The sequence below is a fragment of the Hyperoodon ampullatus genome (assembly GCF_949752795.1).
Source record: "Hyperoodon ampullatus genome assembly, chromosome: 2".
In the NCBI taxonomy this organism is placed as follows: Eukaryota; Metazoa; Chordata; class Mammalia; order Artiodactyla; family Ziphiidae; genus Hyperoodon; species Hyperoodon ampullatus.
The window spans coordinates 33,997,398-34,069,192 of record NC_136915.1 but is presented as its reverse complement, the minus strand read 5'-3'; the positions used below and the strand labels follow the sequence as shown (position 1 = coordinate 34,069,192).

Genomic DNA, 71,795 nt, shown 5'->3' with positions numbered 1-71,795 from the left:
AGCCCGAAGGCTCAGTAGTTGTGGCTCATGGGCTCTAGAGCGCAGGCTCAGTAGTTGTGGCGCACGGGCTTAGTTGCTCCACTGCATGTGGGATCTTCCTGGACCAGGGATCGAACCTGTGTCCCCTGCACTGGCAGGTGGATTCTTAACCACTGTCCCACCAGAGAAGTCCCTGCCCTTGCTTTTAAACAGAGATCTTGGGGAATTCCCTGGTGGTCCAGTGGTTAGGACTCAGCGTTTTCAATGCCGGGGCCTGGGTTTGATCCCTGGTTGGGGAACTAAGATCCCGCAAGCTGTGCGGTGTAGCCAAAAAAAAAAAACAAAACAGGAAAACCACAGAGATCGTGACTGGCAGCTCTGTGGAGCTAAACTTTAATAATATAGCTTTGTTTTCACTGTACTTATTTTACTGTCATTTTCTATTTATTAAAATTGGTATTGGCTTTCCATTTATAGTAGTAACACAAAATTTCTATTTAAAATAAATGCATTTAACTTAAAAGTGCCAATTTTAAGAAAATAATCAATGAACCTTATAGGCGTATGGAGATTTGGCATAAACCACTGAGGGACACACAATGGTATGTGGATGATGCAAAACTGGGAAGTTGTACAGGGACGTCAGGGATGTGGACCTAGATAATCTTTAAGATCCCCTCCACCTACCTGGAGAATTTGGGGGTCTCTTATGCTGTGCCAGCCTACTCCGTTCTCCTCACCTTGTGCCCTGGCTTGGGTTGCTTTCAGAGAATCGTGCTGTGATTGTCCTGTAGATAGGAGAATGTGGGCTGCTGTCCTCCAGCTTGCTTGAGAGGGGGGCTTTTGGAGTTGGGGTGTCTGGATGAGGGTAGGATGCCTCTCGCCTGAGGCAGGACTTGGGCACTCCTGGGTGGGGGCTTTGTGGGGGAGCAGGAGCTGCAGACTCCACAGTCCACCAGGTACCCATGCACAACATGGGCCTTAGGGCCTCCCAGAGGGCAGGAGTCCCAGGGAGTGCAGAGGCTATGGGGGCCATGGGTGAGGGTGAGGCTGTCCCCAGGGCTTGGGGCCCAGGGACGGCAAAGCCAGGAGGCTTTGGGGTCTCAAAGGTCCTGTTCTCCTTGCTCTCCCCTTTCCCACCTCTTTGTGCCGCTCACTGCCTGCCCCTGGAGACGGGGCAGCAACCCCAGTGGGCCTCAGAGGACACTGAGGATTTATCCACAGGGCCCAAGACCAGGGCCAGGTGGGCAGGAGGAAAGTCCTGCCTGCCCCTCCCCACTCCCATGTCCACAGCGGGAGGGCAGGCCTTGGCTCCAGGAGGGGTGGGGGGCCTGGGTAGTGTGGGGCGTGTGCTTGTGTATCCATGGTGAACATCTGAGGGTCTCTGTGGAGGCATATTGTGTGTGTGTGTGCATGTGTGTAAGAGAGAGAGTTTGTATGTACGTGTGCATGTCCGTGGTGAAAGGACCTCTGAGTGATATGTCTGAGGGTCTTTGTGGGGAGGCTCTGTGCGTTGTGTGAGTTTGGGTGTGTGTGGCAGGGTGTCTTGTGTGTGATGTGCATGTGGGTCTGTGGTGAATGCGTCTCTGTGTAATGTGTGTGAGGCATCTGGTGTGTGTGTGTGTGTTGTGCGTCTTGGTGGCTTGCACGCTGGGTGTGGTGTGTGCCTGTTGTTTTGTTTGTGTCGTCGTCTTTGTAGAGCGTGTCTGGCTCTGTGGTGTGTCCGAGTGGCTGTGTGCAAGTGTGTGGCGTGCACCTGGGGCTTTGTGCTCCAGAGAGGGTGCGGGGGCTAGGGGCGTGCCTGGGAAGGCAGAGTGCGTTGAGGGCAGTGTCTGTCTGGACTGGGGCCGAGGGTACGCTGGCTTCCCGGGGAGTGTCCCCAGGGCCGACGGCGGGCGAGGGCGGCGCCTTCCGGCTCCGCGCGGGGCTGGTAACCGGAGCCCCTTCCCCCATGAAATATTGATCCGGCCTAACGGCGGCCCTGGCCAAATAAGGCCAGACCCGCGGGGAGCAGGGAGAGCGGGGGGCCGGCCGCTGTCCGTGGTGCTGCCGCTTCCCCCTCGGCGGGGGGCGTCGGCGCTCAGGCCGGGGCGGGGCTGGGAGGGGGTGAGATTTCCCCATCCACCAACACCCTCAGCGGGGCCCCTCCCTCTGAATATGAGCTAGCCTGTCCCTCTCACCTATCTGTCAGTTCTACCACCCTTTCTAGGAAGGGGAAACAGGGACCAAGTGAGTATCTGGCAGGGGAGGGGATCCAGTATCCCTCAGGGCTAGGGTTTGCCTGGGACAGTCCTAACTTACACTTGTGGCTCTGGTGTGATTGTTAGTAGTGCCTCTGTTCACTCTTTGAAAGAGTCCTAATTGCATGATAAATTATGTGCTCCCCAGCAATGAGGCTTTGCCCCAAAGACTTCTTCCCCTGCTTCTCTGCTCTGCCCCTGGGGGTTCTGTAGTCAGTGGGTGTGCAAAGTGCAGTGTGTGTGTTTGTGAGTGGGGATACTGTCTTTCCTGTGCTTGGGCTGAGCTGGAATAAGGGCTTGGGAGCCCCAGGCCCCTTGGGATCCTGCTGCAACCCAGACCCTCCCCAGGGAATCCAGCTCCCTTCTCTACCGGTCCAAATTCTGCTTTCCATTCAGGCTGTGCTTTTGTTCAGGCCTGGGCTTCCTTTGCCCTCCTGCATCCTGGGCTGGGCAGGCCTCTCCTTGGTCTCGATGTCAGGGTGTGTAGGGCCTCCAGGTTGGCCATCTGTGTACTCACGACATCTTCTCTGAGTTCTCCTACTTTGACTTGCTGATTCTCCCTCCTTCAGTGGATTCCATTTTCCTCCTACCCCTAACTGCAGGTATTGCCTCTCACCCTTTCCTCACTCTGTACCCTCCTCCGGGCATTCTCCTTCCTTTCCACACCTCACTTTTCCCTCTGGGAACACACCCAAATCCTGCCCACTCACACTGCTCTCCTGAACTCCAGGGAATCTGCTTACCTGTCCAACACCTCCATATGGGAGTTGCAAAATTATCTCAGGCTCATCATTTCTAAAATAGGGACTCATGTTTCCCTCAAGCCAACTTTTCCCTCCAGGACCTCACACTGTGGGGATGGCACCTGTCAGCCCTCACCCTTCCTGTAAATCACGGTGGATTCTGGTTTCTGCGCTTCCCCCAACCTTGTCCCATCGCTAACTCCAGGCAATCCCCCAAGCCCTCCCCCGACTCTTGCACCCCTTTCCTCTTTCCACCAGCACTGTCTGAAGCAGTGCAGCCCTTCTTACCTGCCTCCTGACTGCTCTTCCCGCTCTTCCTGTCGGGCTTTCTTCTGATTCTGCACTGTGTTGGATTGATCTCTGTAAAATGTTACATCTAAACCATGTCAGATTTCACTCCCTTCAGGATTAAAGCCAAACTTCTTAGCCCTACATTCAGAGCCCTTCTCTGGCTGTTCCCAGCCTACGTTCCCGGCCCTCTCTTCCACAGCCGCACGTACGTCCTGCTCCAACTGCACTGCTCTGTTCACCAGCCTCTGAACATACCATTCTTTCTCTGGACCTTCCCAGCTAGTTTCCACCTCTTTCCTGCCACCTGTACCTCTCTAAATCCCACCCCCCTTTCGAGGTGCTCTGCAGAGAATTTCTCCATGATGCCTGCTCTGGTCTCCCCATCCTGAAGCGTTCACTCTTTCTGCAGAACAGCCAGGGTGTTTTATCTTTACCTCTCAGTGCTTTGGGTGGTCCTCAGACCAGCAGCGTGGGTATCACCTGGGAGCTTGTTTGAAATGCAGACACTCAGGCTCCACCTTCCTGTGACCCATGGAATGAGAATCTGCATTTCAGTAAGATCCCCAGGTGATTTGTGTGCACATTTAAGTTTGAGAAGCACTGGACGATCTATCCACTGAGGGCGGCATCTTGCTTCTGTTCGGGAGTGGCTTCAGCCCCAGGGTGTTTTCTAGTGGCATTCTCAAGTGCCAAGTCTAGCAGCCGCTGTCAGGCAACCGCTGCCACATCTGGCCACAAGTTATGAGAGGGGGTGGGTAATGGAGATGGTCAGGAAGCATGTGCACTCTTCCTGGATGCTTCCACCTGGAATCTATGCCCCACAAGGCTCTGGAGCTCAAGCTCTGTAAGTCCACTAGAGTGACAGGAGGAGGAATCAGTTAATCAATAAAAAGACAGTTATCAAGCAGAGAGCAGAACTTTTCCCTCTTTACAACTACACATTGGTGGAAATGTCTGTTATTTTAATGTATTCCAAACAAGGTCACATCCTGAGGTACCAAGGGTTAGGACTTCAACATATCTTTTTTTTGCAGGGTGGGACGCACAGTTCAACGCACAACAGGCAAGGATGGTATAGGGTCTGGGGGAGCATGACAGGGGGATTAACCTTGTCTGCAAAGACTCTCCTAGGATATGACCTCCAGCCTGGGACTGAGCGCTGAGTAGGGATTAGCCCCCAAAGGTGGTGCAACGCATACCAGGTCCGCAGGACACGAGGGTGGGGATGGACTGGAGAAGAGCTTTCCAGGCTAGCAGGAGACAAAGTGGCACTTTTGAGGAATGAAAAAAATGCAAGTGTGGGGCTTCCCTGGTGGCGCAGTGGTTGAGAGTCCGCCTGCCGATGCAGGGGACATGGGTTCATGCCCCGGTCCGGGAGGATCCCACATGCCGCAGAGCGGCTAGGCCCGTGAGCCATGGCTGCTGAGCCTGCGTGTCCGGAACCTGTGCTCTGCAACGGGAGAGGCCACAACAGTGAGAGGCCCGTGTACCGCAAAAAAAAAATTAAAAAAAGCAAGTGTGGCTGGAATACGGAGGACGGGCAGGAGTGCGAGGTGAGCTGGGTCACCTCACATGTGGGCCTTGTGAGTGGTTTTTACTTTCTTCTGGAGGAAACGGGGAGCTGCGGGAGGCTGTCCCACAGGAGGGATTCATTCTGCCTTGTGAGCCATCTCCTCACAAGACTGAGCTGTCTGAAGGCCGAGTTGTTCCTCTGTGAACCCAGTTCTGAGGGAAGACATGCGGCCATGTCCTCAGGAGCCCCCTGGCTGAGAGAAGACACATGGCAGCCCAGTCTGGGGAAGGAAGGCCTGGCCATGCCCCAGCAGCCCTCAGTCCAAGTGGGGAAGACGAACCTTGCCCTCAGGAGCCTTGTTCTGAACAGGAGACAGGGCTCACCCAGCTCTGGGTCTGCCTCACCCTTGGGTGTCCCGAGTCCTTGAAGTCTGGAGGACACAGGTTGGGCCCAACCACCCAAGCCCCTGCCCTGCTGTGAGGACTATGTCTGAGAACGTGTGCAGGGCAAGTGCATGACGCATATGGGCCCCTGAGGCCAGAGGCCCTGAGGCTGGGGGAGACCTGAGCACCCTGCTCTCCTCAGGAGATGTCTGGTTCTTGCCTTTGTATCGGGACCCAGTCTATCTGCTCAACGCATCCCTACCACACACTCAGAGGGCCGCCCCTTTACTGTGTGTGATGGGAGAGGCGCCCCCTGTCCAAAGCTGCCTGTCCCTTCTTGTCTGGGCTGAGTGGGCCAGGCTGGGTGGAGGAGAAGTGGGTCAGCTCAGTAGCCATGGCGACCGCAGCTGCTCCCAGCCGGCCTTCTCATCTCCTCGCCACCGACCTCACGATGACATCCTTTGTTCGGCCTGTGGGGATGGGGGCCAGAGGGGTGAGATTGGGGGCCAGAGTGTGTATGAGTGTGTGTATGTGTGTGTGTTGTGTGTGTGTGTGTGTGTGCAAGCTCACACAGGTGCCTGCTCAGAGCTGGTGTGCATGCCTGGCCAAGGGAACCCACAAATCCAAGTAAGACACTTCCTGCTTCCCTGCCCACTGAAGGGATGGGGCTCTTCCTGCCTCTGAGCTGGGCAGGGGCCGGGGGCCAGGGGGAGGGTGTGTGTGTGTGTCTGCCTGCCTGTGGCTGTCAGTGTGGCTACTTCTGTGTGCTTTTGTGTGGATGAGTATCTTAGGGGTGTGTGTGCATGTCTGTGTACACATGTGATTGTGTCTTTAAGTGTGTATCATGTGGGTCTGCATGCTGTGTAATCACACATTTGAAATTCTGTGCCCTGTGCCTCTCCCGGTTGTGTGTAATGTGTGTGCGAGCCTGGTTTGGAGGAGATAAAAGTCACATAACCAGGAGAGGAGCTGGCAGAGTGCTCCCTACTCAGGCTGGGTGTGCTCCCTGGGTCCAGCTTACCCTCCCCGACTACGCACCAGCTCTGTCACCCACCTGTCTCTCCCTGAGGGGGAAAGTGAAGGCTAGAAACAAGGGATACCCCCACCTTCTGGAGATGCAGGTAAAAAAAAATCAGTATTACCTCATGAGCTGGTTCTCATTAGTTGGTGAGGCAGCACTGTGTTAAGAGGGATTCTGAGGTTAAGTCTGGCCCCTGACATGGGCACAGATTGGCATGAGCAATGTGGTGGGCAGCCCTAGTGCTAGATAAGGGTTGGGGCAGGGGTCTCCAATGCCAGACCCAGCATCCTCTGAGGGACCAGGAGCTGAGATGCTGGCAGGGAAAAGCACAGCCTCACATGTCAGCTCCCACCTCAACGGAGAGGTGCAGGGACCCAGATCCCACGCTTACCCTGCACCCAGGGCTGGCGTGGGAGGTGATCCCGTTGGTCTCCGAGCCGTCCTGTGAAGTGGTTGCACCTGGTTGCAATCCAGACTCATAAGCACCAACACCTGTGAAGTCCTTTACCATTTACAAAGGCACATTATGAATAGTAATAATATAATTGCCAAGCTGAGCATTTAGCATGTACCAATCCTTATTTTTGTAATATTTCATCTAAGAATCCTAAGGCGGGCATTATTATCCCCACTTGAGAGATGAGGAGCTATAGGCTCAGGGGGGTTGTTAAGGAAATTGCCCTGGGCTATATGGCTTGTAAGTGACAGGTCTAGGTTTTGAACTAAGTCTGTCTGCCTCCAAAGCCTGTGCTTTTTTTTTTTTTGCGGTACGCGGGCCTCTCACTGCTGTGGCCTCTCCAGTTGCGGAGCACAGGCTCCGGACTCACAGGCTCAGCGGCCATGGCTCCCAGGCCCAGCCGCTCTGCGGCATGTGGGATCTTCCCGGACCGGGGCACAAACCCGTGTCCCCTGCATCGGCAGGCGGACTCTCAACCACTGCGCCACCAGGGAAGCCCGAGCCTGTGCTTTTAATTACTGTGCTTTCCTGCTCCTCATTAACCCATCTGATCCCCAGTCCAGCCCGGAGAGTCGGGCTGGGTCCAGATGGCCAGTAGGTTCATTTTATAGAAGAGGAGATGAGGGTTCAGAGAAGCTGAATGACCTGCTCAGGATCACACACTGCGGGTGGAGCTGGGAGTCGGCCCCCTGATACACCCCCAATACACACACTCCTGACTGATGGTCATGTCACAGAGTGTCTGGGGAGAGACACAGACCCCATCGATCAGGGGGAGGACAGAGGAAGAATAGGGTCTGAGCTCCTTAGCAGTTGGACCTGGATGAGTCCCTTGGCATTAGCACCAGCAATTTAACATTAAAGTGCCTAAAGGCAGATTTGGGGACCCAGGAGTTTGGACAAGGAGGAAGCAGCATCAGAGAGTTTGAATGATTTGCTGAAGGTCACACAACTATTCCAAAGTCTGTCTCTTTACTCCACAAGCTACTAGAATCCCTGGAGAACACATGTCCTCTCTAGCCCTTCCTCTAAGCTCCCCTTTTTCCTTCCAGACTCTTATCACATCACCTCCTCCTGGAAGCTACCCTGATTGTCTTCACCTCCTTTCTTGAAAATTGGTGTCTCAGAAGTTAACAGAAGGCTTGTGTAAATGCCCTAGGTGTGTGCTGTTGGGAGGGGCACAGCCCCCTGTGATGGGAACACCACATTCAGATTCATCAGTTTGGTGAGTTTGGGTTGTCTTCGAGGTGAGAGGTGGGGAGGAAGCACCTGACAGGTGATGTAGGACCTGGGAGTTAGGAGTCTTGGTTTGGAGCTCTGGTTTTGTCAACAGCTTTCTGTGTGACCCTGGGTGTGTCTCTTTTCCATTCTTTTTTTTTTTTTTAAGATGTTAAAATTATAATGTCATATCATCACAGTAATCATTTTTTCCCCATGATTAGCTTTCTGTTTTTTTTTCACACGCACACACTGTATTTTATTTTTATAAGAGATAAATAAACTGACACCAAGCATTGTAAATGGATGACCACAACAAAAGCAATAATGATTGCAATTACCAAACACGAAACACACCCATACTATGTCATAATATTGACGTTCAGTCCAGTAATCCTCCACTGTAACAGCTCCTTTACTTTGCAGTGAAAATTGATTTGTATATTTTTTGCCTCTGAGTCCTTGTGGGATTTTTTTTTTAATTCAAACAAAGTCACAAAAATTATAATCATCCTCATCAGTTCACTCAGTCCCATGTAATTAATTTTTTTTTCATCTTGATCTTTTGTTAGCACTTTTATGAATTCATCAGTTTTCCATTACTCTTTCCCATTCTGAGCCTTGATTTCCTCCTCTGCAAAATGAAAGGCTCAGGTTGGAATAGGGAGGCAAGTCAGTTTGACCTTATGAGCTGGTTCTCTTCAGTGGGTGATGCAGCACTGTGTTAAGAGGGATTCTGAGGTTAAATCTGGCCCTGATGAGAAAGAGAGAAGGATTAGTGATGTCTGCTGCGTGCAGAGGATAGGGAGGGGTGGTAAGAGCCTTAGGAATTTGCCATCCCTTACAGCCTAACAGTCCATCACTCTGTGAAGATTCCTTGGTCTTTTCTGTTGAAAGGGTGGGTAGCTAGTTTCATCTTGGGCTTTTGGATAGCCTTACTGATGCTCAAAAAAGGTTTATTAACTTGGTTAGACACATGGTCAAAAGGACCAAGGGGCCCAGGGTGGCCAGGCAGAGCCCAGAGTCCTGCCACTGTCAGGAATCAGGAGAGGGTTTTGGGAGCCTTTTGGGTACTGAGACCCCAGGGTAGAGGTCAAACGTTGAAGACCAGAAAGAAAACGCTAGGCTCCTTCCTTGGGGAACTTGGAAGGTATCTGCTGGCATGGAGCTTGGCAGGAGTGGGGGGCAGCAGGAAGGGGTCCCTGGAGGGGATGTCCAAGCTGTGGCCATAGGTGCTGCTATAGCAGTAGATGGGAGTCAGCAGGGAGAACTTCAGAGTAAGGTTTCGGTGACCCAGCAAGATCATGGGAGGGAGCCATGACCTGGATTGGGAAAGGGACAGTCCTGCTCAGAGGCAGGGAACTGTTGAAGTGACTTTTGTAGAAATTCATTCAGCAATCTTTTAGAACCACCAGTACGTGAAGGGCTGTGTTCTGCGTCCTGCCGGCCCCTCACCACTCTGCCACCATATCCACCTGCTGCCCCTTTCCCATCCCTGTGGTCTGATGGCTGGGGGCGCTGCTGTGAGTAGGACTGCCTTCCTCACAGGGGCCAGGTGGTTGGCTCTGACTGGCTCTCTGTCTTGCCCGTCTTGAGCCACGCTGGCTGCCAGAGAATCAACTAGAGCCCTAATTCTGAGCCTGCTGCTGCCATGTGTGTCAAAAGGACTCTAGAGAGAGCACATCATCTGACCCCTTCAGTTTACACACAGATGAGGAACCCAGGCCCAGAGATGGTCACACAAAGAATCTAATCTATATAGTATACATTCTCATCCCATCTCCTGATTCTGAACTCTCCCAGGCTGCCCTACCCTGGACTTGGGACTGGGGGGCAGGCCCTAAGGTCCTGGGTCCAGTGCTTTGGGTCAGTCTCAGCTCCTCCTGTCCCCTTGGGGGTGGCCCCTGCCTGCCGGGCCCTCCTAAACATTCGTCAGCTCTCCAGGCCCCCTGGGTGATCCCCGGGCGGTTAAAGATGAGAATGTGGCTGTGGATGGTGCAGAGTCCTGGATGTCAAACCATCTGCTTGTCGGGTTCCATTCATTATTCATGAGGAAACATGAGCCCCTGGGTTGGCAGGGTCAAGAATTTTGTCCCTTACCCTCTTTGCTTCTCTTCCCCTGGGAGCGGTGTTCTTGAGCTTCCTGTCAGCAACACCAGGGAAGCAATTGCTTCTCCAGCTGTGGTCTGAGTGGCATCTCTGCTGCTCCTCAGATGCTCACGCCAGCCGTGGGAACCTGGGCCAGAGTGGGTTTTCTCATCACAGATACTTTGCTTACAGTTTTCTCAAAGAACCTGGAGACCCGGGGCAAAGCCTGAGCAGGAGGGCTGGGCCCCCCTCTTTGGGTAAGCTCTGTGGTGAAGGAGTAGGGACTACTGAGCGTGTCTGTCTCTTCGTGGAAACAGGAGACCCATTAACAGGAGCCCAGGCCTGGCCACTTCTTAGCTGAGTTGGATGGGCAAGGCCTTAACTTCTCTGAGACTGGGTTTTCTCGTCTGTGACATGGAGATAACTACACATGTAACAGAAATACTTTAAGGAGTAAATGAGGCTTTTGCTGTAGCGGGTTCAAAGTATCAGATAAGCCCTCTCCCACCGTCCACCAAAAGACCATGCAGATACCAAAAAAACACACAAACTGGCACTAGAATTGGAAACTAAAGAGGTCATCATAGGCCCAAGTCCAGGGGGACTTTCCATTAGCTGCAAGGTTGATGGGGGATGGATGGAGAAATACAATCCGAGACTCCGCATACATCACAGGGCCAGCGAAAACAGTCTAGACAGCCACAAAGAAGTCAAAACATGGCTTTAACTCATCCCTACTGTCAGCCCTCATTCACCAGGCCGGCGGGAGCCATGCTGATCAGGCGCCCAGGTGGCCATTCTCGGCTGTCTGGGGACTGTCTTCCTCGTCAGCTGGAGTTGTGCCTTCCCTTCCCACCCCCATCTCCCCACTCCTTTCTAGGTCCTTTTGAAAAGTCGGATTCCTCAGGGTGATGGGGCCCTGAGCCCTGGGATGGGAGCTGCCCTGGGGAAAGCGCTGGGGGCTACAGCAGAGCTGGGAAGGGCTGGGGGCGGAGCCTGCCTGCAGCTGTCTCTCCTGTACTCTGAGCCTAGGACTTTCAGCCAAGTTGTAGAGGGCGACAGCAAGAGATCCCACCTCTGCACTAAACGGAGCCACGGGCGCCTGCTGCCCTGCTCCCCAGAGGGACTTCCAGCAGCCTGTGTCCTCTTCCCTAGCACTCGTTGGAACCGCCATTAAATATTTAATTGCATAACTAGTTATTCACTGTCTGTCTCTCCTGGACTGGAGGCTCTGGGAGGGCAGGACGAAGTTGGCCTGGCTCACTACTGTATCAATGGCACTCAGCAGAGGCCTTGGAATTTTAGGGGTTTAAATTTTTTTTAACATTTTTCCCTCAATTTTATACTCAGAGAAAAAATGTTTTTCTTTTTTTTTTTTCGGCCGCACCATGCAGCTTGCAGGATCTTAGTTCCCCAACCAGGGATCAAACCCGTGCCCCCTGCAGTGGAAGCGCGGAGTCCTAACCACTGGACCGCCAGTAAATTCCCCAAAAAGTATATTTCTAAAGTATATTATTAAGTAAAATGATGACCTTTAGCATAAATATAATACTTAAAACTTGGGATCACGTGTGGTGATCATTTTGTAATGTATAGAACTATCAAATCACTATCTTGTGTACCCGGATCTAACATAGTGTTGTAGGTCAATTATACTTCAATTTTTAAAAATGAATAGATAAAAATTTTTAAATTGCCTTGATTATTTTAGGACATCAACTTGCCAGTTTCTACAAGAAGGCCAGTTAGAATATTGATTGGGATTGTGCTGAATCTATAGATTAATTTAGGAATAACTGACATTTTATTTTTGGAATAGTTTTTTTAATTGAAGGATACTTGATGTACAGCATTATATAGGTGTACAGTATAGTAATTCACAATTTTTAAAGATAATACTCCATTTATAGTTACTATAAAATATTGGCTATATTCCCTTTAGGTATTTGTTGAATGCAGCATTAGAGAGAAAATTTGTCTACTTTGGAAAAGAATTTGGCAATATATTCCAAGAATCAGAAAAATGTTTATGCTCTCAGTATTAGATAAGATCCTTTTGGAGGTAACAGAGAACCCTGAGTCAAACTGGCTTAGGCAATGGAAAACACATTGTCTCACATAGCAGGAAGGCCAGAGAAGGCAGGCTTCAGGTTGGCCTGAGGTCCTTTCTGTCTCTGTGCCATGCCACCCTCAGCAGCACTGGCTTCATCCTAGGGTGGGCTCTATCTCGGGAGAGAGGTCTTAAGGGAGGAAGGGAAAAGACAGACAGACAGAGGGAGAAGCACCCACCTCTCTTGTAAGCCTGGAATCCAAATCTTCCCCTTAAGTCAGATTGGGCCAACTTAGTCATATGCCCACCCTTGGACCAGTAAGAGTTACCAAGGTGAACGCCACTCACTGATTGTTTTAAACAAATCAGGATCTGCCTCTAAAACAAGGGATGAGGTGGACAAAACCAGAGCTCTGTCAGGAAGCAGGAAGTGAAAAGCTACCAGTGGCGTTCACACTCGCTAGCCCAGTCACCTCATTTCCAGGAGTTGATCCTAAGGAAATAAGCAGATAAAAATCAGTGTACAAAGATCTTTATTGCAGTGTTGTTTAAAAGACAGGAGAGAAGGGGGGGGCGGGGAGAGAGAGAGAGAGAGAGAGAGAGAGAGAGAGAAGAAAGTTGGACTTGATCTAAGCAGTAACCATATTGAAATATTTAAGTCAATTACAGTGCCTCCATACAATGGAACATACTGGTGGTATTTAAACATTTCTACAAAGTGTTAATAACATTGGAAAGTCTTCTGATATAACGTTAAATGAAAAATAGCAGTATATAAAATTGTATTGGCAGTATGAGTTCAGTTATTTTTTGAAATGTGTGAAAAAGAGACTGGGAAGAAATCGGCTAAGATGCCTGTAGTGGCTGCCTCCCAGTAAGGGTGATTTTCCCTGCTTCTTTACACTTTTCTGTCCCACCCGCTTCAAGCAGGAGGACCCCTTCCACAGTCTGCCCAGGCTGGAGCCAGTTTTGTTCTGCCTGTTCTCATTTTTGGCTGTGAAAACAACAGTCACGCTTACTGAATATTTACTCCGTGCCTGATACCGTTCCAGGCACTTTCACCTGCGCTAATTTAATCCTTACAACAGTCCTACGAGGTAAGTGCTTTCATTTCTCATTTTGCTGAGGTGTTCACTGAAACCCCAAGATGTTCGGTCGTGAGGTCACACAGCTAGTGGGTAGAGGCCTTTGGAATTCAAGAGTGGGTCACATAACTGCACAGCCTCCGCCTTCACCGCCAAACCAGGTCACTTGTCAGGGCAGCCACATGCTAATGAGAATAGTCCCGTTCATCGAGCCAGATTCTGGGCACACCCTTTACATTGACTTGTTCATTTAATCCCCACAACCTCAGAGAGGCTGAGTGCCTTGCCCGAGGTCACACAGCTAGGAAGGGGTGGGGCGGCGGTAGAGGGGCCCAGGGTCTGACGTGGGACCCCTTTGTCTCTCCCGCTGCCCCACAGGGTTGCCTGAGGCCCTGCCGCCCCGTGGATCATGTTTAACGGGGAGCCAGTTCCGGCCTCAGCTGCGGCCTCCAGGAACGTGGTGCGGAGCTCCAGCATCAGCGGCGAAATCTGCGGACCCCAGCAGGCTGGGGACAGGACCGGGACCACCACCGCCAAGAAGCGGCGCAGCAGCCTCGGGGCCAAGATGGTGGCCATCGTGGGCCTGACCCAGTGGAGCAGGGGCACACTCCAGCTCCCCCAGGCTGGTGAGGGGTGTGGGGCCCCCCGCGCCGGGGCGGGGCCCCTCACAGTGACCGGGCGCCCAGGGGCGGTTCTCGTGGGTGGGCACTCCCACCCCCACAAATCCTTATGTCGCATTTACCACCTTACCAGGTGCTGCTCTGGGTCTAGTCCGTGTCATACTCACTGACTCCTTCTGTAACTCTATGTGGAAGGTATTGGAGCACAGAGAAGGGAAGTAAGATGCCCCAAACTATACAGCTAGTAGGTGGTGGAGTCTGGGTTCAAACCCCAGCATTGGGCTCCCAAGTTCATGCTCCTAACCTTGGTACTCTGCTGCCTCTGCACAGACTTACACACTTATCAGCAGTTATTCATTAAGCAGCCATCATGTTCCTGGCACTGTGCTGAGTGACACCACAGCTTCACAGAAACATCCATGAGATTCAGTCTCACCTGTAATCTTCGAGTTTCCTAAGTACAGGTAGCTGCACACATATGTTACAAAGCCACGAGAGAGACACACACATACAAAGACACATGCCTTGCATAATCACATAAATAGCATGCTCAATTAGCATGCTCACATAAATAGCATGCTCAGGAAACCTACCCTTAGGCACATGCACACTCAGTGGCCTGTGGTCATAGAAACACGTCACGTGTGTATGCATATACCTCACAAAGCCACATTCACACACTACCTTCACAGCTACCTCCTGATAAATACAGCATACTTTCTCAGACACCTGGTTATAGAATCCTACTTATGCTCAGCCTGGTGAGTGACCCACCTTGTCACACACAGTCACACCTGGAGCTCACGTCACAGGGGAGCCAGCTCCCCCCACCAAGACCTCCTCACTTTGTGGCATCAGCCCAGACACCAGCTGGTTTTGTTTTAAAACCTCTTCCTGCTTATTTTGCTCAGAGTAACAACTTCCCTAAGAAACCTTCAAATAGGCAGCTGGATGGGGGTGTGGTGAGGGGGTGGGGCACTGGAGGATCCGGGGAGAATGCCCATCAAGACTCCCAGCTGGGTCTGGGGCTGGGGGACTTCTCCAGGCCTCAAGATAGATTTTTACAAAGCCCTCCACAGGAGCGTGTGGGATGGTCTTTTCCAGCCATCAAGCTGCAATATGGTTTCTGGCTCAGAGAAATGCTAGACGGGGAGGGGGCTTGAGATTATGAGTGCCCCAGGATGAGCATGGCCCCTGTGAATATGCTTGACACTAGGGAGTCAGGAAGATGAGGATCTAGGAATCCAGGAGTTGGGCTGGGACAGGACCAGTGGGGTGGCATTAAGGTTAGGGGACTAAGATTAGGAGGGCCCCCAGGAGTCTGGCTTGAAAGCCTGTTCTATTGGCGCCAGCCTCCCCTCTAGTTCCCCTGCCTTCTGCCTGCCCCTTCCATTTTATTCCTTATGTTGCCCTAGAATGGCCTTCCAAAAACTCACCCTGAAACTTTAGAGGACTAGTCCTGGCTCTAACTCCTCATGGGACCTTGGTAGAGTCACTTTCCCACTGGGCCTCAGTTTCCTCTTCTGTAAAATGGAGCTTAAAAGACTGTCTCCCAGCTTCCTTCTAGATTCAACATTCTTTAAGTTGTGGGAGCAGAGAGGAAGGTGGGGTCAGATCTTTGGGCTCCCAGGACACAGGTGGGTTCTGGCCTGGCCTTCGGCTGGGTCTACACAGGGCCATCCTGGGCTGTCCTTGCCTTTGCCCAAATGGAGCTTCTCTTTTCAGTACCAAGGACAGTGGCTCTCCCCTCCTAGTCTCTGGGCCCTGGACCGGGGTGGGGCAAGGGCTCAGGATCATTGCAGGAGATCCCATGGGGAGTGCTGCTGGAGGCTGTGTTTTCCTCTCCCTTGTTCATGGTGGGACAGATGGGATGGTCCCTGGAGTCTTTTGGTCTCCAAGGGCCACAGAATTATTGCAAGCAACTTGGTCCAGTTCTCTAGGGAGAGAGGCTACATGAAGTTACTCCCCAGATCGACAGAGTTCAGAGACTGGATAGGTATGAAACCAGTAGAGGAATTTCCTCTGAGTTTGCAAGACCTTCCTCCTCACCCAGAGACATGGAACTTAATCTCTGCTGAATCACATCTCAAAACAATGTGGAATTGGTGGAGGGGAGTGAAAAGTAGCATATCAGTGAACTGGGAGTCAGTGGGCCTAGGGTCTAGCCCCAGCTCTATGGGCGCTTGGACTTTAGGTTCCCCATCTGTGAAATGGCATTTCAGGATTCTGTAACTTCCCTACCCAGGGGCTCACAGTAGGTTGGGCAGATCAAAGAAGGTAAATTTTCTCCCAAGTGGGTCAAAGCTTTCCTAAGCTCTAGAAGACGGGGGATTGGGGTCACGAGGTGGTGAGGCTCTGACTTCAGCTCAGGGTGTATGTTGGTGGGGTTTGAGGAGAAGGAGGGTGAAGTGTGGCCCCCACAGGCCCTTCTGTCTTCTAATCGGATTAGAGGGGATGTGGCAGTTAGGAGCAAGGGACAGGGCAAGTCCACCCACCCACAATTATTGCCCAGCCCTCTGTGTGTGGTGGGTCATACACCATTTGTGGGTTTGCGTCTATGTGTGTGATTGAGTGGATGGGTTCAGCTCCTGGTGTTATTATGGTGTGAAGGTCACGTGTGTGGCAGGCTGTGTCATGTGTACATATGACTAAGACTTGGTAAGACCATATGTGGCTGTGTGACTGTTATATGAACATACACATGACCTTGTATGTGAGATCACTGTATAAACATATGTGATTGTTGGCACTCGTGTGTGTCTGCTTACGCCTGTGCAAAAGAATATGCATGAGCTAATAAGACTCTGTGTGTGTGTGGGGGGTGTGTGTAATAGAGACAGACACGTTGATGGTCTCACTGATTGCTGGGTAGTAGCTGTTCCAATATCCCAGAAGCTGGGGTGGTTCCAGAGGAGACATTCCTCCTTACAGCACCCCACTCCCAGTCCCCCCATCCCGTCCTCTCAGCCTTTCCTCTCCCGATGGGGCTTCCTGAAAGATAAGTAGGGCAAAGCAGGAGGCATAAAGGCCCCCTTCTCCCAGGCTGGGGTCTCGAACATCCCCTCCCAACCCACCGTTGGGTGTTAGTGGGAGAGTGATTTTCCAAGGTAACCAGCACCCCCTTCCCCGCTGCTTTAGAGGCTGTGCTGCCTGCCTCACCCTGGCCTCTCCCCATTCCTGTAAGCAGCTCCACTCTTAATTTGCCTGGACCTCTAACCAGTGACAGCAAAAGCCTCCTTTGGTATAGTCCCTATCTGAGCATCACTTCCCTCCCCATCAAGCTCCTCAGGCAGCCAAGTTTCAGGAGGGGAAGTCCCTGAAAACCCACAACCCGTCTTCTGTCGGCCCCCCTGCCAGGCAGAGAGAGTGTCTAAAGGGACCACACTGCAATGCTGAGGCGGTTGCCATGGAAACCCAGGCAGGATGGTGTGCTGCTAGGAGAGGCAAAGTGCCCCATGTTCCATGCAAGGCTGAAGGGGGGATCTAGGGGTAGAGGGCCCCCCGAACAGGAGCTACAGAGACAGTGGGGGTGAGCTCTCACCACACAGCTTCTGAGGTTCTTCTGCAGACCTCTCCCTCAAAGCCAAAGTCAGTTCAGGTCAGCCTAGGAGTCTCTCTCTCAGTCTTATTTTTCTAGTGGCTTCTCCACCTCTCCACACACATCCCCTTCCACATTCAGACCCACCTTGAGAATGGGTGTTAGTTTGCCAGTAGTCAGGATTCACATGGGTTTGTTTGTCTTTCATAGGACCTGTGAAGGTATCACAGAGGTGGGTTGTGATGTCTGGGAGTGACAGGGCTCAGGAGAGTACCTGGAAGAGGAAAAGCAAATCTGGAAATTCCAGAGAAGGCAAACTTTCCAGAAGAAGAAACTTAACCCTCTGGGGCAAGGGCTGAAATTGAGTGGCAAGGTGTGGGTCAGGGGAGCCTGGCAGGAAGGAGACCGAGAGTGGAGGGCTGCAGGGCTGAGCGCTGCCTGCTGACTCCCCACCCGTAGCCCCACCATCTCCACTCTGCCTCCAGCCATCCTTCTAGTCTGCTTTGTCTGCGTCACTGCCCTGAGCAGGGCCAGGGGTCAGGCTGCAGACCGGCTCTAGAGGTCATCTCAGCAGTGGCCCTGCCTCCAGTCAGAGCCCTGCCTATCCTGCCCCCTCCCAAGAGGATGACTTTAGCAGTGATCTCGGAGAAGCCTCCTCAGTGATCTGACCTGTTCCTTCTCTGTGCTTCGGGGGGTGTCACAGAAGGGGCCACCAAGAAACTGCGCAGCAACATCCGGCGGAGCACGGAGACGGGTGTTGCCGTGGAGATGCGGAGTCGGGTCCCTCGCCAGGGCAGCCGGGAGTCCACGGACGGGAGCACCAACAGCAATAGCTCCGATGGCACGTGCGTTCAGCCCACCCCCACCGTGTACCCACCCTCCACCTGGGTCCTCTGGTCACAGTCACGGGGCTGGAAAATCTGCTTGGGTTTCCAGCCCAGTTATCTGAGTTCCTCTGTATCCCCGCTTCCCTCTGTCCCCCTCCCCTGGACACCTGCTGCCTGGGCCTCAGTCTTCCTATTGCTCTGGGCCTCTGTTTCCCATCAGAATACCCCAGTGGCCCAGGAGCAGTTCATCCCATCGGTATGTTTCATGCCTCCCACCTCCCAAGACCTCCATACCATCCTGCTCCAGAGGAAAGGGTTGGAAAGGAAAATGGGATCCTAAAATCTTTTAAATCTGAAACAGTTGTTACAGCTCAGCTGAATGGAGTTCTCACAGGTGGACTTGCTTGGAGCTTAGGGCAGGAGTTTGGACTAGATCACTGTTTTTCAAACTGGATGATGACTCACAGGCAGGAAGTAAAATCTGTTTAGTGGGTCAAAACCAGCATTAGAAAAGAAAATAGGAAATTCAAATGTATCCTATGGAGAAAGGAAAAATTACCTTGTGAACTTTTCAATACATAGATAGAGAGATGCACATAGGCCTATGACGTTAAATGTATTTCTTACATATGTATATGGGTTGCAGTCAAAAATTGGAAAGTCTCTGGGTTAGATATTCCCTTGGATCTCTTCTAAATCTATGAAATGATGGTTATATGATTAAGATTTTCTGAATCAGATTCGTCAAGGCCCAATGATTTCAGGATTCTGTGGCTCTATTATTTAAATTCTATGATCACGTGTCTTGCTACTATGCCTGCTTCTATGAATGTGAGTAGCTGCTAGGATTTACCGTATGCAGAATGGCACTTCAGATCAGTGCCTCTTACTCTGGGATCTACCAGCCACTATCAGGCCAAAAACAGTGTCTCATTTAATACAACAACCCTGAGGGATGTTGATACTACCATTATTTCCATTTTACAAGTGGAGAAACTGAGGCACAGGAAGAGGGTATGGTACCTTTCCAAGGTCACAGCTATTAAGTGGTGGTGGAGTTAGGATTTGAATTAAGGACATTTGACCCTAAAATCTTTTTTCACAATCTCCACACTCTCTATACTAAGCTCCTGAAATTCTGTGACCTCAAGAGTCTACGTTTCTTTTTGTTATAGTTGTTATCCTTTCTCTCTCTCTCTCTCTCTTTTTTTTTTTGTGTGTGGTACACGGGCCTCTCACTGTTGTGGCCTCTCCCAGGCTCCAGACGCGCAGGCTAGCCACTGCGCCAGCAGGGAAGCCCTCTCTCTCTTTTTTTAATTGAAGTATAGTTGATTTACAATATTATGTTAGTTTCAGGTGTAGAGGAAAGTGATTCGGTTATACGTATATATATGTGTATATATATATTCTTTTTTGATTCTTTTCTATTAGAGTTTATTACAAGATATTGAATGTAGTTCCCTGTGCTATACAGTAGGTCCTTGTTGTTTATTTTTTAATATAGTAATATATATCTATTAATCCCATATTCCCAATTTATCCCTCCTTCCCTCTCCTTTGGTAACCATAAGTTTGTTTTCTATGTCTGTGAGTCTGTTTCTGTTTTGTAAATAAGTTTATTTGTACTATTTTTTAGATTTCACATATAAGTGATATCATATGATATTTGTCTTTCTCTGTCTGACTTACTTCACTTAGTATGATAATCTCTAGGTCCATCCATGTTGCTGCAAATGGCATTATTTCGTTCTTTTTTATGGCTGAGTAATATTCCATCATATTCATATATATATATATGTCACATCTCTATATATATGTGATATATATATCTATCTCACATCTTCTTTATCCATTCATCTATTGATAGACACTTAGTTTGCTTCCATATCTTGGCTATTCATTTAACCTTTTCAGATCCCATTATCCTAAAAATGTGATATTAGGCTATTGCTGACTGTGACCAGTAAAAATGGATGGGCCTTGAAGCCCCTTCCTGGGGTGTGAAGGCTGAGCCTGGTAGAGGAGAGACACACGTCTTTTCCAATAAGTGTATGTAGCCTGTCTCCCCTTCCTGCCTGTCTCTGGCCAAGGGGGACTCAGGCCAAATGGTCCAACAGGGGATTGATTCTGGGACAACGTTTTCTCTCTCTAGGCAGGAGCCTGGGCTATTCTAGGAGATCTTAGAACTTTCTTTGGTCCATTGTAGCCTCTGGGCAGTTCTGGGCCAGCCCTCCCTCACCTGTGCTTTCTCTGCTGGCCTCCCCAGAACATCTAGGCTTGAGGACATGCAAAAGTAGCACATTTCCCGTGATGATCACACCAACAGCCACAGTAACTACCGCTGATTGTTTCCTGTTTGTCTGGAACTGCTCCTGCACCATCTGCCCTAATCCTCACCCTCACCCTTTATGAGTTGGGTTTCATCTCTGTTTTTTTTGTGTGTGTGTGTGGTACACGGGCCTCTCACTGTTGTGGCCTCTCCTGTTGCGGAGCACAGGCTCTGGACGCGCAGGCTCAGCGGCCATGGCTCATGGGCCCAGCCACTCCATGGCATGTGGGATCCTCCTGGACCGGGGCACGAACCCATGTCCCCTGCATTGGCAGGCGGACTCTCAACCACTGCACCACCAGGGAAGCCCCCTCATCTCTGTTTTGTACGCAAGACAAGCCTCTTACCGTTTGGAGCCTCTGTTGTCTCATCTGTAAAACTAGATAATAGCTCCTGCCACCCACAGTGGTGGTAAGGGTTAAATGATACAGTGGAGCATTTAGTGCGCTGTTGGCATCTGGCCAAATTTCAATCACTGTCAGTTTTTTCTGTTAACCATTTCCAGGCTCCCCACAGCCATGGGCCACCCACCATCACTTGTCATTAATCTCAAACCTGTAATTGTGTTATTTTGGTCTCAGTTGCTGTTTTGGATACCACCTCACGTTGTTGACTTGGATTTCAAACTTATAGTCAACTAAAACTCAGTTCTTGGAACTTGTTCCAGGCATTGAAATTTCTGGCCTTTGTCTCTGGTTCTTGGCATTAACACCCCCTGGTGAGGATGCAAGTGTCCAGCAAGCCCTGCCTTTTCAGGGTCGCCTTAGAAATTCTGGCGCTTGAGGATTAAATACCATGATTATGTATGTTTATTAGTCTCTTTTCTCAAGTGGCATCAAAGTATTTTTCTTTAATGTGCAGAGATGAACAGTTCTGTTTGATCCCAGCCATAGTAGTACACTTGCACGTTATAGAGGGGAGGTTGAAGCACAGAGGGAGTCCCCAGTGCCCCAGGGGCAGAACCACTGTGTCCCGCCATCCAGATGCCCTCAAGCACCTCATGCCTCCTTCTCCAGGTTCATATTCCCCACCACCCGGCTTGGAGGTGAAAGCCAGTTCAGCGATTTCCTGGATGGCCTGGGACCAGCCCAGATTGTTGGGCGACAGACGCTGGCAACACCACCAATGGGTGAGTCTTCTCAAGGCCAGGGTGAGTGGGGCAACGGCAGCCACGCAGCAGACAGGGTGAGCTCAGCGGGGGCCTTGCGTGATGCGAGGCAAGCAGCAGAAAGGAGTCCTCACTCAGGCTTTTGTGCCAGTGAGGAGGAGTCAGTATGCACACTCCTCAATCCCTCCCGCAGCAGAGAGGAAAGGGGTTCCAGCCTTTCTCCGCCAGCCGCCCTGCAGCAGCTTTTCCAGCACATTCCCTCCCTCGCATCACCACACACTCACCCACTCTCTCACCGCCTACTGTGTGCCCAACTGTGCTAAGTGCCAGGCATAAAATGGTGAACGAAAATCATCATGACATTGACATCCATGGAGTCTGCTCCATCACTGATTATCTGTGGGACCTTGGCCAAGTCACATCCCTTCTTTGAGCCTCAGTTTCCTCATCTGTAAGATGGGAATAATAATGCCTGCCATAGTTCTGCGATCTAAAGACAATGTATTGAGTCCCTGTTTGATGCTTTGCATGAAATATTTCATTTACGCCTTAGGAACTGTGTCTTATTTGACTTGTTACTTCTAACAGTGCCTGGCACCTAGGAGACTTTTAGTAATTTTCTCATCCTTCTTCTCTGCAGCTAGGAAGTACTCCCTACAGTCTATTCTTGGTCCTTTTAGCTGCAGTTCTGGCTCCCTCCCTCTCTCTCTCCCTTAGATCCTGGCTGTGTTGGCTTCAAGCAGCAACTCCCAGGCTAGCTTCCCCAGAGATGCCTCCTCACCTCCACCCTTCCTTCCCCATCAGTCTGACCTGAGCAGTGTCTGACCCAGACATCTGCACTCAGCCCTCACATAGACAGTGTCTAACCTTTGACCTCACAGCAAATGAGGAAGTAGAGCGCAGACAGTGCCCTGCTGTGAGCCATGCAGTGGAGCTGGCATTCCATTCCAGGACTCCTCCCACTGCACTGCCCTGTCTTCCTCTAAACTGCTCACACAGGAGCCTTTGTCTGCTGGAAGAGGGGTCCACAGGGACCCTCAGAGGGTGAATGTCAGCTTCCCAGCCCTTGCTTTCAGACTTTTAAAAAAATATATATATATATTTATTTATTTTTGGCTGTATTGGGTATTCGTTGCTGTGCACGGGCTTTCTTCATTGTGGTACGCAGGCTCGTTGTGGTGGCTTCTCTTGTTGCAGAGCACAGGCTCTAGGCACACGGGCTTCAGTAGTTGCAGCACACAGGCTCAGTAGTTGTGTCTCTTGGGCTCTAGAGCACAGGCCCCGTAGTTGTGGCACACGGGCTTAGTTGCTCCACGGCATGTGGGATCTTCCCGGACCAGGGCTCGAACCTGCATCCCCTGCAATGGCAGGCAGATTCTTAACCACTGCGCTACCAGGGAAGTCTGCTTTCAGCCTTTCAAGGGCTTGGATAGTCTGCTTTGGGCCAAGGGCTGGGAGGCAGTGAGAGGAACCAGCCGCTTCCACAAGGCTAATACGCCATCACAGCCTAGAACACTTGTGTGTGGTGCCCCCTGGTGTCCTAAACTGGGAAGGACAGGTTTGCCTTCGCTCACCTTGTTAGGGATGTTACAGTGAGACGTGGAGAATAATTCCTGAGACCTCCCCCTCCCTATTCCCCATGGGGAGGTCAGGAATAGCTAGAGGGAGAGGGATGAATTCCAGGATGTCTCCTGAAAGTCATAAATCTCCATCTTCCAAAGTGTGCAAATACAAACAGTTGCATGACAGCTCAGAGAATCTAAAACGGGTGGCTAAACCCAAAGTCTGGCCCATTTTAGTTTTTCTGCATCAGGCTTATGATTCTGCACCCCTTTGAAGGACGTCCCAAGCGACTAGCGCAGAATTGCAAATTCTGCTAACCTGTGTCAAACAAAGCCAAGAGTTCTAGAAGTCAGACGACTGATATGAGTCCACACACACAACTTGCCCCAGCTGGATAATCCATTTTGTGGGGTGCAGAGAGAAGTTCTCACTCTGTGCCCCCGGGACATCTGCTGCCTTCCCGCCATCCTTTATCAAGGGTATGAGCAGGCCCTCATTTCCAGGACGTGCCTCGTGTCCTGGGCAGGCTTGTGTCTCAGCGTCTCTCCAAACTGATATCCTTTAAATATTTGTTTGATGTGTATTTAGGGGGGTGGCTGATGACCACTGTGTAGAAGGTGAAGAAGAGCCACTGAGCCCACAGCCTCCCCTCTGTCTTCCTGATACAGGAAGCTCGGTCGGTCCCCAAACTTGCTATTCTGCTCAGTGAAGCAGAACCCCCCTCCACCGCCCATAACCAGGCTTACATTTGTTGTTCCCCAAACAGGCCCCTTGAGGGTCATGCCCCCATCCCACCGTAAGGGCCCTATCAAAGCATTTCTCAGCTGCTTTAAAGTGGTCTCCTGAGAGCAGCTCCAGCACATACAGTTTTGTCCATCTTGTGCCCTTTCCAGTGCTGGAACATCCTCTGCAGGCTGGCATGCTGCACGGTGGCTGGCCGGCCTGCCCCTTGCTCTGGCTCTACCTGAACTGTCCCTCTTCTCCCTTGCAGGGGATGTGCACATTGCCATCATGGACCGGAGCGGCCAGCTGGAGGTGGAAGTGATTGAGGCTCGGGGCCTGACCCCCAAACCAGGCTCCAAATCCCTCCCAGGTGAAGCAGAGCAGCTGGGAGAGGGATTCTGGAAACGAGGTCCTGCCAGGGAGGGATATACAGCTGAGTTCTGGGTCTAGAGAGTCCCGGCTCCCCACTGGCCTAATCAGTATTCTCAACACTGGAGTAACGGATTGCCTGGAAGGCCAGTGAGTGGGGGGAGGGGGAGGGGAGGATGGAGGAGTAGGTGTTGAGCCCATCTCTCCACCTGCTGTCCGCTGGTCAGCTCATCCAGCTCACCCTGCTCCCCTCCAGGATCACTTGGAGGTTAGGGGGTGGACAGGCCACAGCAGTCTCCCCTGGACACCTCCCCATCATGCTCTCTTCCATCCCTCAGCCACCTATATCAAGGTTTACCTACTTGAGAACGGGGCCTGCTTGGCCAAGAAGAAGACAAAGGTGGCCAAGAAGACCTGTGATCCCCTGTACCAGCAGGCTCTGCTCTTTGACGAGGGGCCCCAGGGCAAGGTGCTGCAGGTGAGTGTCATGGGGCCAGGGGGGCGGGGCAACTCTCAAAGACTGTAATTTAAAATTTGTCTTATTTATTATTTATCTTGTGCCAGACGCATTAAATATGCTTTACCCATTTTTTGTTACAACCCGGTGAAGGCGTTTTTCTCCCTGTTGATTCATAAGGACACCAAGGTTCAGGGGAATAACTCGATTGCCCCCAGGCTGCACAGCTGGTAGGTAGAAGCAGGGTTTGACCACCATCTTCTTCCACCTGGTGCTAATGTTGATTGTCCCACTGTGATCCAGCAGCAGAGCGGGAGCTGTGACCCAGGTCCTGGACTCTCAGTCTGCTCCCCCCTCAGGAAGGTTGTCATCTGGGATGCTGGGAAGCTCTGGAAGTCAGACCCAGGTTCTAATCCCAGCTATACCACCAATTACTGTGTATCTTTGGGTTAGTTAATTAACCTCTCTGAGATACATTTCCTTTTTGTGGAAATAATAATACATAGCACCTCTACCTAGATGGTTGTAACAATTGAGATAACGTATATAAAGTCTGTAGGGTCGAGCCTGGCACATCTTAAGTGCTCAGGAAGTTGCTGCCCAAAGTCAGTGTGAGTTCTGCCTCTCTCTGTCCCATCTGTGCCCTGGCAAAACTTCTACATGGTTCCTGGACCCACTGCCCAGCCCTGGAGTTGGAGATGTGGCTCAGCTCCTCTCTCTTCCTCCCCACTGGCAGGTGATCGTCTGGGGAGACTATGGCCGCATGGACCACAAGTGCTTCATGGGCATGGCCCAGATCATGCTGGACGAGCTGGACCTGAGTGCCACGGTCACCGGCTGGTACAAACTCTTCCCCACCTCCTCAGTGGCAGACTCTACGCTCGGCTCCCTCACCAGGCGCCTGTCCCAGTCCTCCCTGGAGAGTGCCACCAGCCCCTCAGGCTCCTAAGGGCCTCAGGAAGAGGCCTGGATGCAGTGTGGGAAGGGGTGCTGCCACCCCCCGTCTCCTCCCCTGTACATAGTCTTCACGTCTTTTTGGACCCCTTGCCTTGCTGCATGCCTGTTGGCTACTGGGCCTGTCCCAGCTGGCAGTGGAGACTCTAGTATGTGTGCGTGTGTGTTTGTGTGTGTGTCTGTACGTGACCATGTTAGATCTGTTCATTTGTCTGGGTGTATTTGGTCTTAGTGACTATATGGGCTGAAATCCATGTCTCTCTGTGTCTCGTTGTAAAGAAACCCAAAGGAGAGTTGCGTGGACAGGACTCCAGTTGAGTCCAGGGGTGGAAGTGGGAGACGCAGCCATTGGTCCATCCCACCTGGTCCTAGGCTCCGGGCAGAGCCTGCGTGTCCCCGCCTGTGCCTGTTCTTGGTGGTCCCTGCTTAGTTTTCTGTCTTGTTCTTTGTTCCACCTCTGCCTCTCCCAGCGCCTCTGCTCTTTTTTGAGGAATGTAGCGTCCACTGCAGCTGGCCACACCGAGGCCCCTCTGGGAATCCTGACACCCCTCCTCTTCACTGGGCACTCCGGCTGCTCTTCCCACCGAATGCATCCACAGCATGTAGCATCTCACCTAGCGCCCTGGCCAGGGCTCTGGGAGGCAGACAATGCCGGGGAGCTGAGGGCTTAAAGACCGCTTTCTCCCTCGGGCTGGCGCCACCTCCTTCCTACAAGTGAGATTGAAGGAGGTGTCAGTTCCCAGGGTTGCAGGCCAGGTACCTTGGAGGAAAGTGCTGGTACCTCCCTTAGAATTGTTCACCTCCTGTTTTCCTCCAAGCCTCCTCACTTGCGACATGCCAAAGGAGCTCTCCCAGTGGACCCCAGGTGGTGTGGAGTGGACGGTCTTGACATGCAAGAGGTTGGCCTCATGGGGATGTTACCTGCCAAAGTGGGCAGCCCCTGATGGCACCTGTGTCCATCCCAGGCCCTGAGGGTGGCCCTGTGCCCCTCTGGGCTCGCCCTGTGCCCCTCTGGGCTCGTCCTGGAGGGGCCTGGCTTGTTGAGGATGTGCCCAGGGCAGGGCTGCTGGCAGGAATGAGGAGGGCTGGGGCTGACTTGCTCTGAGAATCCTGTCCGACCTTTGGGGATTAGCTGCATGAAGTTGATTATTGGGGGCTCTATTTTTTTTTTTTTCTCTTTTCCAGACCAGGGTCCATGTCTGGGAGCTCAGATTCACTGAGGCTTCAGCCTCCTGGCTCCACGGACAGCTTGGCTGTAGACTCTAGACCATCACAGTCACCAGCTCCGTTTAAGCAATACTCACCCCTCTCGGCCTCCCTGCCCCCTGCCCCCTGCCGCTGCCCTCTGGAGGGTAGCCTGGCCTGCTGTAGACACCGCACCTGCCTCTGCTTTCTTTCCACCCTTGTCTGGTTGGAGCTTCCCAAAGCCACTCAAACCCTGACCTGATTGGACAGCTGGGCCCTGGGGGTGGGCACCAGGGCCTGGACTGGACCTTGTGAGATGTCTGCTGGGAATCCTGAAGTCTGGCTCAGGAGTGCCCAAATCTGTCCCTCTCCTTCCTCAGGTCTAGCATGAAAGGCAAGAGGTTGCCCAGGAGGTGGACACAGCAGCCCTTGGGTTCAGGTCTGGTGGGGTGGAAAGAGGCAGGAGGAGGGGTCAAGGTCTGGGACAGGCTCGCGCTCTGCCTCTTCCCCAGGTATCACCCCTGAGAGCTGCACTGACTCTAACCCGCGTACGTGGGGATCCGTGGAGAGCTGCTTGGACTCCATCCATAAGCGAAGCCAGACGGGCCTGGAGGTGGATTCCGAGGCAGGCAGGTGGAGACAGAGGCTGAGACAGAGCCATCCCCACCGAGGGGTCCTTTCTGGCAGGACCCACATTAGGCTGAAGCCAGGGCCTGGCCACCTCCCTCCCGTGAAAACCAGGTGGAGAAGCCAGGTCCCCACTGGTCCTGCCCAGAGACAAAAAGTGGGTGAGGACAGTAAGGACAAGATAAGCTCGTGGGCTCCTGACTCCTGCTGGAGGCTCCATTCCTGTATTATCATGGCGGGAACGCTTGTGTGTGTGGAGAGAGAGACAGCTAGGCTGAGTTTTCTCTTTCTGCAGAGATTCTCTCCTAGGGTCAGACTGGGTAACGCATGCATCTCTCATGCTTCTAAAATAAGGCAAAGGCCTCTGTGCTCTTAGATCCTAGGGTGGGGAGTGGGGGTGGGAACTCGCTTGCAAAAGCGTATTTCTGTGTCCTGTGGGTGATGCAGAGCAGCCACCCTCAGAATGGTTGGAAATCCTTGACGTCTTTGGGGTGGTGGGATGATTAGTGACCCATAGGATAGCGTAGACGTTTGCTGATGTGGCACCGAGCGGTGATCCGCAGACCATGCGGTTACCCCCAGGGAATGGGGGGCTATCAGTGAGGGGTGTCACCTTCATTCCTCTAGAGGCACAGGAAGACAGAAGGAGCCACCAGCAGAGGCGGCTGCTGGCCCCTTGCCTCTTAGGAAGGTTGGCTGGCACAGGGAAAGTTCTAGCCAGAGGTGGGGCCTGACATGTCGGTGACTTGGGCTGACCTGCCTACAACCCCCAGCTGCCCAAACTGCCCAAGAGTTGGGCCACTCCACTGTTCCACCTCGATAATGGGAAGTCATTCCCCGCACAAATTGATGTTGGGGATTATTTTTAACCCTTTGTACCAAATTAAGTTACTACTCCCCACCTGGATTTTTCTCCCATGAGGGTAAAAGTCAAGTGAGGCTCCGTGTATGGGTGGTGGTGAGTGGCTGGATTTAAGGGTCTGTCTCTCAGCGTCCTGGATGCAGGGGCTTGTTTGAAAAGCTGTTCTGGAGCTAGCCTGTCCCAGGAGAGGGGGGAGCACACGTGTGACTGCTGGCCTTCCCTGGAGGGGGCAGCATCTGTCCCTTGAAGAAGGCATGGCAGGGAGGGAAGGAACATGATCCCCTCAGACACTGTTAGATGCAGTGTCCTGACTCCACATGCCCTCTCCTTACCCCAGGGGACCCTGGGGCTGATGACAGGTTGGGGGGGGCTCTTTGTCATTCCATCTTCCTCTGCTCAGGCAGGATTCGTGGAAGATGTGGCAGAGACAGCAGTGGTCCTGCAGCGATGCTGGGCTAAGGGCAGGAACCATGACAGATGATTCAGAACATCTGTCTTCACGTTTCTGCCCAGTTCAATCTGTCCCACTTCCTTCATAGACTCCTTCCCTAAAGGGAAGTCTGTGATGGGCCTTTGGTATGAATCAGGCTCCAGCAAATGGGGCCAAGTCTTGGTTCTTCCCTGAAGAATCATATCCCCTTTGTCAAGCCATCTCCTAAACTACTCCCCACCCAGTCTCTCCCCCCACCCAGCAGTCCTAGGAAAGGAGCCCTCAGGAGGCTCTCAGTAAACAACAATCCCAGGCACTGCCAGCATTTCAGGGGGCCGAGAGAGAGGGTTCCCCTCTAGCTCACCACTCGTGGGATCACTGGTTCTCCCAGGGGCCTGACCCCCATCAGGGCAAGCATGCCTGCCAGCCTTGAGGAGAGCAGAAGCCTCCCACCCCTTTCAAAGACACTAGAGCCCTCCAAGGGTACTTTTTTGGAAATGAAATGTAGCACAATCTTAGACTGCGTTAACCAGGAGCCCTGGCACGCAACCAGGGTTCTTGCTCCACACCCTGCTGTCCAGGAGATGCCGTGCTCCTCCCCCGCCAGGGCTCCAGAGCTCCTGATACCTCCGATTCCCCATCTTCTTCAGCCCAGAAAGCATCAGGGCTTCAGGAAAGCTGCTCTTCCGCTTCTTTGATTGCTTCCTGCACTGTGCGAAGCCCGTGCAAGCAATTGCTGTCTTTGCTTGATGGTGGAGACAGGTGGCCTGTCCTTCAGGGCCAGGAGGTGGTCCAGCAGGCTTTCTGCAGTGGCTGCAAGGAGAGGGAAAAGAAGAGGCCTGCTGCCCTGCCGACTGCTCCCTTTCTCTTCCTCTCCCCCGGAGTTTTCTTCTCCAATATCCTGACACAGAAAGAGGTTCTTTAAAATGCTGCTTCCTATACTGGATTACCGTTCACTGAATGATCAGGAAGGAGGTAGGAATGTAGACTCATCCCCTGCCTTCTCCCTCAAGTCTGCTTTTCACTCAGGTCAGAAGAAATTGGGCCAAAACAGAACAATCATGACTGAAGGGCAGGGGAACCCCGCCCGATCCAGTGAGGCCTGATGGGGGGCTGGATCAGCCTAGTCTGGCTGGGAAAGGGTTATTTTGAAAGAGTGCCTGAGCATCTCAGAGCGACTGTCAGTGATGCCAAAGAGAGCAACTTGGCCTCCTCGGGCACCAGCTCTGCCAGCTGAGCCGCACACGTGCAGCTCAGGTGTCAGCATGCCCGACGGTGGGACCTTGTTCTCTGACAAAGGGCTTAATCTTTCCATGTAGCAAAGCAACTTCCCCTCCCCCAAACCCTGAGCTCAGGCTTTTGTGGGCCCAGCAAGGCTGTGCCTGTGAAGGAAACTTGCATTCTCGCAGAGGCCCAGACCGGCTTGGGGAGGATGCTTGTCAAAAAGCATGAGTGTTACTGCTCTGGGAAAACCTTCCCAGGCTCTGATTGGAAACTTGGCCAGTAAGGACAGGAGCCTTCGCCCTCCCTGGGAGCTCACACTGATGCCAGGAAGGGTCCTTGGGACTGGGTTCCAGAGAGCTTGGCAAAGAGAAATGGGTCCTGGGAATTCCAAAGGCAACAGAGCATCCGCCCCAATGGTCAGTGGCCTGGACAGCTGGCTACGGAGAATCAAAGGCTATTATATACAGAGAAGACTTGTGCAAGACTTGTGCAAGACTCCTCACTTTTCTGGGCCTCAGCTTCCTCATGTGCAAAACCAGAGCATTTGCCAGTTACTCCATGGTTCCCTCCAGGTTTTAAGTCTAATCTGGAGTTGATGAGGGTCGTGAGCCTGGTGCACCTGGCACCTGGTTCCACAGGCTGGTTCCTTCCAGACCCGGGTGCCCAAGCTGGGTGCAGGTCCTCACCCGTCCATGCCCAGATGCTGCTTCCGACAAGAACTCTGGGAATCCTAACAGACTCTTCTTCTTCCACCTCTTCCTGGTTTGTTGTTGTTTTCTTACGTAATGAGATAATTAAGGGTTGTCTACAATGGACTTTTTCCAAGGTGCTGATGTGATGTCACAACCTCAGATGCATCCTGCGTAGGTCAGTATCCCCACCAGCAGATGAGGCTGGGTTGGTCCTCATTTCTGCTTCTAGAGTGAGAAAATGGGAGAATTTTAAAGGGAGATGCTCTCTGATGGGAGGAGAGAGGGAACTTATTTCCCTTCAAAGTATTTTGCTTCTTGAAACAAAAAATTACTCTTCTCCAGAATGTCTTTTACCAGACACCATCTCATCAGGCAGAGTGGCTGCTGCTTTCTTAGGAAAAGTTGGCCTGATTATTCCATCCACTCCTTTAGAATGTAAATTCATAGGAGGCAAGAACCCCTTTTTTAGAATTTCTAAATGCATCCTGCAAAGAGAGCAGATAGGGACTGAGAAGCACACTGTTTAGATAAGAAGCAATTAGCCTTTTATATCTGTGCTCTATACATTTTCTATGTGCAGCATCTTTCCAAACTCGTTGTGGCTCCCAGGTGGCAGGTGGATGGACGGGGAGGACTGCCGGCTGTTTCTTACAACACTCTTGCCAATTCCCTTGAGGAGAAAATTCTTCACATGGCTTCTGCATGTACAGTATTTGGGCAGCAAAAAAATGATTAAAGTCCGTTTGAAAATGGTTTCATGTGTTGCTTTCTGAAGACGGTTCTTAATTCTAGGAGAGAGAAAACAGGGTTCCAGGTGACTAAACAAGGAGGAAGAAGATGCCTTGTCTGAGAGGCAGAGAGAAGTACATTTCAGCAAAAGGCTGACTGACCTGGGCTTCTGACTCCTGTTTGGGAAATCTGTTGCCACAATGATGTCATTGGGCCATGGAATCTGACTGTTCCAGGCAGCTTCCTGGCTCTGTCTCCCAGGATCCCTGCTTACAAGCCCTCAAAGCCTTCTATTCCCACAGATTCCACAGAGGATGCCCAGAGCCAAATAGAGGGAAAGATAAGATGGAGCTAAGGCCAGTGCTTTTGACCCACTGCTGCTTTCTGAGCTCTTGGGTCCAGTAGCTCTTCTCAGGCATGTGGCTGGGGCACTCTTGCTTATTTCAGCCACACCTGATACAAGCAGTAAACATAGCTGTTGACCTCCAGAGCTGTGACACCTGGAACACCCCTTCCTCTCCCTCAAGGAGGGACACAGCCACTTCTGGGCAGTGCCATTGTCCTCCTAGGACTGGGTCTGGGAGTACAGAAGATGGACAAAGTATAGTAATGTCATAGCACATGCTTGCCGGGGGGAGGGCTGACATCTGCCATCCCAAGAGCCCTTCAGAGTGACCTCCACTGCTATGGCTCTGGCCCTTGGCCTTGCAGTTCCAGTGGGCACCACCTCTAGATGTAAGGCCCAAGAGACCTATATATAAGCGCTGATGCTCCCCAGGGTTCTGTCTTTTACTTCTTTCCCACCTCTGCTCTCTGAGGATCTCATGCACTCTCATGAATTTAAGAACTTCTGTGCTTCTAGCCAGTAAAATTTTCAAAAAAAGAAAAAAAAGACAAGAGGGACAGACAACAAAAACTGAGATCCAGAGAAATTCTTCAAACAGAAGGAATATTGTACATACCTCATAGGGTTTTGGGGGGATTCAAGTGAGGTAATATGTTTAAAGTGCTCAGAACGTGCCTGGCACATAGCATTTACTATGTTTGCTATTATAAAGGAAATGATGGAGAGGCTGAGATGTAAGAAAGAAATGTGAGCAAAGAAATAAATTAGTAAATATTAATATATACATTATAAAACTAATAATGCTTACTTTTTAAAATTAAAAAATATACTAAAATATTGGAGAATAGAAGCACATAAATTGGTCCTTGGAACGTTCTTGGAGGCTAAAGACATTGAATAACTTCAATCTTAAGTAAAATCTAGAGTAAAATCTAAAATCTAGAGTAAATACTAAGAAAATAGAAATAGAACCAAGTAGATTCAAAAATCCTAAATACAAACTATAAAGTCCAATAGTGTACTAAAAAATGATACATCATGATCAACTGGTGTTAATCCCAGAATACAGGGGTGGTTCATTGAAAAATTCACTGTAATTCACCACATCAATAGACTAAAGGAGAAAAATAATTATCCTAATGCAGAAAAAGCATTTTATAAGGTTTAATCCTATTTGTAATAAAACTACTGGCAAATAGAAGGTAACTTTCTTGATTCGATAAGAGACATATACCAAAAAACCTATAGTAAATATTATGTTAATGAAAACACTTAACATATTTTAAGATCAATGCAAGGAGACAATGATGTTTCTTGGACCTGTCAGAGAACTGATGTTGCAAGGCAAACTGCTACCTTGAAATCTGGAAAGACAAGCACATACAGAGAATTAGAGCTAGTATATGCTTACCAGGAGAACCCACTGGAGCCCAGAACTGATGGAACACTTAAATGTTAATATTAACTAATTGCTGGAGACTGAGTGTGGACTAGTTTGAGAATGACAAACAACTGGAGGCTGGGAAGGGTCCATATTTTTATGGACTTTTTCTCTAGGCACCTACAGTAAAGACCTGAGAAAAGATCTAGTGGTTTTATCAGGGGGAGGGGAAAAGTTCTGAAAAACATCCAGAGCCTCCTCCATGACAAAAGCCTACTCTCCAGGGAAAACACTTAACCGGAGCCCACCCTACCCTGGAGAAGGGCATTTTCCCCATTCTAGGGCCCTCTAGATTTCCTGTCTCACCTAAGGGGAGAAGAAAAGCTAAGAAACACTTGTGAAAAAAATCACAACACAGGGAAATAGACCCATTAAAAGAATGAGGTGCCATCATATTATAGAATGCTTCCTCTGCCCCACACTTATCCCCATATGAACAGGGACCTAGTAGCTTACAGTTGAAATAGCTGTAAGACACAGCCTCTGAGAGAAGCCCCAGACACAGCCTCTTAGGGAAGCCCCAAATCAAGAGGTGGAAATAAAGGGGCTTCCTTGGTGGCACAGTGGTTAAGAATCTGCCTATCAATGCCGGGGACATGGGCTCGAGCCCTGATCCGGGAAGATCCCGCATGCCGTGGAGCAACGAATCTCGTGCGCCAAAACTACTGAGCCTGTGCTCTAGAGCCTGTGAGCCACAACTACTGAGCCCGGGCACCTAGAGCCCATGCTCCACAAGAGAAGCCACCGCAATGAGAAGCCCACGCACCGCAACAAAGAGTAGCCCCGGGGCTTCCCTGGTGGCGCAGTGGTTGAGAGTCCACCTGCCGATGCAGGGGACACGGGCTCATGCCCCGATACGGGAAGATCCCACATGCGGGATCTTCACGGCTAAGCCAGTGAGCCATGGCCGCTGAGCCTGCACATCCGGAGCCTGTGCTCCGCAATGGGAGAGGCCACAACAGTGAGAGGCCCGCGTACAGGAAAAAAAAAAAAAAAAGAATAGTAGCCCCTGCTTGCTGCAACTAGAGAAAACCCGCGTGTGGCAACAAAGACCCAACGCAGCCAAAAATAAATAAAATAAAAATAAATAAATTTATTTTAAAAAAAGAAGGGAGATAAAAATAAGGTCACCAGAGGAATTTGAAATCTATGACACATATAGTTACACTAAATACAGCCCAGCTCCTAGCCAGACTAACATAAAATCACACATTAAGGCCTATTTACTTTGGTTCCTGTTACCAATATCCTGTTACCCAATACATGATGTCCAGCTTTCAACAAAATACTAGACATACTAAAGGCAAGGAAAAAACCCAGCCTGAAAAGAAAACGCTGCAGAACCAGAATCAGATATTATACACAATGGGGAGTTATCAGGCAGAGAATTTAAAATAGCTATGGTTAATAGCTATTGTTAATATATTAAGGGATCTAATGAAAAAGACAACATGCAAGAACAGGTGAGTAATGCAAGCATAGAGAGGAAACCTCTATAAACAAAAGACATGGTAAAAATAAAAATAAACTAGCAGAAATGAAGAACTCCCTTGATAGTCTCATCATTAAATGGGACGTGGTCAAGGAAAGAACTAGTGAGGTTGAAGATAAGGCAATAGAAACTGGAACATCCAAGAACTACTGGGGATTTCTAAAAAGTGTACCATGTACATATTGGGAATACCAGAAGGAGAAAAAGTGGAGCAGAAATATTTGAAATTTGTAATGGCCGAGAATTTTCCAAAATTAGTGACACCAAACCATAGATCTAGGAAGCTCAGAGAACATCAATTAAGATAAATACCAATAAGCTTATACCTAGGCATATCATATTTAGGGGAAAGAAAGATCAATACAAGGAGGCCCATTATCATTATTACCATTTAAAATAGTTCTAGGAATCCTGTACAAAGCCACAAAGACAAAAAAAGAGGCAAAGTATTGAAAAAGGGATAAAGCTATCATTTATAGATAATTTGATTACTACCTAATTAAGAAAAAAATTTTAGAACTAATGAGAGCATTCAGCAAAGTTGCTGGATACAAGATCACTCTACAAAAATAAGTTGCATTTTTCTGTAACAGCTATAACCAGCAAACATGAGATATTATCCACAAAAGCAATTCAAATTATTAAGTAATGATTACGTAAGAATATGTAAGACCTCTATGGAGAGAATTTTCAAACTCTAAGAGTTGATTATCTGAATAAATGAAGAGACATTCCCTATTCTTGGATAAGGCAGTTTAATATAAAGATATTAACTCTCCAAGTTAATCTGTAAGTTCAACATAATCTAAAAATTTCAGCTGGTATGTTAACTAAACTTACTCTACAACTTATGTGCAATAATGTAAGTCTATGAATGGTTAGATCAACTTCTGTTCAAAGAAGAGAAAACTCAAAGATTGGCATGTGTATATCTGGGAAATTAACATATGACAAGAGGGGCACCTTAAAACAATGGGGAAAAGTGGATTGTTTAAAATATGTATTAGGAAAACTGGTTCACTATCTGGACAAAAAAAGTCCCTACTGTTGGGCTGCACCTCACAGACTTTCAAGGGCAGCAATCTTCGCTACTTGGGAGGAGACGGAGGCTACCATTTACGGGGGAATTGATGTCAGGTTGGCTCATCAGTTACCAAGGAAACCAGTGGCTGGGGCAGGAGGCAAGCACATGGGCAGTTACTGACTAAGCCCTATAATTAAGAGGATTGGATAGTTATGTGAGTGAAGCAGGCCCTGGTTGAGCAGGGGATGTACAGAGAGCAAGAGAACAGCCATGGGTGGCCTGAGTATACACTCCACCCCTATATACCCTGCACGACCCTTACAATCTTGGTCCACCCCTCTTCCATGATATCCCTGGGGCCAGGTATGTAGAGGTGCACTGCAACCAGATACCACAAATGCAATATAGACGGCAGCAGCTAGAGGGTATCAGGTGTAATATACCTACTACACTAAAAACAGGGATTTGCAGGACTTCCCCGGTGGTCCAGTGGTTAAGACTTTGTGCTTCCACTTCAGAGGGACGCAGGTTCAATCCCTGGTCGGGGAACTAAGATCTCGCATGCCATGCAGTACTTCATGTGGCCATAAAATAAAAGGGATTTACCAAGAGGTGGGCGATTTTGGAGCCAGGCACTTGGCATGCAAGACAGGAGAAAGGCAAGAGAATTCAGTTGTCCCTACATGGGTTGTCACCCAGTCCGTGAACTGATTCCCTCCACTCAGGCTAGGATGAAATGTGAGATGTTTAACAGGCACCATGGGAGATCATGACCATTATGCAAAATAAAAGCAGTAACAGCATTCTGAGATAATACCACCGCTGCCTGTGGTTCTTGTCCTGGCCTGCCATACCACCTGTCCACCCTCTGTCCCCATAGCCAGTGCTGAATACTGGAGAGGTGGTATAACAACGAACCACAGGGTTAATATAATGATGTCTTTCTCTAGTAGGGGGCCTGGGTTAATTACCTTAGTAGTCTTAGGTGGGGCTGGGTAGAAGACAGGTGAAATCTGTAAGTCTCTTTCTAATCCTGTTCCCCACAGGGCAGCAAACCCAAACCACCAGGGGCTTACCTACCAGTCCCAGGGCCATTTTACAACATATCCCCCACTATGGGTAGATCCTGTGATAAGGGCAAAAGTGAGTTATTGTCCTGACCAACAGTTGGCAGTGGTCCTTCAGTCCTTCGGTGGTCAACAGGTGAACTCAGATGGTGTTGACTAGTTGCCTCTGGGTTAACATGGCTGGGGCACTAGAATGATTGCTCCTGGGTTGTTAAGTTCGTAGGACTTGAGTTAGCCTCCTGGTCCACATGTTGAGAGCAGGGTTCCCGTCTCAATTGTTGTTTTAAGTAGTCAATTAGCCCAGCAGCAGTGAGCTTGTAAGGTAGGTGGAAATGCTAGTGTATGTCATTTTTATTGGCCCATTCCTGAACTTCATGGCCAGGAAAATGGGATCTTTGGTTGCTATCGATGTCCATGGGGATCCCATATGTCACACACAGCTGTTCTAGACCCGGAACAGGTTTTTTCTTGCATCGTTCAAAGACTTGGGTAGGCTTTTTATAATGTCCTCCACCTGTTGTAACACACTGTAGCCTGAACATAGCTGTTGTCTCATCACACTATATGGTTGCTCTGAACTCTTCCACAGCTGGGACCAGAAGTCCAAGGGTACTCTCATTATTTTGCCGTTGCCACAGGCCTTTACCAAACCCTTCTGAGTAACTGGCCATGTCCAATTCACAAGCCTGTCCCTGAGTTAATACCCCTAAAGCCTGTGTCTGTAGTTGTTTAGGGGTGGTGGGTCAGGGTTATGCTCATATTTTGTAGATAATCCAGGTCCTTGTGTTTTGTCTGTATTCACCAGCCATCCCTGTGAATTCAGATGAGTCACAAGCACGGGGCTGCTACTTTTGTTTTGTTTTGTTTTTTGCGGTACGCGGGCCTCTCACCGCCGCGGCTTCTCCCGCCGCGGAGCACAGGCCCCGGACGCGCGGGCCCAGCGGCCATGGCCCACGGGCCCAGCTGCTCCGCTGCACGCGGGATCCTCCCGGACTGGGGCACGAACCCATGTCCCCTGCATCAGCAGGCGGACTCCCAACCACTGCACCACCAGGGAAGCCCGGGGCTGCTACTTTTAAACTGGAAAGAGACTCTGAGGTTAACAGAATATCATCAACATAATGGAAGAAAAAGACATCTCTCATGGTAGTCAGCTGCCACAGGGCCCCACATGCTAGTGGACTGCCACCAGGATCACCCCCGCAGTGTTCCATTCCCCGTCCTTATTTCCCGACATCCTGGCACTCACGGGTTTCATCAGCTTCCTGCCTGGTTCACCAATTGTTGGGCTACGCCCCACAGGCCTGTAAGCCTTGTAATTGTTTAGCCTTGAGATGGAAGAAGAGCCTGGGGACAGTGACAGAGACATCAATAGCTTATTGGAGGGGAATCTTACACGTCTGAAGCAAAAAGTCCTGGAGCAACACCCCACTATGGCAGTCACGCAGGCAGGCCATGGCAGCAACCTTTGCTACTCAGGGAAGAGGGAGGCTACCATTTACAGGGGGAATTGATGTCAGGTTGGCTCATCAGTTACCAGGGAAACCAGCGGCTGGAGCAAGGGACAAGCAGGTAGGCAGTTACTGATTAAGCGCTACTATTAAGTGGATTGGATAGTCACGTGAGTGAACAGGGACTGGTCAAGCAGGGGATGTATAGACAGCAAGAGAACAGCCATCTTGAGGGAATTCCCTGGCGGTCCAGTGGTTAGGACTCTGTGCTTTCACTGCCAAGGGAGCAGGTTCTATCCCTGGTAGGGGAACTAAAATCCCCCAAGTGATGCAGTGCAGTCAAAAAAAAAAAAAAGAGAGAGAGAACAGCCATCTTGAGTGGCCTGATCATACACTCTCCTACACCAAGATGCAAAGATAAGCCCTAGATGGTTTATCTTAGACCCAAGATTGAAAGGTAAATGTAAAGTTTTTGTTTTTAAGGGATAAGGCATGGTAGTTTTTGGTTTGTTTTTTAATATTTATTTATTTATTTATTTGGTTGCACGGGGTCTTAGTTGCAGCAGGCAGGCTCCTTAGTTGCGGCTCATGGGGTCCTTGGTGGTGGCTTGTGGCTCCTTAGTTGTGGCACATGGGCTCCCCATTTGTGGCATGTGAACTCTTAGTTGAGGCATGCATGTGGAATCTAGTTCCCTGACCAGGGATTGAACCTGGGCCCCCTGCCTTGGAGCACAGAGTCCTATGCACTGCACCACCAGTGAAGTCCCTAAAATGTAAAGTTAATAAGAGAAAAATGTAGGGACTTCCCTGGCAGTCCAGTGGTTAAGACTCCAAGCTCCCAATGCAGGGGGCTTGGGTTCAATCCCTGGCCAGGGAACTAAGACCCTGCATGCTGAGCAGTGCAGCCATAAATAAATAAATAAATAAAATAAAAATGTAAAAGAAATAGTTTTGTGAACTAAGGAAAAGGAAGAACTTTTAATATTTCAAAAGCACAAATCATACATTACAAACTGTGTAATGTGATTACATTAAAAGTAAGGATTTCTTTTTAATGAATGGCATTATGGACAGAAGTGAATAACCAGATTACAGAATAGTGATTTACAATGTCAAAAGTGGCAAGGAGGGCTTCCCTGGTGGTGCAGTGGTTGAGAGTCTGCCTGCCGATGCAGGGGACACGGGTTCACGCCCCGGTCCGGGAAGATCCCACATGCCGCGGAGCGGCTGGGCCCGTGAGCCATGGCCGCTGAGCCTGCGTGTCCGGAGCCTGTGCTCCGCAACGGGAGAGGCCACAACAGTGACAGGCCCGCGTACAGAAAAAAAAAAAAAAAAGGCAAGGAATTAATAGCTAGAATGTAAAAGGAAGTTCTACAAATTGACGATAAAAAGAAAACAATGGAAAATGGGCAAAGGAAATGAACAGGCAAACTCCAAAAGTTAATAAGTATATGAAAATAGCCCCAGAATCATTATAATCAGAGAAATACAAATTAAAGCCATAATGAAATATTACTTTATACTTATGATTAATGGGAAAAAGTTATAAAACTGGATAATGCCAAGTGATGACAAGGACATGGAGGTACAATAGGTGTAGCCATTTTGGAAAGCAAGCTGACATTACCTGGTCTAATTATATGCAGACCCTATGACCTACACCTGTGTATGTCGATCCATTAAAAGGACATGTACAAGGGATATTCATCGTAGCATTATTTGCGGTGAAGTGTAGCAGGCAGAATAATGAAGCCCCTGAAGTTGCCCACATCCTAATGCCCAGAACATGTGAATATGTTAATTTACATGGCAAAAGGGACTTTGCAGATATGACTAAATTAAGGGCTTTGAGATAGGGAGATTATCCTGCATTATGTGAGTGGGCCCAATCTAATGATCTGGGTCTTTAAAAGTGGAAAACTTCCCAGCCGTGGTCAAAGGGAGATACTTGCAGAAGGATGGGCAAAGAGATGCAGTGTGACAGAAATTAAGGACCTGAACATATGGAGAGTTAATCATACCCTGTTCATGGATTGGAGGGCACAATATTGTTAAGATGTCAGTTCTTTCCAGACTTACCTTTAGACTCAATGCACTTTCAGTAAAAATCCCAGCAGGCTTCTTGAAGAAATTGGCATGCTGATACTAAAATTTATTTGGAAATGCAAAGAACATTGAATAGCTAAAGCAATGTTGAAAAGGAAGAACTAAGTTGAAAGACTTATATTACCTGATTGCAAGACTGACTATAAAGTAACAATGGTATTGGCATAAGGATAGATCAGTGGAACAGAACACTGCAGAAATAATTAATTTTTGACAAAGGTGCCAAAGTCATTCAATAATCTTTTCAACAAGTGGTGCTGCAACAACTGGGTATCTCAGTGGAAAAATATGAACCGCGACCCTTACTTCACATTATACACAAAAATTAACTCAAAATGGATCATAGGCCTAAATATAAAAATTAAAACTTAAAAACTTCTACAAGAAAATATAGGGAAAAAATCTTCGCAACATTGTGGTAGGCAGTGATTTCTTAGAACATAAAAAGCACTAGCCCAAAAATAAAAAGATAAATTGGATTTCATCAAAGTTAAAATTTCTTCTCTCTGAAAGATACCATTATGACCCATAATAAGATGACAACTTAATAAGACAGTAAAACTGGGCAAAAGACTTAAACAGATGTGTCACAAAAGAAGATATACAATTGCCAATTTGATGGAAATATAAAATAGTATAATCACTTTGGAAAACTGTTCGGCAATTTCTTTTTTTTTTTTTTTTTTTTTTTTTTTTTTTGTTGTTGCTGTACGTGGGCCTCTCACTGTTGTGGCGTCTCCTGTTGCGGAGCACAGGCTCCGGACGCGCAGGCTCAGCGGCCATGGCTCACGGGCCCAGCCGCTCCGCGGCATGTGGGATCTTCCCGGACCGGGGCACGAACGCACGTCCCCTGCATCGGCAGGCGGACTCTCAACCACTGCGCCACCAGGGAAGCCCGGCAATTTCTTAAAAATTTCTCATACACTTACCCCAAGACCCAGCAATTCCACTTCTAGCTGTTTATCAGGAAAAATGAAAGCCTATGTCCACCCAAAGACAAAAATGCTCATGGCAGCTTTATTCATAATAGCCCCAAATTGGAAACAATACAAATGTCTAATGCATCTGTCAGGGGTCGATCAAAATATAGAAACCACACAGTAATTTGAACAAGGAAAATTTTTTTACAATGGTGTGTTAGTTTCTGCTTTATAACAAAGTGAATCAGCTATACATATACATATATCCCCATATCTCCTCCCTCTTGCATCTCCCTCCCACCCTCCCTATCCACCCCTCTAGGTGGTCACAAAGCACCAAACTGATCTCCCTGTGCTATGTGGCTGCTTCCCATTAGCTATCTATTTTACATTTGGTAGTGTATATATGTCCATGCCACTCTCTCACTTCGTCCTAGCTTACCCTTCCCACTCCCTGTGCCCTCAGGTCCATTCTCTACGTCTGCGTCTTTATTCCTGTCCTGCCCCTATGTTCTTCAGAACCATCTTTTTTTTAGATTTCCATATATATGTGTTAGCATATGGTATTTGTTTTTCTATTTCTGACTTACTTCACTCTGTATGACAGTCTCTAGGCCCATCCACCTCATTACAAATAACTCAATTTCATTTCTTCTTATGGCTGAGTAATATTCCATTTTATATATGTACCACATCTTCTTTATCCATTCATCTGTCGATGGACACTTAGGTTGCTTCCATGTCCTGGCTAAATAGAGCTGCAATGAACATTGTGGTACATGGCTCCTTTTGAATTATGGTTTTCTCAGGGTATATGCCCAGTAGTGGGATTGCTGGGTCATATGGTAGTTCTATTTTTAGTTTTTTAAGGAACCTCCATACTGTTCTCCATAGTGGCTGTATCAATTTACATTCCCACCAACAGTGCAAGAGGGTTCCCTTTTCTCCACACCCTATCCAGCATTTATTATTTGTAGATTTTTTGATAATGGCCATTCTGACTGGTGTGAGGTGACACCTCACTGGAGTTTTGATTTGCATTTCTCTAATGATTAGTGATGTTGAGCATCCTTTCACGTGTTTGTTGGCAATCTGTATATCTTCTTTGGAGAAATGTCTGTTTAGGTCTTCTGCCCATTTTTGGATTGGGTTTTTTGTTTTTTTGATACGGAGCTGCATGAGCTGCTTGTAAATTATGGAGATTAATCCTTTGTCAGTTGCTTCATTGGCAAACATTTTCTCCCATTCTGAGGGTTGTCTTTTCGTCTTGTTTATGTTTTCCTTTGCTGTGCAAAGCTTTTAAGTTTCATTAGGTCCCATTTGTTAATTTTTGTTTTTATTTCCATTTGTCTAGGAGGTGGGTCAAAAAGGATCTTGCTGTGATTTATGTCATAGAGTGTTCTGCCTATGTTTTCCTCTAAGAGTTTGATAGTGTCTGGCCTTATATTTAGGTCTTTAATCCATTTTGAGTTTATTTTTGTGTATGGTGTTAGGGAGTGTTCTAATTTCATTCTTTTACATGTAGCTGTCCAGTGAACAAGGAAATTTTAATGTTAAAAATGATCAACTCTATCACTGTAGAAGGTTTAAAGTGAAATCTGCAGAATATTCTAAAGCTGAGGGAGTGTCCAAGGAAAGAACAGATTGGAAGGGGCCCTCTCCTTCAATCAGTAATTCAAAGCTTGTTGAAAAATTTGTAATGCGATGTGAGGTGTACCAGGAGCCCAAGCCAGGCCTGGTCCATAGCCTCCAGGCAATTAGGAAACATCCCTCTGGGGTACTGGCTGGCAGGGAGCACCTTGAGAGAGTCTGAGTCAGGAACCTACTTGCAGGCTGAGTGATGAAGTCCTAGAATGTGTGTGTCCATGTCTGGAGGGTCACTGGAAACAGCCTTCCAGGGAGCTGGTGTGGAGGCTGGCAGGTTGGTGCATAGGGAAATCAGAGGCCTGCTCATCAGCAGGATGATGCCCGAGGTGCACAGACTCTGCCATGGGAAGCTCCAGCGAGGTGGACACGAGGCTAGGCCTGGGGCTGTGAGCTCACAGGCATGTTCTGGACACACAGCTGGGACATAACATTAATGGATGCTCCCATGGACATGCCTCTGGCAGCAGTGCAGGTGGAGGTAGAGAAGCAAACAGAAGCACACTGGATCCAGGAAAAGTTTCTTCTTCCTGCAGTGTTCCTCCACAGCGCCATCTACTGACACAGCTTAATATTGTACTCACTGCAAAGGAGAAACGTGAAAAGGGGGATATCCAACTATCCCAGAGCAGGTATTGACGGGTAGGTTTGGAGCTGACAGGCAACAAATTGATAACTGTTGCAACAGGTGCAATGGAAAAGTAATTTGTGGAAGATTAGTGTAATGGGATACCACTCAGCACTAAATAGAAAGAACTACTGATATAGGCAACAGCACAGATGTATGGCAAAAATGGCACGTTGAACGAAAGAAACCAGACACAAGAGTAAATACTGTCATATGAAATTCTAGACCACATGAGACTCATTTATAGGGAAAAATGTCAATCAGTGTTGCCTGAGGACTTGGGGTGGGTGGTATTGACTGCAAAGGATCACAGAGGAATTTGGGGGACATGATAGAAACATTCTAAATATATCTGGATTGTGGTAGTGGTTACATAGGTGTATGTATTTATCAAAATGCCTCCAACTGTACCCTTAAAATGGATGCTTTTTTTTTATTACCACAGTAAGTTTAATGTACATTCATCATCTCATATAGATACAAAAATAAATGAAAAAGAAAAAAATATTTTTTCCTTGTGATGAGAACTCAGGATTTGCTCTTGTAACAACTTTTATATGTAACATACACCAGTGTTGATTATATTAATCATGTTGAGGATGCATTTTATTTTATGAAAATTATACCTCAGTAGCGTCTATTTTTAATTGAATTGTCTTTTTTTTTTTTTTTTTTTTTTTGCGGTACGCGGGCCTCTCACTGTTGTAGCCTCTCCCGTTGCGGAGCACAGGCTCCGGACACGCAGGCTCAACGGCCATGGCTCACAGGCCCAGCCGCTCCATGGCATGTGGGATTTTCCCAGACCGGGGCACGAACCCGTGTCCCCTGCATCGGCAGGCGGACTCTCAACCACTGCGCCACTGGGGAAACCCCAGTGTCTATTTTTAAAATATCATCTATAAATCAGATACCTGTGCTTGTGTAGGATGTAGAATACCATTGCCTTCCAAACCCTGCTACCTTATAAATTCCAGGATAAAGGCCTTTTGAGAAAATCACAGCTTTGATCCAAACACTGGAAACCTCCCTCTTCCTGCAGGAGGTGGATTCTCAGGGCGGAAATGCCTTAGAGGTCATAGAGGATTATTCTGGATTATTCCTGGCAATCAGACGAGATGGTGGGCCTGGAAGGAAGTTGCCCAGGAAAGTCCAATCATGTTCTCTCTGGGGGTAGGCCCCTGCATTCTTCTCTAGCTCAGCCACCACTGGTCCGGCATCTTTCATGGTTTGGTCATAAGCACAGGTGGTGTGAGGGGACAATGACAAAGGGAGATGCCCTTCAAGACTGGCCAGCCCACCAGGCAGGGATAAGGGATGCAGGAGGAGCAACTTGCCTAAAGAAAAGGAAACTCTCTAAAGATCCTGACAGCCTCTGAAAGTGGGAGGCATCATGGATTGACATATAACAGTAACAACTGTGAATAGTAATACTGACAATTATGAGAACAAATTGTAAAGAAGTTGCAGAAGTCTGGCATGCAGCTCCTTTATAAATGAGGCCTAATGATGGGTAGTGACCCAGTAGCTGGTGCTGGTGAGCAAGTGGAGAGCCCACAGTCTTGATTTGTATGTGTGTACTTGCCTCAAAACTCCACAAATCTGTAAAATATAGGCTGGTTATAAAAGTCTTCACCTCAGCAAAACCAAAAGAAATCTTGTGAGTTTGAGAATTTCAATTCCTAGGTCTCAGGCATATCAATGGCCCAGAGGGGGTTTACTGAACTTGCCTTATGAATATATGTATACAATGAACTATTTCTCCTCCTAACAAGAACACTTAATGTGAATAACGGAAGATTGACTAGAGCACCTTTTAACTCAGTGCTCCTGGTGCTGGGCTCCCATCCCAGCAAGCTCCCACGTGGTATCAAAATTGGGCATGACCCTGATGTTCATAGCAGCACTATTCACAAATAGCCAAGATATGGAAACAACCTAAATGTCCATCGACAGATGAATGGATAAAGATGATGTGGTACATATATACAATGGAATATTACTCAGCCATAAAAAAGAATGAAATAATGCCACTTGTAGCAACATGGATGGACCTAAAAATGATCATACTAAGTGAAGTAAGAAAGACAAATATCATATGATATCACTTATATGTGGAATTTAAAATATGACACAAATGAACTTATCTATGAAACAGAAACAGACTCACAGACATAGAGAACAGACATGTGGTTGCCAAGGGGGAGGGGAGGTGGGGGAGGGATGGAGTGGGAGTTGGGGGTTAGCAGATGCAAACTAGTGTATATAGAATGGATAAATAACAAGGTCCTACTGTGTAACACAGGGAACTATATTCAATATCCTGAGATAAACCATAATGGAAAAGAACATAAAAAAGAATGTATATATATGTATAACTGAATCACCTTGCTGTACAGCAGAAATTAACACTACATTGTAAATCAACTATACTTCAATAAAAAAAGAAAGAAAAAAGTGAGCTTGTGTAAGGATGGTCGTTTTGGAATTCTCCACCATGGTGGAGAGTTAGAGGTAATCTAGGTATTCATCTATCTGGGGAAGTGGATGAGTATAACATGGAGGAGACACTCAGTGGGATACAGTGCAGAAGTTAGAAGCACAGATGACATACACACACATAGATAGATCTTAAAAACAGAGTGCTGGGTGAAAAGGCAGTAAACAGACTAAAGTCTAGCATATAATACCATGTATGAAAATTAAAAGTACAGCTCACAGGGACTTCCCTGGCAGTCCAGTGGTTAAGACTTTGCCTTCCAATGCAGGGGTATGGTTTCGATCCCTGGTTGGGGAACCAAGATCCCACATGCCTCCAGCCAAATACCCAAGACAAAACAGAAGCAATATTGTAACAAATTCAATAAAGACTTTAAAAAATGGTCTGCATCAAAAAAATCTTAAAAAAAAGTACACCTCACAAAATAATCCCATATATTTTGCAAGAATACACACACATACACGTCAAAATATTTTGAGAGTTTTTTTTTTAATAAGGGGAGTAGAAGTGAGAAATGGGCATAAAAGGGAGTATCTAAATGAACAAGAAAGGGACCTTGCCCAGGCCGATGATAAAAGCATGTTATGAACTGTGGCCAAATGGACCTCAACTGATCAACATGTTATAGAAGCAAACCGAGAGCTCCAAACCAAGAGTTTTGGACTGTATAAAAGGGCCAGGAGAACAGAATGTCTCAGGAGAATTCCACTCACACCATCCTCAGGCCAAACCTGCCTCGTGCTACCAAGCTGATCTCTGTACAGGGTTATGGCGACTGGGAACTGTTAGCGCGGGACAGCGTGTGTCTGCGTGTGTATCAGTGTCCATGACATCGGTGTTGAGATGCACATGGGTTAGAATTCAGAGTCCACTTGCAGTTTTCCCTAAGCTTTACTCCCTGTGGAGTCTCTTATATAAAAATAATATGATCTCCATTTATATTTGATGTAAGGAATGGGAATGGAGACATGCGCTAAACTCAGGCAGCAAGATAACCAAGACATGGGAGTAGCTGAGAACCCCATCTTGAGAAAAAGACCCTTAACTGAGGGAGGTGCCCCTCCAGGTTGTATGCCTGCTGGTCATCATCCAGTACCCCCCATGTCCACCAGGCCACCAGGATTCTGCATACCACATTCCCAGGAGTTCTGGGATGGGCCAGCTGCCCCACTGGTAGGGACACAAGGCCCCATGATGGAGAGTGGGAATCATCAGGCCTGGTGAGGGCTGGTTGGGGCAGATGTCCTAGCAGAAGCAGGGGCGGCTTATCTGGGCCCAAGGCCCGTTGCAGGTTGGGGAAGAAGCAGGGAGCAAGTTGGAAGGGGTGGCGAATGAAGGGGAGAGGGAGAGGAGGAAGGCAGGTGGGAGGAGGAGCAGGGGGACAGGCCAGGGTAGAGGTGACACAGGCAGGGAGGTGGGAAGGGGCAAAACTGGTAAGAGGAGGGAGACAGTCTGGGCATGTGGTAGGAAGAGGACCAGTTTGGTCTGAGTAGCTGGTGACTGAGGCAGGCACAGGGTGAACAGACAGGGAAGTCATAGGGATAAGAGGCAGGACAGGAGGAAGGAAGTGAGCTGAAAGCTGAGCTGGGGCAAGGGGAGAAGTATGATGAAGAGGAGGTTGAACAGGAATGAGACAGGGCAGCTTCTTCTTCATGGCTCTCCGTTGAGAAGTGATGGGCTCAGTGTTCTGCATTCTCTTTGCTTGATGCCATTATGACTCAGATTCCAACAACAGAGAGTCCAAAATTCTCTGACATTTTGACTTGGAAGATACCTTTGAGATCTGTGAGTACAGCTTTCTCCATCTTATAAATTAAGAACCAAAGGCCCAGAGGGTTGTCCAAAGTCACCCAAAGGTTAGTTAGGGGCATAGTTTGGGTAGAATCCAATGCAGAGCTCATCAAAACAATCCCAGGCTGACCAGGGAGTGGGTCAAAGTGCAAGGCTCTCCAGCGTGTGGAGGGGGCCCCTCTGCACATTAGGGCCCACCCTGGATAGAGGCAATGTAGGTGCCCACTCTCCATCCTTGAAAGGCACCTTCTATCCCTGTCTAGCTGTCATCAGAACCTGCAAGAAGCCTCTTATCTTCCCACCATTGAAAAGCCTGCTGCATACGCACAGAAAAGGGACTGAACATGAAGGAAACACTAATGCTGACCGGTTCATCAAGCAATAACTGAGCTCAAACGGCCCTGGGGTATGGGCACTGGGGGAAGAAGGACCTGGAGCAGGGGGATGGGGATGGGTCAAGGAGAATTTAGAGCCTCCCTCTAGTCATTGCATTAGACGTTCCCACACGTTTCTCATTGTTTGTCTCATTAGACATTCACCAGACAGGGATGTTACCTCCATTTTAAGGAAGAAGAAACTATGCCCAGAGAGGCAAATACACTTGCCCAGGGCACCCAGCCTTGAGTCAATACCAAGACCAGAATCCTGGCACCTGGTTCTGCACTCTTTCCATTATATGACTACACTGGGAAGTGGGATGGGAACACAAGGGGACAAGCCCCTGAACCAGAATGAGAATTTGGTTGAGTTTAGAATTTTAGGTTCCATGTTATTTTCTCTCAGAAATTTGAAGCTATTGCTTCACTGTATTTTTAGAATGAGGATTGTAAATTTTCATCTGAACTCTGAAGTCAACATGATATATACTCCATTGATAGGGAATCTGTTTTCTTTGTGCTTTTAAGATTTTTTTCTTAATCCTTGGTTTCTGAAATTTCATTACAATATTCCTTTTTCACTTTATTCTGCCAAGTCCTTGTTGAGGTCTTTCCATTTGAGGGTTTCATCAGTTCTGGGAAATCCCTTTGAGAATTGCTTGAGAGGTCTCTCTTCTCCAGTATCTTCCCTTCTTCTGGAACTCTTATTTGATGGACGTTGAAACTTCTGGACCTGTCTCTTAACTTTCCTTTAAAACATTTTATATCTTTGTGTTTGGGGGATATCTTTTGAAAGAATTTCTCAGCTTAATCTTCCAGCTCACTGATCTCATCTTCACCTGCATCCATGCTGCTATAGGGCCTCTTCTAGTGAATATTTTATTTCAGATTAAGTTTTTGATCTCCAAGCTCTTTAGCTGATTAACGTCTATGATGCTGTAACCTCTTTCATCTCTGAGAATACTAATTTTTCTAAAGTCCTATTCTGTTTGCTCTGTTTCCTTGGGCTCTTCTGTCTCTGTTCTGTCTCTCTCTTCTATGATTTTAGAATTCATCAAATGTTTAGGATTCTTGTGCACTCATTTTTGTCACTGACAGTCCTGTTAACTAACCTAGTTATGGTATTCAGGGATTCCTAACAGTTTCTGGTCCACTGGAAGAAACGCTTGTTGGTTACTAGCATTGTAATAAATTTATTAAAATATTTTTTCTTTCTTTTCTATGATTCAGGGCAGAAGAGGGAGGCTATAGTATTATTAAGCCTCCCACCTGGGACCAGAACTTCTGCTTTAGCAGTGTATTCTGTGCTATTACCTTATGTATGTATGTATATGTGTGTGCATGCTCCTTTCCCTGAACTCTTAATAGGCTGTATTAATTAGCATTCTCCAGAGAAACAGAACCAATAGGAGATATAGATAGATATGGATATAGATAGATATAGATTATATAAATTTATGTTAATTATATTATATTAGTGATAATATATTATTATAGTATATGTATAGTCAATATATTATATATTTAGATAACATTTATAACATGTTTAATCAAAATAATATATTAATGTGATACTTATTATATCAGAATTTATTATAAGGAGTTGGTTCATACAATTATGGAGGCTGGCAAATCCAAAAACTTCAGTGTGGGCCCACAGGCTGGAGAACCAGGCGAGCTGATGTTCTAGTTTGAGTCTGGAGGCCATTTGCTGGAGAATTCTCTTTTGCCTGGAGGAGGCCAGTCTTCTGTTCCATTCAGACCTTCAGCTGATAAGTCGAAGCCCATTCACACTATGGAGGGCAATCAGCTTTAACAAAAGTCCACCTATTTAAATGCTAACCTCACCCCAAAACACCCTCACAGAATAATGTTCTTGTTGATTGTTAGGACCTTTATATATAATCCAGTTATTAATCCTTTGTTGGTTTTAGATGTTGCACCTATTTCTTTGCAGTTTGTCATTTTATTTGCCTTTTAGTTTATGGAAACTCCTGTAAAGACATTTTCATTTTTGTGTAGTTAGGCTTGCCTAAGTCTTACTTCATGATTTGTGTTTACCTCAGGAAAACCTGACAACCACTAGGTTACAACAAAAACGTTCTCCTCTGGTTCCCCTAAAATGTTTACATTTAGCTCTTTAAGGCAGTAGAAGTAGAGGTTAGGAACCTGGATGCTGAAAGAGACTGCTTGGGTTGGAATCATGGCTCCCATTATGAGTATGCTGAAATAAAATTAGTTTCATATGAATTTTGCCTATTTAGTCAACAAATATCTTTTAAGCACGTATTTGATGCCAGACACTGTTTATATAATACAGCAGTAAACAAAACAAAAACCCTTACCATTATGGAACTGACACTCTAGTGGATAACAAGCTAACATTTATTGAGCCCTCACTACTGTCACTCACTTTACTAAATCATTTAATCCTCATAACAACCTTATAAGGTAGGTACTATACTATTATTATTCCCATTTTTCCGATAAGGAAGAGGAGGCATGGAGAGGTTAAGTGACACCTCCCCACCCCCACCCCAAGGCCACACAACCAGTAAGTGGCAGGGTCAGGGTTTGAACTTGGGCGTCCCATCTCCAGAGCATGCGCTTCAAGCCCTCACTACACGATGCTATCTTCTTCCGTTGTCCAGAGGCGACATCTGTGAGGGTTAGGCTCTAGTTTCATAGAGCCAAATAGTTTTCCAAAAAGGCAGTGCCAGTTTAGGATTCCATCAATCCTTCACTCATGCTACCAATTTTTATTTAGCGACTCCTATGCTGGCATTCAGTGAGGGACAAGACAGACACGCTCTGTTGTCACAAAGTGATTACCACATAATGGGGACACAAATAAACAGAAGGTCCTTAGGAAACATGTGCCCAGTGCTGACAGAGGAGACACTGTCAAGCACTAGGAGCGTACCTGTGTCAGACTTGGTGGTTCAGGAAAGAGAGAGCAAACTTCTCAGGTAACCTTGTAAGAAGAATGGCATCGCGGGGGTCACGTGGCTGGGGAGGAGCCTGTGCGGGAGTAGGGGTTGGGAAGAGGAATTAGCTGAGCCAGTGGGGTGGGGTTACTATGGCAGCAATGTCGGTGAAAGGAAATAATAACGAAGACCTGGCGGCGAGAGAGAGCAATGGAGGTTTAATTGAGTTTACAAGCTCCTTACAAGAGGAGTTTTAGGGAGTTTCTGCAAGAGATTAAACTGAACAGCAGTCCCTTCTAGAAAGGCGTGGTAAGCCACCTGAAAGAGAATGGACTTCATTCTATGAAAGGTGGGGAGGCTCCGAAGGCTATTAAGAAAGAGAAAGACATTTCTTTTTTTTTTGCGGTACGCGGGCCTCTCACTGTTGTGGCCTCTCCCGTTGCGGAGCACAGGCTCCAGATGCGCAGGCTCAGCGGCCATGGCTCACGGGCCCAGCCGCTCCGCGGCATGTGGGATCTTCCCAGACCGGGGCACGAACCCGTGTCTCCTGCATTGGCAGGCGGACTCCCAACCACTGCGCCACCAGGGAAGCCCGACATTTCTTTTTTTTTAATTTATCTATTTATTTATTTTTGGTTGTGTTGGGTCTTTGTTGCTGTGCGCGGGCTTTCTCTAGTTGCGGCGAGCGGGGGATGCTCTTCGTTGCGGAGCGCGGGCTTCTCATTCCAGTGGCTTCTCTTGTTGCGGAGCACGGGCTCTAGGCGTGCGGGCTTCCGTAGTTGTGGCGCACGGGCTTAGTTGCTCCGCGGCTGTGGGATTCTCCTGGTCTAGGGCTCGAACCGGTGTCCCCTGCCTTGGCAGGAGGATTCTTAAGCACTGCGCCACCAGGGAAGCCAAAGGAAGACATATTTACAATCACGTTTTAGGAACTTGCCTGGCGGTCCAGTGGTTAAGAATCTGCCTTCCAATGCAGGCGACGTGGGTTCGATCCCTGGTCAGGGAATTAAGATGCCACATGCCACAGGGCAACTAAGCCCGCGCGCTGCAACTACTGAGCCTGCACGCTCTAGCGCCCACACACCACAACTAGAGAGAAGCCTGCGTGGTGCAACGAAAGATCCCTCATGCCGCAACGAAGATCCCGTGTGCCTCAACTAAGACCCGATGCAGCTAAAATAAAATAAAAAAAAAAAAACAGAATCATGTTTTAGAAACACTACTCTGACTCCAGTGTGTGCAATATAGTGACCAAGGAAGCAAATTCAGTGAAGAAGCTATTGCACTGAATCAGGAGAGAAAAGTAGAGTGGCCTCAACTGGGCCAGGGATAGTGGGAGCAATTTGAGATGAATTAAGGAGGCAGAATGGGCAGAACTTGCTGGCTCATTGGAAGGAGATATGGGGAGAATTAAGCTTAACATTCAAGTTTCTGGTTTAGGAAACAGGGTGGATGGGGGATACTGGGAGAGCAGGTTTGTTTGTGGGGAGAAGGCATGAGAAGGTGATGGGTCCTGGTTTTGACCTATTAGGAATTGTGTGCATAGCAGGACATCAGTTGGCATTTGGGTGGTCTGCCAGAAGCTCAGGAGAGAGATCTGAACTATGGTTGCCCTTTTGAGAGGATTCTGCAGAAATATAATCTTCAAAAGGCGTGTAGAGTGAGAAGGGACAGCACCTGGGACCAAGGAACAGCAGTTATGGCCCAAGACACACTGAGGTGCCCACAAAGGAGACTGGAAATGGCAGTTCGAGAGGCAGGAGGAAACCCAGGAGCAGGGGACATCATGGAACCCACGGGAAGAGAATGTTTTAAGATGAAGGGAGCAATCAGGAGGGGGAAAGAGAACTTTCTGCATTTAGCCAGAAGATGGTGAGAGCAATTTTAATTCAGAGTCAAAGTGGCTGGTCAGGGACTATGAATAACCCCTCAGGGTACCTGCATCTCCAGCCTTTCTAAAGATGCTGAAGCAAGCTGCCTTCCCTCGAACACCCCCTACACTGGAGAATTAAGGAAAATGGGTTCAGTGGGGGAAATAATCCATTAAGCTATCCACCCTCATGAGTATGCTTTAGGAGATTAGGGGAAAAACCCATAACTGAATCAATGTGATTGGCTTTCCAGGGTGGTTGTAACCCAATCCCATCAAGGAATTCCCTAAAGGTGGCAATAAATAGAGCTGAGGAGAGGGAGTGTGTTCTTCCTTCCAGGGAGAGGCAGCCTGGGGCCTGAGTGAGCCCTTGCTCATCAGGGAGCACCCTTCCTTGTAAGCCTTGCTCAGCACAGCTTTCTGCCTGCTCTGGTGAGTCTCAACCTGGTAGAAGGGGCTTCCTTCCCGGCTTCCTTTCGTAAAATTATGCTCACTCTTTGCTCTCTATGCCTTAGGCATGAGGGCAGCCAGAGAGGTTATCTTAAGAACTACAGCCTCTCAGCTCCTTCTGGTTTAAATGGATTTGGATTTGAATTGGAAGGTTTCCCCACTTAGGTCAGAGAGAATATGGCAGAGCAGAGGCTGTTGAAGCTACAGTGGTGGTGGTTGATCCACGGTGGGCTTTAGGAGCTGTGAGGCAGGATTGCTCTGCCTGCAAGTCAGTTGCAGACGCCTGCGCTCTGGACCTCAAAATATAGGCCTGGGGGAAAAAAAGAAGAAGAAGAAGAAACAAGATATAGGCCTGGAACCTGCTAACCTCTCGGGCTTTCCCAGAGGACTTGAAAGACATTTCCCGAACCAGCGACACCAATTCTGCTGCAGGAAAGTTCCCTTCTCTTTTTCAACTTCACGTTGGGAAAATGACTTTCTCTTCCACATCTCAATTTCCCCTAAACTTTGGCAAGTGAAGAGACATCAATCTGGTTATCCAATAGGACAGAGGGCGGGGCCCCGCACTCCCACTACAAACTTCGATTCCACACGGTTGCTTTGAGCATGACTTATTTGCTACGAAGAGCCAAGTTGCAGAGCGGCTCCATACACCAGCCCACGCACAAGTCCTGAGCAGACCAGAGAGCTCGGCGCCTCCCTCTGTCCAGCGGGGGATGAAGTCCTGCAAGCCCAGCAACCCGGCGGCGGGAGCGCGTGCCGCGCCCCCGTGTGCGGGCGGTGCCGAGTGCGCGGGCACGTGCGCCGGGGAGGGGCGGCTGGAGAGCGCGGCGCTCAGGCGCCTAGCGGCCAACGCGCGCGAGCGCCGCCGCATGCAGGGGCTCAGCATGGCTTTCGACCGTCTGCGCAGGGTGGTACCCCAATGGGGCCAGGATAAAAAAAACTGTCCAAGTACGAGACCCTGCAGATGGCGCTGAGCTACATCATGGCTCTGACCCGCATCCTGGCCGAGGCAGAGCGATTCGGCTCCGAGCGGGACTGGGTCAATCTCCAGCTGTTGTCTCTGCCAACAGCTGGTGTCAGGGTCTCTCCCTGTGCTCAGGCCAGGTTGGCAGGGAGGACGTGCCCCCAGGCCAAGGCCCTCCGTGCCTCTTATTTTGTGTGAAAGCAGGAGGGCAAAGCAGGATATCTGAATTCTGGGCGGTGGGACCTGGCCGGGGCGCGGGGCGTGGGGCGTGGTGTCCACCTCCACTCCATTTTTTCACAACAAACAAACCAATCAAATAAGACCTTTCGTTCCTTCAAAAAATAAAATAAAATAATTAAACGCCTACAGCACTGAAAGCCACAAACTCTACCCTCATGGGGCTTACAGTCTATTGGGGAAGAGATACGATAATATAATACATATATAAAATATAAATTATCTAGGTTATTTCACGTTGACTGGTGCTCTGGAGAAAAATAAAGCAGGGGAGAGGGACAGGGAGAAACAGGGTGGTAGGGAAGGTGCTTAGGAGATGGCTGTGTCTTAGAAAACTCTTCACATCAGTAGATAGGAGCTCCTGTAATTTTAATTGCTGAAGTACTTCGTTTCAGGATGTGCCACACTTGTTTATCAAACTCCCCACGTTTATGATGGTTTCCCATCTTCCCTTATTCTGAATCACTTGACAGTTGTTGTATAGCACTCTTTAGATTCTAACAAGGATAACATTTCTGAAGTCAGCATGTGTTTTATATTTCCTTGCTAGGTTCCTGGATTCCAGCAGCTGGTTTTGGTGTCCTGCTTCCCTCTTCATCCCTAGCTGGCTCACCCTTTGCACCCTCAGCTCAGATGCACATGGCCTCCAGAGGCAGCAGACGCAAGCCCCAGAGCATTCCACTCAGCTTGGAGGGAATCCAACAGAACCAGCGGATGTGGCTGGTGAAGCTTCCTAAATACCTGTCACAGCAGTGGTCTGAAGCTTCTGGAAGCGGTGAAGTAGGGAAGTTGCAGATTGCCAAAAATCAAGGAAAGTCTGAAATCTCATTTATTTTGAATAAGGAACTTACAGGCATTCGGGGTACAGATGGACAACCTGCCCCGGTCACTGTTCCCAGGGAGCATCAGCTTGTCTTGCAGGGGGTCAGAGGGCAGGTCCTCACAGTGCTGACTGAGCATGCACCAGATCAGCTCTCCCTGGAAGGAACGGTGGTACATCGGGGAGAATGCAGACCTACTCTGAGTGAAAACTACATGAGGCTGAAGAGAAAGCAAATAGAGGAGGCTTCCAAACCTGCCAGAACCGTACAGAAACTGGAGAGGGTAGTCACGACCAATTATAAACCTGTTGCCAATCATCAGTACAATATTGAATATGAGAAGAAAAAGAAAGAAAATGGAAAGAGAGTGAAGTCTGATAAAGACCAAGTTTTAAGCTTGCTATTTGCTGCCTTTGAGAAACACCAGTATTATAACATAAAGGACTTGGTTGACATCACTATGCAACCTGTGGTGTACCTGAAGGAAATCTTGAATGAAATCGGTGTTCGTAATTTAAAAGGGCCCCACAAAAACACATGGGAGCTAAAAGCAGAGTACCAGTATTATCCGGCAGCAGCCAAGAGTGAGTGAGACAGCGCTTTGTCAAGAAGCGTCAATATGAGCGTGACAATCTTCTGACGCTAAAAGTGGTGTGAGGCTGTGCTATTATTGCTAAGAGATAGGGCGGTTAAATATCTTTTTAAGTATTCACATTTAGGTTGTAAAACAGGCAAATAAAAAAAGATGTAAACGGAGAAAATGTTGTCTGAGGACTGCCCGTCTTTGCTGCATCCCCAAAGAGCTCAGCTCCTCTCAGTCTAAAGAGAAGTGTCATCAGAAACTGGACAGGGGTGGGACTGGGGGTGGGCCTGGGGTGGAGGGCAGGGTTGGCTGGGGTAGGCGTGGAGGCAAGCACATTCTACATTCTAAAATTACCAAAGAACACAGTTGTTTTTGAAATGTTTAAAACGTATGGTCCTTTCATATGCAGAAACATCAATGAAAAAATATTTAGAGTAAGAGAGTGAGATAATTAAAACTGGCAGGTGGCAGGTAGAGGAGGATGGACTCCGACTGATGGAGTGGAAACAGGCTGCATTAGAGATCCTTTCCTTACTTCAAGGGAGTTGTGAGTTGTATCTTAAATTTGGATCCCTGATCATTGCCTGAGACATCTTTTCAAGAGATTCCACTCTGGCAGCAAGCACTGAAATGAAAATTGACAAGGATAATGGCAACAATGACAATAATAATGGCTAACATTTATGCACTTGGTGTAAGCTAGGTGCTGTGCTTAGGACTTGATGTCATTTATTAGATAATTTTTTTCTTTCAGCAGCTCCATGAGGGAGGTGTGGAGTCTCTCTTCTGCTCTCCCACCTCATCCTTCAAAGGCTGCTGAGGGATGTGGGATTGAGGAAGGGTTTTTGTTTTTTTTTTAATTTTTATTTGTTTTGGCTGCGCCGGGTCTTAGTTAGACGTGGAAGTCTGGAGGCCAGAGGAGGTCTGTTTCACTGCGTTGTTCAGGGTGTTCTGCTGCACGGGGACCAGTCTCATTCCTGGAATGTGCCGCGACAAGGGGTACAAATGTTTCCTCTGGGCCAGGAGCTAGAGAGGGAGTTGGCGTGCTGTCATCCAGGGTCCAACAGGGCTGTCTGGAGGAGTGGAGAGACCTTGGTCGATGTAGGCTGAGAAGTGGCATCTGATGCCAGGGCTGCGGAAGGAATCATAAGCAGACACCTAGAGCAGAGGTGCCTTCTCTGCGTCAGGCTTACTGAAGGAGAGACGTGTCAGTGATGGGAAACCTCCGAATAACCAGCTCAGCACCTGCGAGAGCACTGGCCTTCTTCATCTACCAGAGCCAACCAGAGCTGGCTTACACCAGAGGGCTTGAAATCAGATCTCAAGAGTACCAGTTCACATACTACTTTCCTTTCTCCTCCATCCTTACACGTTGGCGGGTCCCAAACAGTGGTTAATGAATAGGGGAGGAGACAGCAGGAAGCGAGGAGGCAGCAGAGTGATGAAGCTGTTCCCACGTGGGGAAGGTGAGAGGGCCCAACACTGAGCCATGTCTGGGCGTTCTTATCACTGTATCAAGACTGTTTGGGACCTAAAGTGACTGTAGGGCTATTTATTTCCTAGAGAAGAAAAGGGCGGGTTTGTCAGAGTCTCTGCCAGGGAAGGAGGTTACTCCATAAATGAATATTAAAGAGATGGTAAGAGGCAAAAAGAAAATTAGTTTGATTAAGTCTTGAATGTTGCTTATTCAACTGGTAGGGTGAGTAACTCTAGTCAGGGGAGTAACGTGCAGGCAGCCAATGTTGTGTGACTTTAGTCCAACAACAATCAGCTGCTGAGTACAGGCCCAGAGTCAGAGTTGGGGTTATCAAGGGTTGGAGGTTTTCTAGGTTAGTATGATGGGTGGAGAGAGGGGAGAGAGTTTAAGCTGTTTACAAAGATTTATAATGATGGAAAGGTGGAAAGTGGAGATAGGAGAGGAGAGACAGATAGTGGAAAGTAAACGGCATCAAGTCCTGGGAGACCCCAGTGGGGTTGAAGAATTACTGGAGTGTAGGTACCAGAGAACCTGAACTGGAAAGACAGGAGGTGGTGGTCAGTGATGTTAAGTAACTTCTGTGAAGTCATAAAGCCACCAAGAGGGGAAAGGGTGGCCTTCCATCAGTTAGACTAGTAGTCCCCAACTCATGCTCATTGTTTCTGTTCTATTACGAATGCTTGGAATAAATTTGACCTTTCCATCTTCATAACATTCCCTTCTGGAAACCATGGTGTCAGCTTGAATGAATACTATATTTTCTACTACCAATTTTCTCATTTTCTATAGTTTTTCTAGGAAATAGTTCTTAGGTCCTCCCATACTCTCCCTTCCCATTTATGCTGAGCTAGGTCTCCATCTGTCACATACTTTCTAAATAATGTCTCTGCCTGAAACAACAAGTTTTGTTTATTCCACACCTGGTATAAAACCTTAAGTGATTCCTTATTCACTGCTTCAAGTCATAGATGTCTACCTAATTTTCTAGGCCATCCACACTTTCTCCTGCTATTACTGAGAGCCTTCCATGAAATCTGAGTTCCAGTTACTCATAAAAGATGAATAAAGGGAATCATGCTCTATGTGATCTCATCAATGTCCTCAAAAGTAACAATTCTTATTGAAGTTCCAGGATGCTCTGAGTGACGCATGTAGTGCTGGCCAACCTGGGCTAGCTCCCAGAGAGGACACGCGTTTCCAGTCCAACATGGAGGGGGAATGAGTAGACCAGCCTATCCCATCAGATCGCGTGGCACAGGACTTGCACTCAATGCATTCTTCTTAAATGAGTGAATGGCTTTCAATGCATGAACATTTACTAAACCAACCATCCAATTAGACTGCTAAGGACAATTTATGGTTGAATTTAAGTCAATTTGAATAGGTAAGTGAAGCTCTGGAAATTTTAAAAGCAAGTGAGGAAAGTGGCTTCAAGGACTTTATGGCTATAGAAGGTTAAGAGTATTTGGAATGAAATGAATATCAAGATCATACAAATACATTTTGAGGATTGCAATTCATTTAACTAGAACAATATGACTAAATTAAGCAAAGCATGGCTCTGTATCCCAAATGTAGAGAGGCGCTAACAATTATATTCAGAACTGGTAGAAAAGCAATTATACTCCAGTAAAGATGTTAAAAAAAAAAAAGAAAGAAAGAACTGGTAGAGAGGGAGATTGAGAGACAGGGAGAGAGTGCCAGCTACCTGGTACTACCAAAGCTACCTGCTTTGTACTAAATTCCTCTACTTATACCATTAAAAAAAGAACTTATTTTATATATAAAATAGATAAACAACAAGGACCTACTGTGTAGCGCAGGGTAATAACCTAAAAGGGAAAAGAATCTGAAAATGAATATATATATTATATAATCATACAAGTGTTATATATATAATCAGTTTGCTGTACATCTGAAACTAACAAAACATTGTAAATTAACTATACTTCAATTTAAGAAAAGAACTTATTCAATGCTTATTTATTTTTGTCTCCACTGAGAGTCTTTTAAATAAGTCATAGTCGTACTTTTTTTTATTGAGGTATAATTGACACATATCATTATATTAATTTTAGGTATACAACATAATGATTCAATATTTGTATATATTGTAATATGATTATCACGATAAGTCTAGTTAACACCTGTCACCATACATAGTTACAAAAATAGTTTTTTCTTGTGATGAGAACTTTTAAGATTTACTGTCTTAATAACTTTCAAATGTGCAATATAGTATTATTAATTATAGTTACCATGCTGTACATTATATCTCCATGACTTATTTATGACTGGAAGTTGTGCCTTTTGATTCCCTTCACCCATTTCACCCCCTACCCCTCTGGCAATTACCAATCTGTTCTCTACGGTATGAACCTGTTGTTGTTGTTTGTTTTTTTTTAAATATTCCACACATAAGTGAGACCATAACGTATCTTTCTCTGTCTGACTTATTTCAATTAGCAAAATGCCCTCAAGGTCCATCCATATTGTCACAAACAACAAGATTTCCTTCTCTTATGGCTGAATAATATTCCCTTGTGTGTGTGTGTGCTTGCGTGTGCATGCATGCATCACATTTTCTTTATCCATTTATCTATGGATGGACATTTAGGTTGTTTCCATATCTTGGCTATTGTAAATAATGCTGCAATAAACATGGGGGTGCAGGTATCTTTTTGAGTTAGTGTTTTCCTTTTCCTCAGATAAATACCTAAAAGTGGAATTGCTGGATCATATGATCGTTCTATTTTTAATTTTTTTTTTTAAATTTTTGAGGAAACTCCATACTGTTTTCCACTGTGGCTGTACCAGTTAAGCCATGGTCATCCTTGATGTGTGAGTGAAAGAACTTGCAATCAGAATTCTGGATAGTAAAGGGACTACACACAAGAAGCCCATCAAGGATTACCAAGAACTACACTCTTTAGAGATTATTTAGCAGCAGGATAGCCCTGGCCTAAGAGATGTTACTCCTTTCCAATTCTGAAGCTCAGCATGAAGGCAAAGGGCAGATGAGAAATAGGTCAAAAGTAAAGATGACAATCGTAGTCACTTGAGGGTAACATTTCCAAGATTTGGGGAATAGGGACAATGGGAGAGGAGAAAAGTAACTCCCTAAGTGAAACCTGATAGCCATTCCAAGACTTAGGCATTAATTTAACAAAGCTTAACACAAACCAAAACTTTAACGAAAATAACTATTTCCTATTTAAGAGGAATTTTTAAGTTGGGAGAAAGGCTTGATAAAGAAGTTGATTTAGCTGCTTATGGGTGAATTTGCCAAGGATGATTTGGTGTTCCAGATAGCCCAGGTTAGCTGGAGGAATCAGAGGAGGTAAGGGGAATGGTTTGTCTTTATCCTCCATAACGTACCCATGTGGACTGATCACATTAGTTGCTTAATAGTAGATTATTAAAATAAAGGCTTAAGCTGCAAGGCTATATTGTACAGCACATGGAATATAGCCAATATTTTATAATAACTTTAAATAGAGTATAATCTATAAAAATATCGAATCACTATTTTGTACACCTGAAACTAACATAATATTGTAAATCAACTACACTTCAATTAAAAATAATAATAAAGCTAAGTAAGTCTCCTAAAGGGACTTCCCTGGTGGTCCAGTGGTAAAGAATCCACCTTCCAATGCAGGGAACACGGGTTCCATCTCTGGTTGGGGAACTAAGATCCCACATGCCATGGGGCAACTAAGCTCACGCACCACAACTACTGAGCTCACGCGCCTCAACTAGAGAGCCCGTGTTCCGCAAACTACAGAGCCCACGCTCTCTGGAGCCTGCATGCCACAACTAGAAAGAAGCTCGCACACAACAAAGAGCACCCTCGCTGCAACGAAAGATCCCACATGCCACAAGGAAGATCCCGTGTGTCACAACGAAGACCTGACATAGCCAAAAAACAAAACAAAACAAAACAAAAAACCCCCCAAAACTCTCCTAAAAATAAATTTAAAAAAATAAAATAAAGGCTTATTTGTTAGGGTGCAGTGAACCCTCCAAAACAGTGATCCCCCTCTATCTCTGCCCCCAAATTTCTCACCTTTAGTCCCAGATGAGTGTGCTGGCAAAGCACTTGGTGAGGAGGCTTCTCCTGACCATGGCTTGTCTCCTGAAGGGACCTCATCCTTAGCTGTTTGTTGATTTCAGGGGAGCCAAGGTGTTAAATGTCTTAAAATTTCATCAAAATAGGATGGACAGGGACTTCCCTGGTGGTGCAGTGGTTAAGAATCCGCCTGCCAATGCAGGGGACACGGGTTTGAGCCTTGGTCTGGGAAGATCCCATATGCCACACAGCAACTAAGCCCATGCGTCACAACTACTGAGCCTGTGCTCTAGAGCCCAAGAGCCACAACTACTGAGTCTTCATGCCACAATTACTGAAGCCCGTGCACCTAGAGCCCATGCTCCACAACAAGAGAAGCCACCGCAATGAGAAACCCGTGCACTGCAACGAAGAGTAGCCCCAGCTCGCCACAACTAGAAAAAGCCTCTGCATAGCAATGAAGACACAACGCAGCCAAAAATAAATAAATTAAATATATAAATTAAAAATAAAAACAGAATGGACAGCACAGTAGCCCTGCCCTGACAACTGCTCAATCTTTTTTTTTTATCTCTTTGCCCCTCTTCAGCCTGTTTTCAGAAGTAGATACCTGCTCCTTATTTAATGCTATGGAATGTCTCTGAAAAAGTATCAGAGCCCCATCTTAAGGTTTCTGTAGAGAACCTGGGAGTGGGTGCTTGGAGCTTATTGGTTCACTCACTCGTATGTACCATGTCAAAAAAGGGGGCTTATTTATTATAGGACTAACAGCTTCTTACTTATAGAGCAAAGTGTTCCAGTACCAGAAACATTTTTCAGTGAGGAATTGCTGATAAGTGCAAAATTAGTTTTATACTCTTTAAACAGTACTTGAGGAACATATTCATTGGCCTTAAGGGTGATCAGAGATTGCTTTGACAAGTCGAATTGAGAAGCCCTCTTCCTGTGTGGTTCCTTTACTTCCCTTGATCATGACCCCAGTAAACTCTGTCAGCATCAGTACTTTAACAGGATGTTCCAGACCCCATCTTAGTTGCCACGACCAAGATTCTGAATCAGCCATCCTCTAGGAAGCCCAGACTCCATTTAGAAAAGGAGTATAAAGCAGCAGTTCCAAAACCTGGAACTTAGATGCTCAGTCAAGCCTTCTCACAGAAATGCTGAATCTCAGCCTCCTGGGGTGGAACCCAAGATAACCATATTTTTAACAAGCTGCAGTTGATTCTGATGCCCAGGCACATTTGGGAACCACTGATATAGATTCAGATTAGGCTATAAATTGCATATTTATGCCACTCCATATGACTAATTACAGTAAATAGGCTGATGCCAGAGACAGCACAAATTATTCAGTGACAGACTGACTTTATGCTGATGTGTCTAATTTAATCATCATTGTGCTAAGGATAATTTAACCGTTATCCTACTTGACTATAGGAATTTCTCAATCTGTTTATTTTTTTATATATAATAGATTCATACCAGATTCCCCTTATCAAGTTGTATGTTCCCACAGCAAACCATGTTTAACGCTGTTTGAAGCTTTAGAAATAACATCATTTAAAAGCCGAGTTGTGGCTGCTTGTCCCCATAAGTTTTCATTTATGGTCATCATCCATCTCATCATGGGTGATGTCAGAGAACCCTTTGTTAATATTTCCTTGGGCAGCCAATGTGCATTTTCAAGTCTCCTGAATTTTACCTCCTACATTGATCAATTTATTGGTAGAAATTTCTGTATTCAGTAGGTTCAGCACACTAGTAAAATGCCACCTAAGATTTTGTTTCTTTTTTTTTTTTTTTTTTTTTTTTGCGGTATGCGGGCCTCTCACTGCTGTGGCCTCTCCCGTTGCGGAGCACAGGCTCCGGACGCACATGCTTAGCGGCCATGGCTCACGGGCCTAGCCGCTCCGCGGCATGTGGGATCTTCCCGGACCGGGGCACGAACCCGTGTCCCCTGCATTGGCAGGCGGACTCTAAAACATTGCGCCACCAGGGAAGCCCAGATTTTGTTTCTTTTTTTAACTTTATGCAAACATCCCACAGAGCAGTAATTCTCCAACTTTGGTATACGTAATAATCACCTATAAGGGAAGGAGGAGCCTTTACAAATGCAAATCCTTGGTCCCCACACCTGTAGACTGATTAAGAAGACGTGGTTGAGGCCCAGGAATCTGCATTTTAACAAGTGCCCCCCCCGCAAGATAATTATGTACACTGAAGTTTTTGTGCACTAAGTACTAAGGTATTATTTACACTGTAGTACTCACCTTGAGTAATTCTGATATAGGTGATCTGCAAACCACACTGTGAGAAACAAGGATACTCACATAAGAAATGGGAAAGTGGAAAGTTTCACCTATCTCAAGACAAGATTTTAGACAATGCATAGGACATCATCACTCAGGCAAAGCAGCATTGTGGACCTACTTCCATGATCACTTACATTCTTGGCAGAATCTTGTACCGCTGGAAAAGTCATGGTATGAACCCAACTCTTTGTGAGGTTTTTTCAGTCTCATTATGGGTCCAGGATGTTCCATAGATATAATTCTTTTCAACTTTTTTTATTGCTTCTTCATAAACAGAACCTTAAGGTGATTGCTTCTATATCTTGTAACATTAAAACACTTGACAGATAATATTTTCACTTAAGTTTCACTTAGGCTATTGGTATGGTTTATTTCTTATGTGTAACGTCATTATGAGTTTTAAAGTTCTAGGTGAACTTTTTTCCCCCCACGATTGTCATATTTGTAATAGGTGTCTCTGCTGCACGTCTGAAACTTACAGTTTTGACCGTCCTTATTATCACATCGATTATAGAGGATTTCTCTTCCACGTAGATTCTACTAAAGGTGAATATTTCCTTTCTGACTGAAGTCCATGTCACACTTGTTCATATCAATTTTTCTCTTGTGTGGATTCTCAGATGAATGTGAAGTGTTGAAGCCTGAGAGGAGCCTTAACCACACTCATCACATTTATAGGGTCTCTCTCCCCGTGGGCTCTCTTATGAATGCCAAGTTTCACACTCAGAAAAATTCTTACAACACGTACCACACTGATATATTCCTCTCCCGAATGGGAATGGGGTGTATAATGGAGAAGAGTGGAGCACCTGGTGAAGCCCTTACTGTGCTCTTCATGTGGATCTGGTTTCTCTCCCATGTGGACTCTGATGACCTCTAAGATCAGCAGCTCTGTAATAACTCTCACCACCTTTACCTCCTTTATAGGGTTTCTCTCCTGCATAGATGCTTTCATGATTGCAAATGTTTTTGTACCGGCTGATACCCTCAACCCACTCAGCACATTTGCAAGGCCCTTCTACTGTGTGAACTCCAAGATTCTTAGAAGTTCTTATTTTAGCTCATCTAAAAAGGGTGTGTGCTGGACCTCCCTGGTGGCACAGTGGTTGAGAACCCGCCTGCCAATGCAGGGGACACGGGTTTGAGCCCGGGTCCGGGAAGATCCCACATGCTGCGGAGCAACTAAGCCCATGCGCTACAACTATTGAGCCCACGCACCACAACTACTGAGGCCTGTGCGCCTAGAGCCTGTGCTCCATGAGAGGCCACCACAATGAGAAGCCCGCGCACCACAACGTAGAGCAGCCCCCGCTTACTGCAACTAGAGAGAAGCCCATGTGCAGCAATGAAGACCCAATGCAGCCATAAATAAATATGAATCTCATGCAAATAAATAAATAAATAAATAAATAAATTTTAAAAAAGGGTGTGTGGTAGGAAACTTCTGATATGGCTCCCATGATATTCATGCCTCCAGGTAATCACAGCCTTGGATAATTCCTTCCTCTTGAGTTCAGGCTGGACTTAACAACTTGCTTCTAACAAATAGAATAAGAAAAATGAACAATATTAATTTCCCTTTCATTTTCTTAAACTGAAACGATATGGTAATGGTGATGGGGATGCTACTTCTGTGATCAGGTTACAAATGACTGTGACTCTGTCTTGCTGGTCATCTCTTTCTGGATCTTCTTGCATGTTTGCCTTGATGGAGAGAGCTACCTGGCAAGGGAATAAGGGCGGTCTGCAGCCAACAGCCAGTAAGGAACTGAGGCACAAAATCCAACACCCTCAAGTAACTGAGTCCTGCTAATAACCATGCTTGGAAGTGGATCCTTCCCCTGTTGAACCTTCATTTGGGACTGCTGTCCCAGCCAATACCTTGACTGAAGCCTTGTGAGAGACTGAAACAGATGACCCAGTGAAGTTCTGCCTGGACCCCGACCCACAGAAACTGAGATAATAAATGTATGCTGTCTTAAGCCACTAAGTTTTGGGGTAATTTGTTACAGAGCAATAGATAAATAATACAGCGTGTAGTGATATCTCATTGTGGGTTTTATTTATTTATTATTTATTTATTTACTTTTGGCTGTGTCAGTTCTTAGTTGCAGCACACGGGATCTTTCGTTGCAGTGCGTGGGCTTCTCTCTAGTTGTGCCACTTGGGCTCCAGAGCTTGCAGGCTCAGTAGTTGCGGCACATGGGCTTAGTTGCCCCCCGGCATGTGGGATCTTAGTTCCCCAACCAGGGATTGAACCCGCGTCCCCTGCACTGGAAGGCGGATTATTAACCACTGGACCACCAGGGAAGTCCCTCTCAGTGTGGTTTTAATTTGCATTTCCTTAATGACTAATAATGTTGAGCATCTCTTCAGATGCTTATTTACCATCTGTGTACCTTCTCTGGTCGACTATCCATTCATATATATTTTTTAATCAGGTTGTTTGCTTTCTTATTGTTGAATTTTGAGAGATTTTTAAAAGATATATTCTGGCATACTCCTTTGTCATATAAGTGTTTTCTCCTAGTCTGTGGTTTGTCTTTTTATTCCCTTAACAGTGTCCTTCACAGAGCAAAAGTTTTAAATTCCGATGAAATCAATTTTTTTCTTTCATGGATTGTGCTCTTGCTGTCTTATCTAAGAACTCTGCTTAACTAAAAGTCATGAACATTTTCTCTTATGTTCTCTTCTAAGAGTTTTATAATCTTATGTTTTACATTTAGATCTCTGATCCTTTTTTTTTGAAAAACAGCTTTATTAAGGTATAATTCACATACCATAAAATTCACCCATTTAATGTGTAAATTAAATGTTTTTTAGTATATTCAGAGTTGTGCAACTATCACCACACCTAATTTTAGGACATTTTTATCCACACACCCCCCAAAAAACCCCCACACCCATTAGCAATAAATCCCCTTTTCCACTTTCTACCTTTAACCCCGAGCAACCATTAATCTACATTCTGTCTCTTCAATCTTGCTTATTTTAAGCATTTTATATAACTTGAATCATACAATATGTAATATTTTGTGACTTCTTTCACTTAGCCTATTTTCAAGGTCCATCCATGTTGTAACATGCATCAGTACTTCATTTCTTATTATAGCTGAATAATAGTCCACTGTATGAATATACTATATTTTATTTACCCATTCACCAGTTGATGGACACTTAACTGTTTCAGCTTTTTAGTTATTATGAACACTGCTGCTATGAACATTTGTGCACACATTTTTGTGTGGACAAATGTTTTCATTTCTCTTGGGTGTACCCAGGAGTAGAACTGCTGGGTCTTTTGGTAACTCTATGTTTAACTTTTTGGGGAACTGCCGAATTGTTTTCCAAAGTGGTTGCACCATTTTACAATTCCACCAGTAATATATGACAGTTCCAACCATCACTGCCTGTTACTGTCTTTTTGATTAGTGACATGCTAGTGAATGTGAAGTGGTATCTCACTGTGGTCTAGCTATGATCCATTTTGAGTTAATTTTTAACAGTGTAAATTGTAAATCAAGGTTCATATTTCTGCATAGAGACGTCCAGTTCTAGCACCATTCATTGAAGACTTTCCTTTCTCTACTGAGTTGCTATTGCACCTTGGTCGAAAATCAGTTCATCATATTTGTGAGTCTATTTCTGGGATTTCTATTCTGTCTCATTATTCTATGTTATCCTTTTGCCCAGATTACACTGCCTTGACTGCTGTAGATTTATAGTATGTCTTAAAATCAGGTATGAGTCCTTCAGACTTTGTTCTTCTTTTTCAAAATTGTCTTGGCTAGTCTAGTTCCTTTACCTTTTTATATAAATTTTTGTTTGGGATTGCATTAAATCTATAGGTCAATTTGGGCAGAACTGCTATCTTAACTATATTGAGTCTTCTAACCCATATGCATGATATGTCTCTTCACTTTAGTTCTTTTTTCACCTCTTTCCTTAGCACATAAAACCTCACATAATTTGCTATATTTATACTTAAGCATTTCTTTCTCCTTTGGAACTAATACAAATGGTACTGTTTTTTAAATTTGTGTTTCCAGTTGTTCATTGCTAATATATAGAAATACACTGGATTTTTCTATATTGATCTTGTATCCTGCAACCTTGCTAAACTTTTTAGTTCTAAGAGCTTTTTAATAGATTCTTTGGGATATTTTACATAGACAATCATATCATCTGTGAATAGTTTTATTTCTTCCTTTTCAACTAGAATGCCTTTAGTTTTCTCCAGACTTATTGCATTTGCTAAGACTTCCACAGCAATATTCAATAGGAGTAATGACAGTAGACATTCTTGCATTAATATCCAGTCTTAGGAGGAAAGCATTCCATCTTTCACCATTAAGTATGATGTTAGCTGTAGTTTTATTGCAGATGACCTTTACCAGACTGAAGAAGTTCCCTTCTATTCCTAGTCTGCTGAATTTTAATTATGAATGGATGTTAATTTTTTTAACTGCTTTTTCTGGACCTATTTATATGATCATGTAGTTTTTCTTAAATCTGTTAATGTGGAGAATTACATTGATTTTCAAGTGTTAAATCAGTCTTGTATTCCTGGAATGAACACCATTTGGTTATCTTTTTTATATATTGCTGAATTTCACCTGCTAATATTTTGTTGAGGAATTTTTGCTTCTATATACGGAGGGCAGGGATATTGTTTTGTAGTTTTCTTAGATCTTTGTCTCGTTTCGATATGAGGTTACTGCTGGCTTTATTAAAATGAGCTAGGAAGTATTACCTCTTTATCTTCTGGAAGAGACTGTGAAAAATTGTTGTTTCTTCCTTAAACGTTTAGTAGAATTCACCAGTGAAATCATCTGGACCTAGAGTTTTCTTTTTTGGAAGCCATGAATTAGATTTCTTTAATAGGTATAGGACTATCCACTTTATTTCTCCTTGAATGAGTTTTGGTAATTTGTGTCTTTCAAGAAATTGGTCCATTTCATTTAAGTTGCTGCATATATGTGCACAGAGTTCTTCATGGTATTTCCTTATTATACTTTTAATATTTGTAGGGAGATTAGTGATGTCCCCTCCTTCATTCTTTATGTCAGGACTTTGTGTCTTCCCTCTTTTTATCTTGGTCAGTCTGACTAGATATTTATCAACTTTACTGATTTTTTTTTTTTTTTAAGAATCAGCTTTTGGTTTCATTGATTTTCTCCATTTTTCTGTTTTTTATTTTATTAATTTCTGCTCTTATGTTTATTATCCCCTTCTGCTTGCTTTGAGTTTATTTTGCTCTTCTTTTTCTAGGTTATTTAGTGAATTACCCGCTTTGGAGACTCCAGAACCATAGTAACAAATCCTGATTAAAATACGCCAAAAAAAAAAAAAAAAAAAGGAAATCAGACAAATCTATAGATACAAAAATTACATATAAAACATTTTATTAAGATAATTAATCATAAAATAATTAATAGAGAAACCAATATTATGATATCAATAAATGCCCAAACAACATTGGATCTCATTCAGCATGATTTTAAAAATAGGTAGAATGTTCAAATCAAAACTACATTAAGGGGCTTCCCTGGCTGCGCAGTGGTTAAGAATCCACCTGTCAATGCAAGGAACACAGGTTCAAGCCCTGGTCTGGGAAGATCCCACATGCCGCGGAACAACTAAGCACATGTGCCACAACTACTGAGCCCGCGTGCCACAACTACTGAAGCCTGCGCACCTAGAGCCCGGCTCTGCAACAAGAGAAGCCACCACAATAAGAAGCCCATGCACTGCAATGAAGAGTAGCCTCCACTCGTCACGACTAGAGAAAGCCCACATGTAACAATGAAGACCCAATGCAGCCAAAAATAAATAAATTAATTAATTTAAAAAAAACCTACATTAAGAATACAAAAAGAAAAAAAGTACAGAAAACCCTCACCCTCACTCCTGTCCCCCCAATTATTTTATTAGTCCCTTGTTTATCCTTCCAGTGTGACATTATGCAAATATAAGCAAATATGGATATATATTCTCATTCTCTTTACATAAAATTCATTATATATATATTTCTATAAAATATATATTTATATACACAGACACATTGTTCTTCACCTTGCATTTTTCATTTAATAATATATCTTGGAGGTATTTCCATTTCAACAAGGAAATTTTCCTTACTTTTTATTACAGCTGCATACCATTCCACTGTGTGGATATAGTTTATTAAACCAGTTCTCTGTTGGTGGACATTTGTGTTGTTTTCTATTTTTTACTATTGGAAACAATGCCAGATATTTGCAAAGCACATGTACAAGTGTATCTGTGGGATAGAGTCTCAGAAATAGAATATCTGGATCAAAAGGCAAATGTATCTACAGTGTCGGTAGATATTGTCAAATTCTTCTCCATAGGAGTTGTTCTATTTTGCAAGCCCCACAGCAATGTATGAAAATGCCTACTTCTGTATGCCTCATTAACAAGATTTTTTTTTAATTTTCAATTTTTTGCTAATCCCATAGGTGAGAAATGGTATCTCAGCATGGTTTTGATGTGCATTTCTCATATTATGAGAAAAGTCTGTCATCCTTCCATACATTTTTTTTTTTTTTTTTTTTTGTGGTACGCGGGCCTCTCACTGTTGTGGCCTCTCCCGCTGCGGAGCACAGGCTCCGGACGTGCAGGCCCAGCAGCCATGGCTCACGGGCCCAGCCGCTCCGCGGCATATGGGATCCTCCCAGACCGGGGCACGAACCCATATCCCCTGCATCGGCAGGCGGACTCTCAACCACTGCGCCACCAGGGAGGCCCCCTTCCATACATTTAAGGGCCACTTGTATTATGTCTGAACAGTCTCTTCACATTTTTTGGTGTGCTTTTTCTTCTTAATTAATTTATTTTTGGCTGCGTTGGGTCTTTGTTGCTGCGTGCGGGCTTTCTCTAGTTGTGGCGAGTGGGGACTACTCTTCGTTGCGGTGCGTGGGCTTCTCATTGCGGCGGCTTCTCTTGTGGAGGAGCACGGGCTCTAGGTACATGGGCTTCAGTAGTTGTGGCCTGCAGGCTCTAGAGAGAGGGACCAGTAGTTGTGGCGCACGGGCTTAGTTGCTCTGCAGCATGTGGGATCTTCCTGGACCAGGGCTCAAACCCGTGTCCCCTGCATTGGCAGGTGGATTCTTAACCACTGCACCACCAGGGAAGTCCCTGTGCTTTTTCTTCTTGATTTCTAAGAGCTCTTGATAAATAGGCAGATGAATCTCTTTGTCTGTGATATGGATTGGAAATATTTCCACCAGTTGTAATCTTTTATCCAGTTTGTATTCTTCCTCAGGGAACTGGTGAGGAAAAGCCTTCCTTTCCTAAAGCCCTCCCTCAGTGTCTCTTTCCCACTCAGTACTCACTCATTCATTCATTCATTCATGGGGATTCAACAGAATGGATGAAGGCAGAGCCTGGGGGGGAAGAAAGAACCATTTCATGATCTTATATACCCCACTGAGTTGACACTCCATGATTAAACCAGTTACACTTACTTTCGTTTCATAATGTTTTCATATTTTACAATAGGCATGTATCATTTTGCAATTAGAAGAGTTAATACTGTTGTCAACAGGGATTGGGAAGCATTAGAGACTGCTTGCAAAATCCTGAAAAACATAAAATAGAAAATAAAATCATCCATTGACACTATTAATATATTAGTATATGTCTTTCCAGTTTTTTCCTCTATGTATGTGTCTTTATATCTGCTATATTATGCAAATTTTCCTAAGTCATTAAAAATGATTCAAAAACATCACTTTTCTTGTTGGAGAATACTACATCATAGAGATATACTATGATACATTATCACATCCTCTGGATTGTGAAGTAATCCTTTCCTTCTTTTAAAAAATGTAGAAATAACACATGGTAATGTATACTTTTTACACATAATTTATTTAATTATTCCCTTAACATAGATTCTTAGATGTAAAATTTCTCAATTGGCATAAATATTTTAAAGGCTTTTGATACATACTGCCAAATTGCATCC

The 71,795-nt window shown here is 46.6% G+C and overlaps 2 protein-coding genes and 1 pseudogene across 3 annotated transcripts; all 3 read left to right on the top strand.

Moving 5' to 3' along the window:
• Positions 1–13,477: 13,477 nt before the first annotated feature.
• On the top strand, positions 13,478–25,730 carry RIMS3 (regulating synaptic membrane exocytosis 3; the record flags this gene model as incomplete). The annotated part of the gene is made up of 6 exons (XM_079728478.1): positions 13,478–13,694; positions 17,930–18,071; positions 21,399–21,511; positions 24,045–24,146; positions 24,484–24,623; positions 25,339–25,730. 6 exons carry the CDS (start codon positions 13,478–13,480, stop codon positions 25,549–25,551), a joined length of 927 nt encoding a protein of 308 aa, XP_079584604.1. The 3' UTR covers positions 25,552–25,730.
• Positions 25,731–54,049: 28,319 nt separating this feature from the next.
• LOC307064157 (transcription factor ATOH7-like) lies at positions 54,050–54,498 on the top strand (annotated as a pseudogene). Its single transcript has one exon. The product of its transcript is annotated as a transcription factor ATOH7-like (transcript).
• Positions 54,499–55,176: 678 nt separating this feature from the next.
• Positions 55,177–55,950, top strand: LOC307048162 (general transcription factor IIF subunit 2-like; the record flags this gene model as incomplete). The annotated part of the gene is made up of 1 exon (XM_079697102.1): positions 55,177–55,950. The coding sequence occupies one exon, from the start codon at positions 55,177–55,179 to the stop codon at positions 55,948–55,950; it is 774 nt and encodes a 257-aa protein (XP_079553228.1).
• Positions 55,951–71,795: the final 15,845 nt, after the last annotated feature.